At 33.9% G+C, this 72089-nt stretch overlaps 2 protein-coding genes and 2 long non-coding RNA genes across 9 annotated transcripts in view; 2 read left to right on the forward strand and 2 right to left on the reverse strand.

Annotated features, from left to right (window-relative positions):
• The first annotated feature begins 14432 nt into the window (after positions 1-14432).
• Positions 14433-18855, forward strand: LOC131944368 (uncharacterized). Its single transcript, XR_009387012.1, has 3 exons — positions 14433-14544; positions 17572-17637; positions 18792-18855. It is a non-coding gene; the product is annotated as an uncharacterized LOC131944368 (long non-coding RNA).
• Positions 18856-26389: 7534 nt separating this feature from the next.
• On the reverse strand, positions 26390-44770 carry LOC131944370 (uncharacterized). Of its 2 annotated transcripts, XR_009387014.1 has the most exons (5): positions 44721-44770; positions 28131-28211; positions 27744-27821; positions 27053-27100; positions 26390-26447 (listed from the first exon to the last, which is right to left on the reverse strand). It is a non-coding gene; the product is annotated as an uncharacterized LOC131944370 (long non-coding RNA). The 2 variants fall into 2 exon arrangements; XR_009387013.1 differs by lacking the exon at positions 44721-44770 and having other exon boundaries at positions 28131-28514.
• Positions 44771-51874: 7104 nt separating this feature from the next.
• LOC131944377 (CD40 ligand-like) lies at positions 51875-61088 on the reverse strand. 5 transcript variants are annotated; one of them, XM_059304946.1, is made up of 12 exons: positions 60981-61088; positions 58447-58513; positions 58120-58192; positions 57852-57932; positions 55788-55866; positions 55421-55540; positions 55184-55257; positions 54646-54763; positions 54164-54279; positions 53661-53729; positions 53299-53364; positions 51875-53102 (listed from the first exon to the last, which is right to left on the reverse strand). In XM_059304946.1, exons 2-9 carry the CDS (start codon positions 58461-58463, stop codon positions 54164-54166), a joined length of 678 nt encoding a protein of 225 aa, XP_059160929.1. In that variant the 5' UTR covers positions 58464-58513; positions 60981-61088; the 3' UTR covers positions 51875-53102; positions 53299-53364; positions 53661-53729. The 5 variants fall into 5 exon arrangements, with proteins under 5 accessions (XP_059160929.1, XP_059160928.1, XP_059160927.1 ...); XM_059304945.1 differs by having other exon boundaries at positions 53673-53729; positions 54646-54766; XM_059304944.1 differs by having other exon boundaries at positions 54646-54766.
• Positions 61089-67857: 6769 nt separating this feature from the next.
• The window catches only part of LOC131944346 (uncharacterized), a 7489-nt gene continuing 3257 nt past the window's right edge, over positions 67858-72089 (forward strand). Inside the window, exon 1 of the mRNA XM_059304902.1 lies at positions 67858-67903. The gene's annotated coding sequence lies outside the window, so the exon portion shown is untranslated. The remainder of the gene's footprint in view (positions 67904-72089) is intronic.

Here is a 72089-nt window from a genome sequence, read left to right on the forward strand (position 1 = left end):
GGAAGTGTTTTGAATAAGTATTTTAAGGTTACCCCCGGGACAGAAATCGCGTCTTTAAAAATATCAACACCTAAATTTTTGTAAAAATTAGTTTGCTGCTCGAGCGCTTCGATAAACGGTTTTACATCGATATTGTTATACCAAATAAGATAATCTTTAAAAGTTTGCATCCCCTTCTCTACCCAAATTTGCCTACACGTCGCGTACTCATCGTCTGAAATGTTACAATTTTTTTAATGATGAAAAAAAGGCCGAATGCGGAGGTAAAGACGTTTCTTCTAAGATGGCTAAATTTTTTACATATTCATACGGAAAAAATCCCTTGGTCTCTTTAACATTATACGCGGCGAGGTATTTACTATAGCTAAACCCCGGTGCTAGATAATTAACTATATCTAAGAACTTTAATTTATTAGTTGATATACACATAAAATTATTATTTCTTTTAACTACATATTTAAATGGTGTTTTTTTATCTTCTACGTCATCTTCATCATCGTTACAACTAGATCTAGGTCCCTCCTCTAACCCCTCTTCTGTGTTTGAATAAGCTAAAAAGTACTGAATAAAATACGGTTTAACGAGATTTATATCATATTTTCCTGAATTAAACCCTATAACCGGCATTTGTCGCAAATACTCGTCTAATCTACCGCTAAGAAACCTATCAAACCCTTTGTCGTTCGACTTATTATCACTACCCCTAGCTTTAGGTGGAAATAACTTCCTGATTTGCTTAAAAACAGGCTCGAACTGTTTTCTCAAAATTCCATAAGCTGCCTCAGCGATTATGTGGAGTCTGTCAATAACTCTAGTCACTAATTCTTGAGGGTCACCAGTAGAAATAAAGCAGATGGGTTCGACGAACCCATCTACGTTTGAGGCGACAGAGCAAGACAAAGGCACGTGTTTGGCTACGCTTTTTGTAACTCTACCTAACGGGGGTAACTCGGTATGGTCGAAATAGCATTCGAAATCGTAAGTTGCTCGGAAGGGATAAACAAAGTTACTATTTACAACTACCCCATAGGACGCTAAAAACTCCCAGATTGTTTGCTGTGTCTGATAAACCCCTCCCTTATACCAATCTACGGGTTTCCCCCCATTACACCCTTTCACGTGTCTGTTCAATTGTTTAACGGTGGGCCATAATTTGTTACACACAGAACACGTGAAAGCGTGACCCGCCCCACCTATATTATTAATGTACATAAACTGATTTTGAAAAAATAAGAGATACACAGTCTCCCTAAACCTATCACTACTTCTAAGTTTCGGAGAAAGGCTCTGGTTTTCGTCAAATTCAAAAATCTCAATATTTACACTAAAACAGGACTCTAAGAGGGGTATTTCGACCATCCTAACCCCACTAAAATTATCCAAGGTCCCGAGACCTTGGTGTGCTTGCCACTGTTTCGCGAGTTTTAATGTTGGAATTCTAAGATCTGTTAAGGGTGCTCCTAAATGTCTGGCTAAACATCTAAAAAAGGAAAAATTGTCTGTGTAGGGTTTGGAATTTGAATCCTTTTGTAACATGTTAATGGCGTGATTATGTTTAATAAAGTCAGGGATGTCTGTGAGAAGGGATGTGGGTGAAGGTTTGTCTGTGGTCGTGTGTAAGTCTACTGCATCTCCCCTAAGGTCGTCTACAGGAAAAATAGTGGTGTGTGAATTAAGGTTACTGTCATTGTTAGTCTTTACGCGTTTGTTGTTTGATATGTCGTCATACGTCGTATGTCGTTTTAAGGGGCTAGTGTTGGTCGCGGTACGAACTGTTTGGCTCGCTGATGGGAGTTGGACAGTATGTGTGTCGATCACTAATGTGGGTTGGTGTGTTTTTCTATCGGTCACTAATGTGGGTTGGTGTGTTTGTCTGTTGGTCGCTGATGGGGTGTCGGTCGGTGATGTTTGGTTGTTGTGTGCTTTCGTAAAGTGTCTTGTCAAATTGTCAAGTCGTGTAAATACTTTCCCGCATGTTGTGCAGGGATGTCTTTGTCGTCCGTGTGCAGAGTCTTGGTGCCTTGTCAAATCGTTTCTGCGGGTGAAGACCCGGTCGCAGATCTCGCATGTGAAGCGCCTGATGGCTGGATGGCTGGTAGGTTGGGCGGCTTCCATTATTGATGAAGTGTCTAGTAGTCGGATGCTTGGGTAGGTCGCTGACTGTAGAATAAAAATAAATACATAAAATAAAAATCATAAAATAAAAAACATACTTAAAACAAAATTGAAAATTGAAACGTACCTCTGGGTTTGAACGTCTAAGCTGAACGTGTAGTTAACTGTATGTGGAGATCCGAAGTGGTGTAGTTGGATGTAGTTGGAACGTTTGGTTCAGTGGATGCCTCAGGGCTGGGTAGGTAGCTCAATAGGGTCAGTCGATGGAACAGTTGTGTCGGTTGTACACTAAAAAGAAAATTCAATTGACTACTTATTTAGATACATATTTATTTAAAGGTTATTTTAATTGGATAGTTTCCTTAAAATAAACGTAATATTCACCTTACATCGGTGTGCGATACAAAATTAAATTAATTAATTAAAAGGTATTTTAACGGGGTTAGCTCCCTTAAAACAATACGTACTATTAACCTTACCTCGGTGTACGATACAAAATTAAAGTAAATACCTGTGACTACGTATTTAGAAAAAGGTTTAATTAAAAGGGGTTAGCGCCCTTAACACAAAAGTAATATTATCCTTACCTTTAATAGAATAAACACGCACAAAAGATGTGGTCCGTGTAGGGTTAGGTAGATGTGATGATTGGTAAAGCTGGTGTGGGTTAGTCTCAGGAGTCACCAGAGGTCTCAGGTTGGATAAGTCGGTGTGACGCTTGGTTCGAAGTCCAAAGTTGAAGTGATTAGAACACAATTTTCGCGGTCATTTATACGATTGCTCAGCGTAATTACACCACCAGCTGTCGCACAACAGCTGTTGCATAATGACCTACGTGCTTCGCGGAGCTGACAAATCGATCGACGTACTTCGCGGGGCTGACAATTCGATCGGGGAAAAAACCAATACAGTGGTAACAGGTGTTCCCACACTTAACGCTGGCTTCGCGTTAATTACCATACCCCCCGGTGGGATCGCTTCGCGAACCCACATAAATCATCATGACCCGTCAAACCGAGCGGGGAAAAATCACTGATGCATAACAAAATTTAATTAGGTAGGCCATCATTTGATGGCCCGTGGGTGGAATCAATATTAACGCGCCCGTTGTCCAGTGTTTGACAAAAACAAAGGATTGCGGATCGATATGTACCACATGTTGCACGGCTGGTTAAAGGCTGGTATACAAAGTATACGTTCGCGTTGTAGGGGAGAATTTAAAACATACATACAACCAAATAAACAAACCAACAAATTAAACAACAAAGAAAAGAAATATAAACAAAGTAATTAAACAATTTAAAATAAACAAAATTAAAATCCAATTACGTAACTCGTTAATAAAAACTAATTAAAATTTAAAAAAACTCATTAAACTCATTAAAAAACGCATTGAAATTACGTAACTAGGTCAATGATTACGTCACAAGGTCAATGATTACGTCATAATGTCACTGATTACGTCACAAGGTCACCAAAAGGTGACCCACCCTCCGTTCCTCCGCCACCCTAGGGTGGGGGAGTATTTTACTATATGTCATTGTACATCCACCCTTCGCTCCTCACCCAGCCTCTGCGCCAGGCTGGGAGTATTTTACTATATCTCATTGTACCTACGGCTCCTCCGCCAACACCAGTTGGCGTAGTATTTTACTATATGTCTTTGCGCCTTCACCCTTCGCTCCTCACCCAGCCTCAGCGCCAGGCTGGGAGTATTTTGCTATATGTCATGGCGCCTTGCGCCTCCGCTCCTCCCGAGTATTTTACTATATAACCTTTGCGCCTGCGCCTCCGCTCCTCCGCCAAAAATACTAACCAAAAGGGACCTAATATACTACTGTCACCGAGTTCTGATGGGTACCTGATTTTAAATTAGGGGAAAAAACAATGAATCTGGGCACTATGTATGCCACATTATCACTTTATGTGGTAAAGAAATAAATCAGTTGGACTATAGTTCACTTTTTTGTTTAATGTAAAGCCGGTTTGTAAAGAAAAAATTAAGTTGCAGTAAGAAAGTTAAAAAGTTAAAGTAAAGGGTAAAAAGTTTATAATGCTCTAAAAATATTTGACATAGCACTCAATGGTCCAAAAGCATTAGAACCAACCGCGTGCGTTGTGATCTCGTACGGTGTATTTTCAATGAGGGAAAATTCAAACCTTAAAATTTTACATTGACGTGATGTGTTTCGTACCTGTAGTACCTACATGGTGTCTATTACACTATCGTCTTGTCCAGTTAGGCAGTTATCATTTGGTCAAAATATATATGTGGTTATTTTACTTAAGTCAGCTTATATCCTATTTTAGACGAGTCCATTGTTAAAATACAAAGATTTAAATATAATAATTAAGGCCTGAAATAGCTTAGTAAAGAAATTAAATTATTCGCTGTTTTAATGGCCTAAATTAGATTGTATATCTAGAATCTCGATCTAGATAGAATCTACGAACAGATGAAAAATTGCTCTAGTCTAATTATCGGTAACTCTAGATGAATTCCTTGTTTTGTCGAATTACATTATATGTGAAGCTAAAAATAGAACATTCTAGGACAAAAATGGTTAAATAAAAAAACTCATTTATTTATCGTGTTTGCGTGCTTGTTTTTCATTTTAACTAATTATTTTTGGTTCTGCCTAATTTGAATACTTTTCTTTTGACAGCTTATAGATAGATCTAGATACATTGATTGCATACTCAAATTAGAAGAACTGTTAATTTAATTTAGCCTATTCTATTAAAATTGATAAAAGTGTTGGAACTTTAAAAATTGCTAATATGCCTATTCTAACAGCTATTTGCTAGATCATTAAGCTTTATGAGCGTTATTAATGGGTACCATGGTCGTCAATGAACATCGCCATGTTTGTTTTAATAAAATATTTGTTCTGAACTTTTATAATTAAAGGGGTATTTCTACAAACAAACATATTAATAAACTATGTACCGTTTTTACATGTGTGTATCTTCTTCTTCTTCTTCGTTCTTAATTATTAGTGCTGAAGGGGATCGAGATTTATCTGCCAGTGGGTTTGAACTCGAGACTTTGTTCGAATTTATCAACCATGAGCTAGTTGCCGACTCGACCACGCCTCCAACACAATTAAGCGTTACGTGTCAACTGGTTATGCGCCATTGAGGCCATTGACTCCGATTTCAGCCTGCTTTTCTTTTTTGGATTTGCTTCCATAGCCTTTGTCCAACCAAGAACAAACTACAAGGCAGCAGTTGTTTAATTTTGGAGTTGTCTCTCCTAGAAGAGTGGATGTCCCCAGCTAACGAGCCTCATCTGCCCGAGGGTTCGAACTCGAGACTTTTCGGTTTAGCAACCATGAGCTTTACCGATTCGACCACGCCGACCCCTACATGTGTGTATATTATTTGAGGAAAAAATATTCTATACAAATACGTATTTAACAGTTCTACACATAGAGCAGATGCTACAATCTAATCTAACAAAACAGACACAAAAATGAAAAAAAAAATCAATAAATAAATTATATACAAACATTTGAATTTTAGTAGTATATAGATAAATACTTCAAGATTGAATTAGATTGAAATTTATAATTCTTTGTGTTGACTACTATATACAAGCATTACAATAGCAGAGGGTTGAAAAGGTGACCGATAGATCGAAAATTATATAGACACAGAATCCGACAGAAAGACAGACTGACAGAGATACAAATTTAAAAACGAGAGATAGAGACAGTGAGCAACACAGAGAAAGACAGGATAGATAATCAGAAAAGAGACAGTGATAGCGAGATAGAGAGAGACAGAGAGAGAGAGAGAGAGACAGACAGACAAAGAGAAAAAAAAGACTGATAGATTGATATACCCATCGCTCAGAGAACAAACTGATGGAACGCCCTACCTTTTGAAGGTCAGACCGACTGACTGACCAAACATCTTCCGGGCGATTGATCTACTGACCGACCAAACAACCGACAAACCTACCGACCGATCGAAAGACAGATCGACAGACAGGCCAACCCACCGACTGACAGACCGACCGACAAACTTACCGACCGACCACTTAATCGATCGAACTATTAACCGACCGACCGACCGACCAATAGACCAATCGACAGACCGACCGAAACACCGACCGACCGATCGACAGAAAGACCGTCTCAGAAACTAAAAACAGATGAAACGACATGCCGCTCGACCGACCAACTGATGTCCTAACAGACAGACGGATAAACCGACCAAACAATCGTCCGACGAATTTATGGATAAAATGATGAACTGAACGACTGACCAACCGACCGACTGGCTGACCGATCGAAAAACTATCTGACTGACTAACCGACCGACCGCCCGACAGACCGTCAGACTGAACCACCGACCAACCGAAAGACCGACCTTTACACCAACATTCACTCGCGCCAATCTATACATCGAACATGCATCATAACATTGCCTCCCTCCCCTTCGATCTTCTAGCTTATATTATACCATACTCGAGCATATTATTCAACTTACCCAAAATCAACTAGATAATATATACATGAAATGTCCTAATATTTTCAAATCCAAATTAGTTCACACATTAAATCTTGTAGTTTTACTGACACACAACTTTATTTCAAACAACTGACATTCAACTCATGTTAACCGCTTGCACTGTAATCTGTGTCCATCCGACAAGGTATTGTTGGTTCTTGGTTTATTCTACAGTTCTCTCATTACCACATTCAGCATTGCCCATCTCTTCTAATCAGTAGCTACTATAAATATTTAACCAAGCACTACTATTTGTGATGGAAAACAGAGCTCTAGTTCCACCATTTAGAGGACATATGTGGTTGTTTCAATCATTACATAGAAATATATGTAGCTTAAACAACATGCCACTGGATCCCCCAGTTCTTGTAATAAAACATTAGGATAAAGTTCCATCAACACATCGTATAAAAACATCAACAGCGCATAAGAACTTCTATCAACCTAGAAAACAAATCAATTCAGCCTACATTACCATAATACAATATAGTATTTCCACATCATGGATCACATTAAATTATGATTCTCGCCAACCTAGAGAAGTATCAACATAATCAGCACAGCTATATATACAACATGTTGGTCATTCCTACAATTGTTCCTCATTGATGCTTAAAAATCCCTACAATCTTCCTGCATATGACCAGGCCTATTGTAAACAAAACAAAGCATATGACTTGTGACCTTCTTCCCAACTAATTTCTAAAACTAACTCTATCTGGACAGTTTCTTCCTACATGACCTACTTTTGACAATTGTAACAATGAATGGGCCGAGAAGTTGTCTTGGAAACTGAGTTTGAGTTTGTATTATTGACTTTGATAATCCTATTATCCAACACTTTACCACAGCTTCCTTGCACTCCTTGAATGATAAAAATATGACCGTGTTCTTTCTCCTTTTTTTGGTAAGTTCATAATGACTCGTCTCAAAATGACGTTTTAGAATTAAAGGTTTCATAGACTCATGACTGAGAACAACTTTGCACAGTACACGTTGTTTTTTCTCTATTTCATTTCCAGTGATGTTAGTAAAGCCGAATTTTAGATATTTTTCTAAATATTTATGGGATTTTTTTTCATTGCTGGTGTGTACTCTACTAGTTGGCGACCCCCCAGAAAGCCCTTTGCGACCCACCTGGGGCTCGCGACCCACAGTTTGAGAACCCATGTTCTAAACATTGTCCAAATTTATGCATTTTTCTTATTTCTTCTGTGTCCATTTTTTCCCCTTTTATATCCTTCATTCTCTCCCCTAAAGTATGTAATCGATCTTACAAAAGCATGGAAAAACATGACTAATCGCTCATATAGTCCTTCGTTGGCCAGGTATTCTCCTTTTGTACAAGTTCATGGTAAATACAATATAGATAAACGATACCAAAAGTACAGTCTGTTACACGTCCCCTTTTCAAATAAAACTCTTTGCAACACAATTTTATAAGTACAATGCTAGTAGGGCAGGATCATGTGCCAGACACAAAAAAGTAGAGTGAAAATAAATTCAATATAGAATAAACATTTGTAGTCACAAGTTTACAAGCAGAACATACCACAATGTGTGGTGATTATATCACTCACTAGATAATTTCTAGATTATAAAAATTGCAAAATATTATGACAATATATTTAGATCAATAAGTGTGTAGAAAATGCTCATACATTTTAATATTCAGTGGCACACATCACAATCAGCTTGTTCATACACAGAACCTTAAACAATATCAATATCGAAATAAACCCGATAATTTAAATGTGTCAGTGTTTGAAAAATGCTTTGAAATGTATAAGCATTATGTTTAATAGTTGGTACCTACATATGCCCAAATAGAAAAAAACATTTTAATCATGGAGTGTCCCTGGTACTAAACCCATTACATCAACTGAGTAAGAATATCAAGAAACTAATTTGTTATACGACTTATCTGCATTTTTATATCACATAATTTAAATACTCAAGATTAAATTAAACTCATAAATTATTTTTTTTATTATATTCATTGATAGCCTTCCTTATCCACAACGCATTTTCTTACCACGCTTGCTTAATTTTCTTGTTGCCTCCCCTAGTTGACCCATTTAAGTTACATCTAGGTCACGGCACATCAATAACATTCCTGCCATTAGCAAGCTCTGACCTGTACATGAGTCATGATTTAGACGTCCTGCTTATAATCATGTGATGTATATATAGTCCTTTACTTTTATTTGCCTACCATAGATATTGTACATTAAACATTATATAACATAACTAGCCGTCCCGGCCAGGCCCTGCTCTGGCTTCTGTGAAAACCTTTCTGTTAAAGACCATTACCTGTGTGTTTATTAATCATCATAAAACCGGCATTGCCCACCCAAACCACAACCAACCAAAACCTCAACAATAAAACGCAAACGTAACGCTAACACAATTACAAATACAAACGAAAACAAAAACCTAACAACAAACCCAATCACAACCACAAACACCAATACGAACACAAAGAAAAAAACGAAAAAGCAAACAAAAACAAATCAAATCCAAATGCAAAACCAACCAGATACACAAACCCAAAGAAAAAAACACAAATGAAAAAGCAAACGAAAATAAACCAAATCCAAACGCAAAACCAACCACAAACACAAACCCAAAGAAAAAAACACAAACGAAAACGAAAAAAGAAAGAACAAAAACGAACCAAATCAAAACGCAACCACTAACGCAAACCCAACCTAAACACAAAGAAAACACTAACGCGAACATAAACGCAAAGTGCTCACAGTCGAGCGGAATCGCCTGTTTCAGCTTAATAAACGACTATAGTACCCCAACTTATTCATAGTCTTTTGCACTCACTTAAACGAACGTAGGCGCCAAACCGAACACGGGAGGCCCGGGACCCCAAATAGCAACCTGTCTGGGCACCAGAGGACGCCCGGATTCGCTTCACTTAAAGACTATAGTAACCTTTCGTATCCATACTCTATCGTACTGTTTAAAGCGAAATTATGCACCATACCGCTCACAGGATAGCCCAGAGCGCCAAATTGAACCCTGGTGGGGCGCCGGCGGACGCGCCTGTTTCAATTTAATGAACTATTATAATACTCCGAGCTTAATCGTAAAATACCTACAACATTTGCACGTGATCAATCCCCGCTAATTATGTAATTATTTTTTTTCCCAACACCAAAACAAAGTAATAAAATGTAAATTCTTTTCCACTAATGCACTGTTTTATAAAGGGAAGTAATTGTGTTTTCCTAATTTATCAAAGGGAAGTAAGTGCTAAAGGACTAAATATAAATATAATTTTCAGACATAATTAGAATTTTTATAAAAGATGATATTTTTTTTAAAGTTGTGTTTAATGACCATGCCGAAAATTATTACTATCAGTTTAAAAAAATGAAAATTATGTCCCAACCCTTTTAATAGTAATTTTTTAACTTATAAATTTAGACTATGAGCACGGTTATAATCTAACACTTAAATCCATCAAAGTATGTCCACGACAAACAAACTTATCACATGTAGCTGTATGCTGTATGAATTGAGCTTTATATATTAGATAACATACTATACTTGGCATAATGTGTAACAATAAATTCATAAAATCATGTTTGTTTTAACCTTTGTATAATTGATGACCTGTCTGACATCTCTTCCATAAATTGTGGGTGTGGCTTCTAGCTTTGCTACTATAATAATTCCCTTGATGTATTTTAACTTGTATTACTATTAGGTTTTCTTGACCATTATTTTCCTTCTCTTTGGGTATCTGTATTATTTCTTGGTCATCTAGCTTAGTATTTTCTCACTATGTGTTCTTTTGCTTGGTTTATCAACCAACTTTATACAAATATTATGGCATTGCCTTGACCTCTCATATTTTTTTATTAGATATCTGTCATCTAGGTCTCTGTTGGCCTAATAAGATACGTTCTTTCTTAAATTATTGTTATTGCTGTATTTTGATATTATATGTAGTTTGTTGTACATGACTATTTCTGTTTGATCTGCCAATCTACACTAGCAGTGATCTTGGGAGTGACCTGTGTTTCCGATGTAAATCATCAATTAGTTTTTGTTTTTTTATAATTATTGTTACTGTATCCACAGCTTAATATACTTCTTCTACTTTCAGTTTGTGCTTTAATTACAGGTACCTTCTAGTTTTTGACTCATATTTCTTGACTAACTTGTGATTCATTATTAATTCCAATTCATTCAAAAAAAATTCTCCAATTCTCTGTTAAATTTACTCTTAATGTCCAGTATATCTTCTTTATGGTTTGACTCCAACTTTCTAAATAGTTCTACTATAGGTACGTTATCTCCAGTGTTGCTTATTTCGTTGACCAACTTGTTCATCATCATTGGTTTGCTATCATCCGATAGTATTATTTTATGGTGATTGCTGCCATTCTCCGATAAACTTATTGAATCACCTTGACTACCATTCTCCCAGGGGCTTAACACCTAGACTGCAACTCTGTGATGAACTTAAGTAAACACTAACACTGCCTGTTGTAATTTCAGATCTATTTAACTCTATTTCTAGCTTATGCTTTGCTTCATCTGCTTCTCTTTGAAGCCGTATTTTCTCATTTACTGCTTTAGCAGTCTTTCATCTCCTTTTTTCTTGCTTTTAAATGCTTCTTTTTATCAATTTCTATCTTCTAACACTTTAGCCATTTCCTTGTCATCTACTTCCTTTTTAGTCTTCTCTTCTTCGTTTCTAGCCTTTTCTACTTTATTTCTAGCCTTTTCTTCTTCTTTTCTAGCCTTCTCTTATTTTTTTTTTCTAGTATCGTCTTCAGCTTTCTTTTGTTTTGCAAATGCCAACCTGTCTTCCTTTTTAATGTCTAGCTCATTCGCTAGTTCTATATATTTTGCCATTTTAGAACGTTTATTTCCGGTGAAAGTTTAAGCTCAAAATGTTAAAAAAAATATATACTTCGGTAAGAACGCGTATCTACAAGCTCTTGTCTAGCTTGCTTTCTGTCGACAGTTTGTTTACCGACACGCATCATGGATCGAAACTGGGGTGCGAAAAGTTGGCACGTTGATCAAGACATGAAGACAATGCAATCTAACATTAAATTTGACTTAGTTGGATGCCAAGAATTTTTTTTTAGAATAATGAAAATTTTGCCTAAATTATTTGGCAGCCGTAACCAACTATTCCATCTTATTATACACGAGTTATCATGTTCATTGGGTGCGCAAAAGTTTTTAGGCATGCAATTTTTTTTGTAAACAAAAAAGGTTAAAGTGCTGAAAATAAACCGGGAGTGATCTCTCCTCCTTAATATTGCGAATATTCTTTTATAACACTACGGGGAAGGCAACTCGTGATATAGAAATAATTTTTAATCATTTTTTAATTGCTAAAACTATTTAAAATACAATAGAATCTCGTAGAAACGAAAATTGGGCACCTAGTTAATGGCAAAAAATATGTGCATGATAGTGCGGAATGTTATCAGTACTTTATAAATATATATGCTTTTTTGTTAAATCGGAAACTTTGTAAATTACTACTTCCGGTAGAAAGGAAATTACTCTAAAGTTGACGGGAAGCAGAAAAAGTTGTCTTTTACTTTTATGTAAGATTTTATTTTTCTATCTACAAGTTATAGGCTTTTGAAAAACTAAAAGTACAATAAGTCCCACTTCCGGCTATCGGAAATCGCTCAAAAGGTAATACAGAACTGCAAGTTTGATATAATAATACTTATATAAAAGTTAAATAACCTAGCTGTAACCTATTCAAATAAACCCATTCACGCTTTTTTACAGACATAAATTCCCCCATACACACACGGACAGAATTGCAAAGTCCAGTTTTTCCGAACATGATTACGTGTGAACCACCGACATTTTAATAAATCTTTATTTAGAACGTTTGTCCGATGAAAATAAGTCCCCTACACTTCGTATATGATGAAGCACTAAGAAGTAAAAACAGGAAAACTGTAAAAATTACACGTGTTTTTTGTGTACGATTACAATACTTTCTCTATTCTAATATATAAACGCCCATGTGCGCACTTCTCTTTCTCTCTCTCTCTCTCTCTCTCTCTCTCTCTCTCTCTCTCTCTGTCCGCAAACTATTTACGCAGGATATCACAATCTTCAGCGATATATGGAGAACTTGATACGGACTTTTGTTGAAAATAATATGGAAGATGTTTTAAATGTATAAACACAATTTTATTTAAAGAAAGAAAATAAAAATAAAGAAATATTCGAATGTAGAAACACACTTTTAATTATGCAACAGGAAAAGTGTTTATAATTGGGACAAGAACGCAGAAATCGCTGACGTCACATGTCATACAATTGAAATAAAGTACACAAAACCAATGGCGTCATCATCCAATTTTAGAATATAAAGAAGTGAACTATTTCATTAAAATTTAATTTAGATCTATAGTTTTATTTATCGAGACGTAATTTATGAATTTTATACAATTTCCTCGGCCAAAACTTATAAAATTTCTTTAAAAAGCAACATAAATACTATTGAAAAGCCGGTTTTTTAACTGAGTTATTTAAGCCTTTCAATCAATACGTGCATTTAATACGGTGTTGTGTTGATAAATTATGTATATAATTTGGTCTTATTTTTTTCTAATAGGTATTAGTAGCCTATGTTATTTTAAATGTGTCGGGCTTATAGCTATTTAGTTATCTCTTTGCTTTGTCACTAATATCCTTAAACCTTTTAGTAAAGAACATTGCTTTTTGAACAATAACTATTTTATAAAATATTTTTCCAAAAAATGTATACCATTAAAAATATATAGACCGATAATTCACGTGTAACGGGTACCAACGGCTAGTCCTAATATATATAAGCCCATTCGCGCACTTCTCTCTCTCTCTCTCTCTCTCTCTCTCTCTGTCCGCAAAATATTTTCACAGGATATCAAATCTGACTCTTCATCAATATATAGAGAACTTGATATGGCATTTTGTTGAAAATAATATGCTGGGTGCTTTAAATGTACAAACTATATTTTATTTAAAGAAAGAAAATAAAAATAAAAGCATTTTAATTATGCTACCGCAAAAGTGTTTATTATTCTGATAAGAACGCAGAAAAAAATGAATTCAAATTTCACGGGGTTAAAATACGGAAAGTGCACAAAACTAATGGCGTGATCTTCTAATTTTAGAATATGAAGAAATTACCAATTTTAAGCAAATTTGACTTACATCTACTTATCAAGGCGTACGCTATAAAATGTAAATAGTTTTCTCTGCCAAAAGTAATACAAACTACTTGAAAAGATAACACAAATACCAATGAACAGCCGGGATTTTTTACGGAATCATTTATGTGTCTTAATCTGTGTGTGTGTGTTTTTAATACGATGCAGTGCTGACTAATAATTTATTTAAATTTTGTTTTTCTAAAAAAGTAGTGGTAGCCTATTTTATTTTAAATGTGTCTGATTTTTAGCAATATAACTTTTCTTTGCTTTGTCACTAATATGTTATAATGCACTAAAAAGTAGAGAAAAAAATGTAATTTATGAAATATATCATGATACAATAATATTTAAAATCATATAAATAAAAGTGTGGGTCCCTTCCTAAATATAAGTAAAGGTATCAATTCGAAATTATAGTGACCAACGCATTTGTTTATGTTAATTTAAAAGATAGTGGATTATTATATATTTCAAGAAGATATTTTAATTTTTTAAAATGCATTATTAAATAAAATATTGTTATTAAAACGCTTTTTATGAATTTAAAAAACAAACGTGTTGCTTTTATTATGAACAAACTTTCTCATTAAATAGATAGACACATCGTGGCCTAACTCATGATGAGCAATTTGATCTTACTGTTGCTGCTGTTATGCACAGTTTCTTTCGTGGAATGTAACTTAACAGAAACCTTTGGCAAAAGATGGTATGTTTTTGTTATCCACATATTTTAGTTTCTTTTATTACCTGGTTGTTTAGAGTTAAGATTAGAACCAGCAAATGTTATGGTAAATTTTAAAATGTTTTGGTAATAGTGGTATTGAGCAAAAGTACAAGGCCCATCAAGTAAACAAGCGGAACACAGCTAATTTTAGACATAATCTCTATTAATTTTAAAAATCCGTTTATCCTAGGAATAACATTTACTTTTAGAGTATATTATCAATAAAAATATAATATTAAAGATGTATATAAAGATGTATTGAGAACCTCTAAGCTTTCACATTAATTCGAATAATATTGCATGACCTTTTGATAGCATTTTAGTGTAGTCGACTCTTAGAAATTATATGTAATGTTGTGACCGCCAGTTATCGCTTCATATGCTGAGGTCTCTGATGCAGATGAGCCCTACTTCATCTGCCCCATGTGTCTTGGGCTCGAACGGGAATGATGACTCAATTTATACATGCATTTAACATCTTAAACCTTACCTAAACCAGACTTACAAGTGTATCTTCATTATAACGTAGCAATCTGTCTATATAATTGTCTTCATGGCGACCATGCGAAACACCATCAAGACGTAAGCTAAACAGACCATATCGCTACCAAGCCCACCCCCATCAGTCTGGTGAGCTGTTTACTATTGGGTCGAATTAGTGACGGCTATTAGGGGCAGATAATTTAGTTTTTAAAATATGTGAAACTAAGGTGAGGTAATAACACCTTTTGTTTAATCTTTTTTTTAATGTCGTTCGCGAATTGTCGTCACGGATGGCTGCTTTCACGGGGGAGGGAGAGGAATGGAAAGTGAGGGTTCTTCACGAGCTACTGATAGTGTTTTAAAGCAAAATATTTTTAGTCGAAGCATTGTTAGCGTCGAATTCACAAAATATGAAAAATGGGAAATAGAACAACTAAAGAGAGCCGTATGCTACGTCGCGGGTCAACTCGCATATATAATTCTCATGAGCACCATGCGGGAAACCAACAAGATGTAAGCTCAACAATATATATATATATAATTCTGTTAAGGGGACCTTGCTGGGCACCAAAAGACGTAAGCGCCGCCTAGCAGCCCCCTCTCTTCCTCTCTAGGCATATCGCTACCACCCCCACCCCCACCGGTCTGTTGACCATTTTTTTTTTTACAATCGTGGATTAGGGTCTAATTAGTCACGGCCATTAGGGGCAGATAACTTAGTTTGAAACTATTTTAAACTTAAGGGAGGTAACTAAGAGGAGACTTCTTTCACGGGGAACCGGGTAGAAGTCGGGTGAATGGAGGAGGGGGTTATCGTCCCTAACGGGCTACTGATAGTGTTTTAAAGCAAAAAATTTCAGTGGCAGCATTCGCACATAATGAATTACTGAAATGTAGAATATATAACAACTAAATAGCGGCGAATGTTACGCCGCGAGTCGACTCGTAAATTGCATACTAGCAGAGCGCCCGCATTCCATGCTGGTGACGGTAGCACTAAACAAAAACCGTGATTAGCTTAATCGTAATCATAGTCATAATATACTATTATACAAGGCTAGTGGTAGTGTGTCAGTCCTTCCTTCCGTCATTCCATCATTCCGTCATCGCTATAGAACCATCAACATATGCCTTGACTTTACTTTCATCGCATTCTTATACAATTACTTAAGTAGGGTATATTTATATAACGAATTACATTTTTTTCATGTCGGCAGCTTTTATTCTTTATTGCATTAGTCAAGAAACGAACTTGAATAAAATATTAAATACACTCACATTTAAAACATATTAAAAGGATCAATATCAAATAATATTTTGCTTATATACCTATGGTCGAATAAAAGTAATCAATTCAAATGTTTAATAAAATATATAATACTTATGACAGGGGAGGTAATTGAATTTTTTTAAACTCACGCCAAATATTGATATTTAAGTAAAAAAATGTGAATGCATATTGCGCTGACGTCAATTAGGGCATTATTGTTGAAATACAATAATTAGCGTGGATTGAATAAAGTGCAATGAGGTTGGTAAAACACGGATATTTAAACTGCCTTTAAAATATTCCTATATACACTGATTATTATTTTTAATCAATAACAGTTTACACGCTGCTCCTAAATGTCCACTGTTTACTTCTATCTTTCGGTTTGCGGACAGGCTAGGGGTATTATAGTCGTCTACTAAATAGAATCCGGCGCTTCAACCAGATCCCCGGCAGGGTGCTATTCGACGCCCAGGGCTACACTGTGAGCACTATGCTTTTATGTTTGCATTAAAGTTTGTGTTTATGTGATGCGTTATTGTTTGTTTTTAGGGCTGTGATAGGGTTTATGTTTGCGTTTTTTTTGTTTCCGTTTGCGTTTGCATTAGTGTTTGCATTTGTGTTTACGTTTGTGTGGGCGACTGTGTTTTCTTTTGTGTTTAAGTTTGGTTTTGCGTTGTGTTTGCGATTCTTTTTTGTTTGTTTGTCGTTGTGTTTGCGTGTTGAGTCTGCGTTAGCGTTTGTGTTTGTCCATTACTTTGTGTTTTTTTTTGCGTTTGTGTTTGCATTGTGTTTGTGTGTGCTTGTTTTAGTTTTGAGTTTGTGTTGTGTTTATTTTTTCGGTTGTGTTTGTGATTAGTTTTGTCCTATCCCCACATAGGTACATGTAAATTCAATTCATTTTTTCTAGGCATATAAGCAAATGTATTGTTTTACATTGATCAGTTTAATATGTTTTAGCAATGTGCATGTATTTAATATTTCTTCACGTTCTTTAGCTTAGGTATGCAAAAGAGTAAACATTTGACGACAATTAAAAAATAAAAGTCGTTATATAAACAAACCCTAGTCCAATACTTATAATTAGAAAATGAGTTACGTAAAATCACGGCATGTGTTAATGTTTACTTTTATGGTTCTAGAATCTTTAGCGATGCAGGAATAACGGATGGAAGGAAGGACTAAAACATGTCAACCAGCTTTTTATTATAGATAACTATATAAGTTGTCTTAGTAAATAAAATGTTTTTTTATAGGTGCGCCCGATACTTTAAAAAATGTTTTCCCACTAAACCATGCTGTTGGGACATTTATGTGTGCAGGTAAAAATTTGTCCTTAAATGACGTCACTATCTTCTGAGGATAGGGGGTCCGTGAAAATCGTCAATTAAAGCATGCCGCGTAAAAAAATTGCATTTTAGTACACATGTGTGTAAAGATACAGATAAACAATGTATTTATGTTTGAGTTCGGGTGTTTGTGTTTTATGGTTCGTGTAATATTTGAATACACCTATTTGTCCAAAGTATGTGTTAGAGAGCGTCACTGGAATATAAAAAATTGTTAATAATGCAACTGGGCATTTCTCATGACCATTGCAAAGTATATATATATATATACTAGGCATACTGCCTAGGTTCGCATAGGTTTTCAAAAAAATTGAGACATTGAATGATTAATACATAGGTGAGTAGCTGTTATATTAAATGCATAGGGCCTAAATTTAAACATTGGAGTGATTTCATCTCATTCAAACAATGATTGAATATTCGCCTATTTATTACTCGCAATGTTATTAGAAATGCGAGGGCTTTCTTAATAGTATAAATCAAATATTTTATTAAATTTCTTTCGCAATTACAACACAAAACTTAATTTATAATAAAAAATCTATTTAAAAAATGCTATAATTTTTTATTTTTGTTTTTCTTAGAAATAGTAAACAAAATATTTTAAAATTATTACATTAAAAAGCTACCTCCACTGTTCGTAGACCAAATGACATACTCTTTAATTACTTTTTCACAAACATGTGGACAAATCTAATGATTCTAAGGTTTTTTATATAAATAAATAAATAAGTAAATAAATAAATATATATATATATATATATATATATATATATATATATATATATATATATATATATATATATATATATATATATATATATATAATATATATATATATATATATATATATATATATATATATATATATATATATATATATATGTATACATATATATATATATATAAATATATAAATATATATATATATATATATATATATAGGCCCTATATATATATATATATATATATATATATATATATATATATATATATATATATATATTTATATATATATATATATATATATATATAGAGAGAGAGAGAGAGAGAGAGAGATATTTAGATAGATATATATACCATTTCTAGATGTTTTTAAAAATTTTTTATTTTTTTCTGTGTAATAGGACCAAACCATGTGGAACAACATTTAGGTGTATGAGACCAGGGAATGGCAACGCATGACGTCATTTATGGATGACCCAGGAGTCCTTGTCAAAAGAAACAACTAATGGATAATTTTGTTAATTAATTCATCTAATAAAAATCGAAAAGAAAATTTTTTTTTGTATGTTTATTTGCGATAATTAGGCGATATGTCATTATCAAATCATCATCATCATCTTCACTTTGCCCTTATTATGGTTGTTGGGGGCACCACAGTGGACACATAAATTCTCCGCCATCCACTTCAGTCGTCTGACGCTCATTTTCTTTCTGTGAGAAGACTAGTCTGTTCCTTTGTGTCATATATAAATATTCGTCTTTGCTTTCCCCTTATTTTCTCTCTCGGCACAGAGCCTTACAACATTGCCATTTACAAATCAGAAGCCATACCATTCAGGATGTTGGTCATTATCAATGTCTTCACGGTTGCAATGGCATCTATATCATCAGCGAATTGTGTGAATTGGTGATGGTTCGTCTTCGGTTACTGACTTAGCTGATATGGTTTTCCAAGGCGGCAGTCTTTGAAACGTTTACCTGCTTAAAAATAACTTCTATGCATACAATTTTAAAAAGAAACGTTGTCTATTTGGAAAACAAACGTCATTTATCAGAATAATTGTATTCCTTTTAAGATTAAAGAAGAAAAAGAAATTCAAGCTACAATTGTCAAATAATTTTAACAAATAATTTACTAGGTTTCATAAAATAAAAAGAATAACACAAATATTTCATATGTGTCAAAGAAATAATTTTTTTTTCATTTCACAATAATAAAATATATTATTTTTCTCAAAATAAGCAAAGTAATGAAATTTAGAAACATTTTTACTTCATAATAATCTAAGTAATAATGATGGCTTAAAAAATACGTCTTATTATTTAAAAAAAAATTAAATCAAATAAACGTTGAAGATTGAAGCACAACGCGAAATTTACATACTCCATTTTAATACATTAGTGATCAGTTGATGAATCAGTATGATTAGAAAAATTATTTAAAATGTTGTCTCTCTTCAACACAATTTTTTTTTTCTTTTATTGTTATCAATACTAGTATTGAAACAACGGGTGCAATTTACAATCTTTACACATGTACTTCTGGACTGCTAACCCGTAAGTCTTGAGTTCGAATCCGGGTTCAAGTCAGTAGACCGTCCCTGAGGCCACCCAGCTCTGATTGGTACCTAACCCACGTTAGGGAGAGTAAAGGCGGCTGTACCTTTGTCTACCATTAGCGTTGAAATATCACTTTCTGTTTATATTGCTATTTCAGTTACATCTCTTGCTTCCACCCCCTCTACATAACAATAGACACAAACTTAAAGTAAAAAGTGATTTATCTAAACACAGACAACGTTCTTATAGAATAATATTTACAATTTTATAACTTTAATGTAATAAGTTTATTTTTGAAATATTAACATTATTTATTACATTTTTTAAAATTTCAATCTATAATTATTTTATATACCACATTTTTATAAATATACAATCTTATAATTAGTGATGGGTAACTAACTTACGTTAGGGAAACAAAGGCGGCTCGGCATAGTGTTGACTACACTTACCCTTCATATTTCGAAGTCTCTGAAGCAAGTGATGGTGACATTAGCATTGAAATCGTTTACTTAATTTAAGGCATCAAGTGAAACCGAAGGATTTAACAGATGTGAATGAATTTAAATATAACAAAAAAGGATACTAAAAAAGGGGTAATAAATATAATTTCTATAATTTAACTACTATTGTGTTTACGCATGGCTATCAGCTCTAATGATTGAGATCTACAAGCGGCAGAATTCTACTAAGACCAACGGACAATACACTCTAAGTTTCACAAATGGCGACATAACCCGAATAGAAGAAACCCTGAGCTGGGTGCTTCCTTCTTTATGCAAGAGACTCTAATACAAGCTCTGCCCAAAAAAAATATTCATCGTTAGTATCCACCACACCAACAACCGAAGTATTACCGTTTACACAGCAAGTAAAAAGCCACACCACACCATATCACCTTAACCTAACAAGAAAAAATACATCACCAGCAAAGTTCAATGACATTAGAAGCCACCACTCCGTCCAAATCACATAGTGAAGACCTGAATCGCCACAAACTTTTCCTAATCTGCTTTGCTTTTATTCTTCGGACCACTGTCAATACATTTGGTTAACGAAGAGCACATGGACGCCCTAAATTGTTAGATTTACAATCAAGACAAACATGTTGGAACATTCCGAAACATAACACCAAAGAGCACTTACCTATTAGTGTTTATATTGTGAGGTTCCAGACTGCTTCTTTACAACAAACAAACATCTAAAAACACACCCTTAAAGTTGGCAACCAGAAATTGACACAGCCCACAATGAACTCTATTATTAACAAGACTCAAACAACGAAGTAACATACATCTACTGTGACGAAGCGGACAAATTCATTCAATAATGCAATGCAGCTACAATGTTTCCAATGACAACCTATCAACTCAACAAGAACTTAGACTTAAACCTTTTGTATGAAATCCAATACATTTTTATCTCTTAACGGAATGGTCGGGAGTACTTTTCTTTATAAATCGAACAATTCATTGATTTCCCAATTTTACTTGATCTATTCGGAATAACCAACGTTGAATCTAAATAGACATTGCTATGACCCTAAAAGCCATATTTATTTATGAAAAACCGTCTTTAAAGTACATTGTACAGAGTCATTTGTTTACTTTTGTGGTAAAAATAGCCACTTTTTTTACCTAGAGAAAATACTATTAGGCTTCCCGACACAAAGTAATATTTCAGCGTTGTTCTCATAGGCTGGGACATCCATAGCTCCCCTATACACCCTTTAAACTGGCCCACCAGGTCGTTCAATAAAACACAACACCTGGTTAACGTTAAATCTTAAGAGCTTTATTGATCCTTAAGCTGGCCGGCCTAGTCCTAACAAAGTATCATTTTATAAACTGTGTATCAATACAAGTCTTAAATCTCAGTGTAAATAAATCTCTCCTTACAAATCTCAAGGTCTAAGGGTCAGGTAAAGTAGACTCACGTGTTTCTTTGACCTCGACGTATGAAGGGATAGTGTGGTCAGCACTATGCCCAGCCGCCTTTACTTTCCATCAGAGGCGTAGCTACCCTTCCCGGCGCCCGGGGACATACTTCCAAGTTGGCGCCCCCTCGAGAGCAAATCTTCGATTTGCACCCCCCCCCCCCCTCGAACTTTTCATTTGCACACCCACCTCAAACTTTCGATTTGCCCCCCCCCTCGAACTTTCCATTTGCACCCCCTTCAAATTTTCAATTTGGCGCCCCCCCCCCCTAAGGTCGGCGCCCGGGGACATATGTCCCTCCCCCGCCCCCCCCCCCCCCCTCGATACGCTACCATAACGTGAGTTAGGTAATCTTACATGTTAGCAATAGCTCTCTACCGCTAGGTCATTCCGTCACTAAATCTTGGTGTAACCGTACTAAACACATAAACTAGAGTTAGGTACCTGTAGTTGCGAGGTGTGGTTAACATCATTGAGGGAGTGCCCTCCCATTTCTATCGTTGTTAGATGCGAACTACCGACCCCTATACGGCTAGATAAATGTGCGTAATCATCAATGTTTACAAAACTTTGCTCATGTCTATTCTCAAAGAGCCTTTAAAAAATTAAAATTTAAGGCAACACATATTTCAGCAATTGTATAAGTGTATTATTAGGTGTTATTATATCAATGTTATTGTAGTATGACGTATTTTAATCAAGAAAATTACTTTGCTTTTTATGGATTAATCTTTGCTGCCATTGTTGCCGGTAAGAGATACACACACAGATGTCTGAAGCTATATTGGATATTTTTGTTGTTTTATTTAACTGAAATCTTCGTGTTGTTTGTCCCTAGTTTTTGCTTCTAAGTGTCAGCCGTTTTTGGGATGTCTGTCTACATATGTATCTAGCTACCAGTTTTTATTTTCGTTTATTATTTCTCTGCTTTGGATATTACTTTTTTGGCTAGAACAGCTTTAAATTTATATAGTTTCAAGGTTTCTACAGATTATATATATATATATATATATATATATATATATATATATATATATATATATATATATATATATGTATATATCAATATAGAGAAAATGAACGTTGTAGTCTTGGTTTTGTATGAGATTCTTAAGTCTTGAATCTGCAGCGTGGGAGAACGGTTTGATTGTTGAGACTTACATCTGTAGAACGTCTGTACACTTATAACTGTTTCCTCAGATTATCCCGTTCATATCAAAGACACATATAAAGGGATAGTGTGTTCAGCACTATGCCCAGCTGCTTTCGTTTCCCTAACGTTGGTTAGGTACCAATCAGAGACGTTCGACTGATTTGAACTCGGATTCGAGCTTGAGCATGGGTCTCTTCCTAAATATTAGTAAAGGTATCCAATAGATACTAAAGTGACCCACGCTTTTCTTTATAGTAATTTAAATAGTAGTGTCTAATATTAGGAAGAGAACACGCTTTCCTTGCAGTTATTTAAACAGTAGTTTATAATTTATTTTCTACTTTTTAGTGCATTATTACATAAAAGCTTGTTATTAAAACGGTTTTTTTATGAATTTTTTTTCAAATACGATTAAATTTCTTATTTCCACGACGTAAATTTTCATGTCGCAAATATTGTCGTTAGACGTATTGTATTTTTCACTTGTGATCAAACACCCGTTGATAGACAACCTGTGATCAAAGACCCTCTGCTTAGAAAACACCTGTGGTCAAACCCCCTATGGTCAAACCCCCCTATGAACAAACCCGCTATGGTCAAAGCACCGCTATGGTCAAAGCCCCGCTGTGGTCAAACCCCCTATGGTCAAAGCACCTGTGGTCAAAGGTACTAGGACCATAAAACAACAGGGGATGGGAACTCCATTTTAAATACTTAAAGTTTTTAAAATAGAATAAAATCTCGTAGAAAAACGATTTGCACACCAGGTGAACGCCAAATGAAATGTGCATAATAGTGCGCAATAATATTAGTACTTTATAAATTTACATTCGTTTTTTTTGAGAAAAAAAAAAGCGTAAATTAGTACTTACGGTCAAACGAAAATTACTCAAAATTTGACAGAATGTAGAGGATTAGATCTTTTCCTTACATATGAAATTTCATTTATCTATCTGAAATAGTACTTAAGTAAGTTATAGGCTTTTGAAAAGTAGAAAAAGTACCACTTCCGGTTATCGGAAATCGCTCAAAAGCTCAAACTGATCTACTATTTTAATAAAATACTTATATATGAAATTTACTCACCCTAGCTGTAACGGTACTCAAGTTATCGTGTTTACACACACACACACAGACACACAGACAGACACACAGACATACGGAGAAGAGTGCAAAATTATGTTTTTCCATATCAGTGAGGTGTAAAATCGATTTTTTTTTGCACGATTACATGACTTTCTCTATACTTCGTATATACGAGAAAGTAAAAAGGAAATGTATTTAAAACTAATGACATAAATAAAAAAACAACTTAAAAATAAAGATAACGCAAGAAACCATTACACATACAAAGCTTTAATGTTTCATATTCTTTTGATCGACTCTCGTATAGGAGGCATTATGGAAAACATGTTGTACCAGAGATTTTCAAAACAGACTAATGGACCTCACACAAATGACATGTTGTTGTAACTTGTTTTAATTTTTTTTTAAACTAAGAATTTTATATATATATATATATATATATATATATATATGGGGCCAAAAAAAAATTCTTTGCGGGGGGGGGGGGGGGGGGGGCTTTTTTCTAGTTCCGTCACTGGTTTTATAGAAATATTTTTATTGACAGCATTGGTACTGTCGAATTCACAAATTATGAATTACTGAAAAGTAAAAAAAAAACTAAATAGCGGCGTGTGATACGCCGTGGGTCGGCTCGTATTTTATAAATGGCCTGATTAAACATTGTTAAAACACTTACGCTAATTAATAAAAACATGCATGTGAATATCTTTAAAAAGTTTAGATCTATTACTATATATTCTTAAACATGTTTAAGCATACCGCCACTCCCCCATCCCCTCACTTGATCCTTACGAAGTACGAACATCCAAGGTCGCTCTCTTGTCAAGTTTGTGGACTAAGAAAGGTTGTCACGGAAAAAGCTGTCCCAGTTAAGTTGTGAAGTCCAATAATTAAGATCCTGTATTTGAGTCTCATATAAAATAATTAAGGCTTGAAATAGATTCTAGATGTAGAATTTACATTAAGTCTAGGTCTAGAATTTACGTTAAGTCTAGTGACTTAGATCTAGATCTAGAGATCTAGATTCATAACTTTTTCTTCCTTCAACAGCTGATCTGTAGATCTAGAGAAATTTATTGTAAAACTAAATGACAAAGACAGCTGAAAATTGATATAAGTGTTGGAACGTAATAAATACAGCAAACGGACGTATTGTTAAAGTTATAGTCGACAAAATTTAGCTTTAGAACGCTTTAAACATTGGTATGGGAAAACAGTTTTCTTTGATAGAAGCCGCCATTGTTGATGTAAAATGTAAACAAATCATGTGACGTCACTATTCCGTCAAAGTTAAGCCATCGTTTGAAACTTCTAAAATTAATGTGGTTAATCTATCAATGAATAAATCAATAAATTAATTAACGTCTTTAAATAAATGTGTGATTAACAGTCTGTCTGAAAACAAAAATCGTTCTCTTCCTACATACTATTTTACAGCTCTCCACATAGTGCAGATTCTCTCCAGTAGCAAATTAGACAAACAAAAAAAATTTTCAAACATGTAAGCAAGCTTGAATTTTAGTATTATAAAGATGGCACCCGGATAAACTGTGTCGAATCGCAATCGTCTTTTATTTTTATATACCGTATATAGAGAAAAATCCCACTATCCCGTGGCGCCGCCCTTGCGATATTATGAAAAAAGGATTTTTACAGAAATCTCACCTGAAGTGTTCTAATTAACTCCCCAAAGTTTGATGAACGATGTTAAAATGCAATCGACTTTTAATTTTATATACAGTATGTAGAGAAAAATCGGACCCTCCTGTGGCAGCGCCCTTGCGAAATTTAAATTATTTTTCTACAGAACCCTTCCCTGTAGTGTTCTAATCAAATCCCCAAAGTCTCATGGCTATCGAATGAACGCTGTCCAACCAAAATCGCTTTTTTATATACCGCATATAGAGAAAAATGAAATCGCGCCCTGCTGGGGAGCCGCCCCTTCGAATAGGAATTTTTTTTTCGCAAAAACCTCCTCAGGAATATTCTCAACAACTTCCCAAAGTTTCATGGCGATGTAATGAAAGGTTTAGTAATGCATAAAAGACATACAAACAAACAAACAAACACAAACATACATTTCTTCATATATATATATATATATATATATATATATATATATATATATATATATATATATATATATATATATATATATATATATATATTTGTATCTGGCGACACAACTGATTGTTCTGGGTATGATCCGCGTTCATTTAGTAAAAAACCAAAGTAAAAAAAAAAACAACCATAAAAACATATGTCAATGCCAGAATCAGATGTTTATTTTTTCTTAAAGATTCTTTCATTCATTTTCTTTTCTACAAGGGAAAAAAATAACAGAGTAAATAATACCATTACAGTTATATGTATATAATCACAAATATTAAAATTCTAAACATAAAGACTGTTTATATTTTTTCTTTTTTTTTAATTTAACTTACCCAACAAGCAAACACGTTAATACGCACACTAAAATGTGTATGTCATAAATCATCGATTGTTTTTTTTTAAAATTCAGTATTTTGAAAGCGTTCCTGTGTGTTATACTTTGATCTGCGCAATCAGTTTTATAATTGGAAACTTTAAAGTCTTGCTGAGTAAAATTTTGTATGCAACGTTAATGTGTAAAACATTGCTATTTTATCATTTATCTAAACATTTTATGAACAATAGAAGATTAGGATACTTTGTTGCTGAATGTATTGATTGAGATGTTGTGATTTTCGATGGAGATGTGACGCAAACAATGTTAATAGTGAAAGTGTCGGTTAGTATTGAAAAAATGGAGTATGTGTTATAATTAGAAGACAGACATGGCGAAGATATTTTTTTTTAAAAAAGTATGTTTATGTTAAAAAATGTATTATAAACTTAAAGAAACAACCTTAAACTACGCATTATTTTTCAGGTCTCTATAACTTACTACTTTGCAGGCCAACATATTTTTTCTCCACCATCTCCTTTATCTCTTCTATATAAAGAAAGAAAAGAAAACTAATATGAAACAATAATGGATGGAGGTTTTTATTAAATATTTTTGGATAACAACAATTACTATAATCATACTATTTGTATCCTAAAGCTATTACATACTAGCAATATTAAAGTCTATAAATTGAATACCACTTCAGCCTGATAGTGGACATTTCATAAATAAGTATTAGATTAAAATCGGAGATGTCTTTAAACTTTTGAATTATTTCTTGTTCGTGAACGTTGTCTTTTGCACTATTTTCATGCTAGGGAGACAAAACTCATACAGCCTATGTACAACTTACAAAACCAAGATTGTACAACAAATCTTTCTTAAACGTTTTGAATAACCTGTACTGCATTACTGGTGTGGTGTCAGGCGTTGTTCTAGTATGGAAATAACTACTTTGTTATTTAAACGTTTTGCCATTGTACACCGAGCTTATTCTCGAGTTTAGCATAATGAATTAATCGAAAATTGAACAATAAAACATGCTTCAAAAAATTCGTTTCGAAGGCAATTTTAAATTAAATCTCAGTAACAATAAACCTTAAGGACATTAAAGCTCCTTTGAAAAAATTATTTAAAAATTTAAGGAAAATCCGACTCATAATTTTAATGACTAAAAAATATTTAATACCTTCTATTAACCACACAATCATTATCTTCACAGCACCACTTCTTACTTACACAGTCTTCACCAGTCCTTTTACAACAACTGTTTGATAGGGAATAAAACGAAGCTAAATCTACAAATTCATATATCTCTATATCCATATCCACATCCTTTCCAATTTCCAAATCCATTCTTCTATCCATCAATCCATCCAACCTCCAACCCTAAACCCACCCACCCAACCTTTCATCCACCGATCCAACTATTAAACTTTTTTTTGTTTGTCTCTCTCTGTTGTTGTTTTTGTTTGTTTGTCTACCTGACTGTTTTTGTTGTTAGTTTGTCTATCTATATATTACCAATATAAGAAAATGGTTATTTTAAGAAGATAGTTTAATTTATTTTACTGACCTGACCGATACAACACAGAGATTTGCAAGACACACCAGAAGAAGGAGAACTGCGATCTTCATTTTAATCAGCTCAGTATAACTTAAATAAAATCATGTTATGTAAGGATTAGGTTAGATATATTTGATTCCACCAATTGTGTAAGGAAAGGGCGACTGATATGTGGGCAACATCTGGCTCTTCTCATCTTAACAACCAGGCATTATGCTTGGATTTCTAATGGGCAATGGTCGATAAGACTACTGAGCCATCATTAGAATTGCATGATAGGTAAATAGATGTACATAAGAAACGTATTAATTGTTTTATTATATTGCATTTTTGTAACCCTTTCAAATGAAAGATAAAAACAAAACTGATATAGTATTTTACTGTAACGCAACAGGTAGACAATCTGAACGAAATTACATACGCATCAGCCCAAATATGAGCACAGACCAACAGACACAAAATTAAAATGCATAATACATTTTTTATAACCAGCTTTAAATATATATATATATATATATATATATATATATATATATATATATATATCCCCTTGATGATGTTCCAAGCGTGTAACATATTATTTGTGCTGATTTACTCTCATCATACTGACACTGATTTTGAGTTATATAAATGTCTTTAATTTGGTCTTATTTTAATGCTAATTACTGTATGTCGCGAAAACGCTACATCAGGCACGTATGGACCAAACAGTAATTTAATGATTTTAGTCCGGGTCAGTTTCTCTAAATATCCAGCACAAACAATAAAGTATCACAAACTAAACATACGAAATCCTTGAAAACTATAGTTTAATAGCTCAGGCATAGCGTTACATAAATCTGCTGCACCTGCTCACTGACTAACTCTTATGAATTGTTATTTTGAAGCTTCGTCGTCGTGGTTCTACTACACTACAGTAACACAATACTTTCTAACACAAAGGACTTTCTTAAATGTGTAGAGACTTAGTTGTCCCCGGTTAAGTCATTTTCGTTAAGTCCTATTCAAGGTCAACTAATAAAGACGCATATTTCTCATTTGACTTATATTTTCTATACACACAAAACATGTGAGCAAATACTGTCCTAAATGCTAGTGTTCAGTCGTTGTATATTCTTCCATGCTCAATGCAGCTGCTGTGGGTATTCACTGCTATTGTTACCCTATGTTTCCGATTTCGGTTCTTCGTGCTACGGCTGTTGTGCTCGAATGATTCTCCTATTGATTACCAATGACAGTGCTGTTCAATAACACTGCTGTCGGTACTAAATGCCGGTATAATGCCACTAATGTAGGTATTCAATAGCACTGCAAAAATTTATTTTTGTCAGTATTCAACCTTAATGTATTTATTATGAGGTGTAGGTCTATGCTCAGTAATAGTGTTGTCAAGGTCACCGTGAAGACCTTTTTTTGTTTTGTATCCAGGATAGTGGTCCACCACCTCAATTCCTGTTGTCCATATTTTTTATGTTCTCTCATTATTTTACAATGCTATTTCAAAGCTAAATTCGTTATATTTACCCAGCAACATGATCACATTATTCCAGCATCGATCTCTCTCCATTTGCCAATGTCAATGAAACAGGTGAACTCTACTTTACCTATCACATGGACCGTACTGTTCTAAAGTGCACTTTTATATATAGCCGAAGACTATATTGTAAATCCTTTAATTTTTTATAATCATACTTTAATAAATGACAGCTTGGCGATGCATCGTATTTCGTTATACTTGCTTTGCACCCAAGTACCATTTTATGTCTTATTGGCGGATGTCGCAAAAACGCGACAAACCGTAATCAGCAGATAACTTCCAAAATTATTATCATCTGATTTATACTGTTTATATACATAAAGGAGTGAATAATAAAGCTATTAGCATTTTTGGAGCAAAAACAAAATCACCTATTTAGTAATAATAATCACGTAAGTAGGCTGAATTCACGAAGTCAAAAAATTACGATGGGCGTGAGTACCGTTGGTACCGATACAACCGTCTGGATGTACCCAATACACAACCACCGGCATTAGTAGGATAAATACACCTATGCGCATATGCTACACGCTAAATCGGTATGTCACGATAACGCGTTAAGGGATATCTATCAATCTATCTAACTAACTATATATATATATATATATATATATATATATATATATATATATATATATATATATATATATATATATATATAAAATAAAAAGGAGACATGCATTATTTTCCTGTTACTTCCCCGCTCTCTAGGCATATAGCTACATTCTCCCCATCCCCACCAGTCTGGTAGGCTGAAGCTAACACTAAATGTTGTCAATCCTAGTGCCGGCTATTTGGTGTAGATAATTTATTTTTTAAACGATTTGAAATTAATGAGAGGTAATAACAAGTTCTGATTGATCTTTTCAGTCTCGTCTTTAAACTGTCGTCACGGACTTTAAAGAGGGGAGGGGAAAGGAGTAGAAAGTGAGGGTGAGTATTATCGTCATTTACGAGCTACTGATAGTTTTTTAAAGCAATATATTTTCAGTCGCAGCATTGGTAGTGTCAAATTCACAAATTATGAATTACTGAAAAAAAAAGAAATTAAAACAACTGAATAGCTCGTATTTAAAAATCCACTACTATTTACATACCAGTAAAAAAGCATGAGTCAATTCTTAAAGTTTAGTAAAGACATTTAAGGTGTTCAATAAACAGTGACACACGCTATATTTTTATGAGTTTTTAAATTGTGGTGTATTATTACGTATTAAGAGAAAAAAATAAGTTTCTTTAATTAGTGCATTATTAATTTAAAAACTTAAATAGGGTTTCACTGATGATAGAGAGGTAAATAGCACCATATATATATATATATATATATATATATATATATATATATATATATATATATATATATATATATATATATATATATATATATATATTTATTTATTTATTTATTTATTTATTCATTTATTTATTTATTTATTTATACATATATATGAAATATTAATCAATTCATAAAAAATTTAAGTGGACATCCAATTAAGTCCAATGTGATGTCATATTGCATATTTCCTCGGGTCTTGACATACATACCAATTTGAAATGAATTGGTCAGATGCAATTAATAGAAATTTAGCTTTGGAATTTCCATCCATAGACATAAAAAAGACGGCTAAATAAAAGCTTGTAATGACAAGTTAATCTTGAATTGAGATGCATATATTTGTAGCTAACATAACCTAAACAAACTTTACCTAACCCAACCTTATGAGACCTAATTTAATTTGATATTATCAGATCCAAACCGTAACTAAAACGTCTATGCTAATCTATCAAACATAATCTATATAAAGACTCCACCAGTCAGGTAATACACAAGGGAAAATTAACAAAACACTTCACAATTAAGACTGGAGTGAAACGGGTATGTATGACATAGCCAATTATATTATTGATTGTAATCAACTGGATCATGCTGAAAACAACAAAAAACTACACAAGAATCCATTGGGGTTTCTCTAAAAGTCTGGAAGATCTCTATTTCGCCGATGACATCTGCCTACTTTCTCACAAGCATCCGCATGCACAAGCCAAACTGAATCGGCTATCTGAAGAAGCCTCCAAATTTGGACTAAAAATCAATAAAAATAAAGCAGGTCATCAGAATCAATAACATCCAGGACTTGCCCATACAGCTAAATGGGGAAGTTATGCGATAAACAAACACATTCGCGAATCTGGGAAGCGTGACCAACAAGGACAGGGGAGCAGATGATGACATAAAATGACGCAATAACAAGGCTAGATGTGCCTTCAACTCACTGCGCCCGATCTGGAGGTGCACGGCTCCGTCACTCCGGAGCAAAATTGGGATTTCAACACAAATGTCAAGGCAGTATTGCTCTATGGCTCGGAGACTTTTAGGGTTACAAATGCAAATACCGATAGGCTAGAGTCGTTCACAAATAAATGCTTACGACATATACTTAAAATATCAAACAAAAACCTGTGTCAAATTTCAAAACAACAGCCAATAGATAAGGATATAAAGGACCGTAAATGGGGATGGATATGACACACACTAAGTAGAGAAAAAGATAATATTGCAAATGCTATTGACTGGAATTCAAAAGGAAAAAGGAAAGTGAGCAGGCCAAAGAAAACATGGAAACGAACGGTAGAGGAAGAGTCTAAGACATCTGGGCTCACGTGAGCACAGATAAAGGGAGCAGCCCAAAACCGAGTTCATTTGAAAGGTGTGGTTGCAGCAGTTTGCTCTCCAGGCGCCACAAACGAAAGATGATGATGATCCGGGAATATTACCACTCTTCTGGTATACAAAACGTATCTGCTTGTTATTGTAGGCAAGACAAATTTCTGCAATAATATAACAAATAAATCTTACTACTAAAAGAATAATAAGGCATAAAAATAAAGTTAACTAAAGTTAGTAACCCTGCGTGCTACTGCTATCTTTTTTTTTTGGGGTTTTACTTTAACTACTAGAAATCAAAATTTAATTACAATATTTGTAAACCACATGCAACCTTCTTTTAAATATATAAATAACATGTTTTGAGTACATTTTAATATTTGATTATCAAAATATTACTTATGTAAATCGACATAAAACACTATCCTATCTAAGAAATCCTAAAACATTAACAATTCAAAAAGTATATGTTTTATAATATTCAAAAGTATTTGTGTAAACATTTATCTAATACAAAAACAATTGGATAAAAATGTTCAAACAGAAGCTAAACACACTTACCCGACTGTTGAAGATGCCAATTAAATTATTTGGGCTTGAAAACTTTAATAGTAAGGTAAAACAAAAGAAAAATACGAACAGGCGTGAGATCTGTAGACCTACAGAACGATTGTGAACTACCAATACAGGAAGAGATTGGAAATACTGCATCGGAAATTAAAAAGACGATTGATCCTCCACTTACCGGTGACTCAGGGGGTATAATAATATTAATTGGGTGGTAAATGGCGCGTTGTGGGAGAAATACAACAGGCGCTAGGTTGACGGTGATGTTTTTTTCTCTATACGAAAAGCAAAATCTTCATCCCAACTTCAAATTTAACCGAAAACGAAAGATATTGAAATCCATTTTTTACCCGAAATCAGCATTTTAACAGAATTTCGCTATGATCGGCCCTTACCTACTGCACATTCTAATTAAATATAGTCATAGTCATACCCTTAAACTTTGCATATTAGCTCTGACTTGACAAAAGTTATATTTAGATTTCTTTCAGGCGAGGGGAGGGGGACAGACAGAGACCCACAAAAAAGTATACCGCCACCTATAACGACATATTTCCTATATAGAATATATACTTTTACCAGTGTCCGCGCTTTTTCCCGGATTGAAAGTATTATTATAGACGAGATAAATGGCCCGTTAAGGGAAAATTAAAACGGACACTAGATTAATAGTGTTTTCTATTTTTCTAAACCAAACCCAAGTACCTGGCTAAATGTAGGCATTTCCACATTACTCTATCTTGTAAAATTGATCTACACGCAGATACTGCCCAGTGTTACTAAATTTAGTCGTAATCATACCCCTAAACCTTACATCTAAGCTCTATATAAATTCTATTTCGATCCGAGGGGAGGGGTGGTAAACGTTATCATGGATTGGGGGGACGTCGCCACTCGATGAAAAATCTCCTAATAGAAAAACTGCATGCAGCACGATTTTAAGATTAGACAAATAAATTAGGCGATATTGTTAGAGTCCGTATTATCAAGTTATCAAGTATCTATGACGTCAATATTTTTGTGTATTTTTTTTCAGCATTGAACTTTTAATTCTGGTTACTCTAGAAACAATGATTTCATTTTATTGTGTGTACATTTCCGGCTTTACAACTGTACGTCTTTCGTTTCGTTTTGAAAGTTACCTATATGTAACGTTACGTCACGGTCGTTCGTTGTTTGATTTTAGTTCAGACCAGGGGCGGAACTACAGTGCCGCCATACCCCGCTATGCGTGGTGGCCCAGGCCGTTTAGGGGCCCACAGCCGACCATAATCAATTTCTTTATAGTTGAAAAAATAATTTTCATATAAAAGAAACATATCTACTACAGTAGTGATGTTCTACTGTAGCTAACACACGCTGCATCGTAAAGGAAAACAAATGTATATATGAGTTGTAGTGTGAAAGATAGGTAAACGTTCAAACCACTTCCATGACTTATTTGCCTTTTTTAAATAGTCAAAAATGTGTTTGCTCTTAAGAACCTTTTAATAGATTTGCACTAAACAAATTAAAAAGCAATTACTTCTCTTAATTATTATTATGTTTTAAATACACAATACAGAATGACATAGTATAAATAGGAAATTTATGAAAAGCTAATAAAAAAAATAGAAAAAAAACATAAAAATAAACATAAGGCGAGAAACCATTACACAAACAAAGCTTCCATGCTTCATATTCTTTTGACCAAATAGTAATTTAGAAGGCATTATGTCAAACTTAAAAACAGAGAAATTCTAAATAGACTAATAGAACTCACATAAGTAATCTGTTGTTGTAACATGCTTTAATTATAAATAAAAACTAGGAATTTTTAGTTTTTCAAATATCGAACATGCCCGTACTGAGTATTTTATATTCGGATTTTCGTAATTTGCTTTATATATATATATATATATATATATATATATATATATATATATATATATATATATATATATATATATATATATATTATGGGGCCCAAAACATTTTTTTGCGGGGTGGCCCTTTTTTTCTAGTTCCGCCACTGGTTCAGACTAAGGTTAGGGTTTTAGTCTGCGTTCAGACGGACTTGCACTTACCGGATAGTTTATTTTACATAAACCTAGGGAAGTAGTATAGTTATCACCCTTCCACCCGTATCAGAGCTTATATATATATATATATATATATATATATATATATATATACATATATATATATATATATATATATATATATATATAATTCTCTTCATGGACACAACGACGCGAGTCGACTGTCTAGCCCTCCTCCAGCCCTCCCTTGCTCTCCAGGCATGTGTAACAGACCATTTCGTAACCGTCTCCACCAGTCTGGTGAACTGTGGTTCACCCAGAAGGTATACAATCGTGTGCAGAACAAAAGGCCGACATCCAAAAGGTCGACACGATAAAACGCCGACAAGACATAAGACTGACAAGACAACGCCGACAGCCAAAAGGCCAAAGGACCATAAAGCCGACAAACTATAAGCCCGGCAAGCATAAAAATTATTAATATCGCAAAAAATGTGTTACTGCGTAGCTCCTATCTTGACAAAAATCGAAATAAGGAATAAAAAAGAGGGGAAAGAGAAGAGACGATACTAGTTTCTTTGCTTATAAGGTGAACCATTGGGTCCAAGCGACTGGAGATTACGGGAACATCTTGAACACTTCGGAATAACAGCTAAATTTTGCAAATTTCGGTAACTAGTGTTTTCATAGCTCCTTCTATATCAACGATGTGAGAAACCAACAAAGATATAAGTCAAAAGCCGCCGGCATCATAGCCCACAGGCATAAAGGCGGAACGACAAGAAACAGTTATAATTGCTATCCTCATAAGGTGAACAATGGGGTCCAATCGATTGAAGACCTCGCAAAGTATCAAGGGGGATCGTTTGGCAAATGTTTTTTTTTTATATATTGATATCTTCTAAGGAGAATTTCACTCGCAGTTATTATTAGATCTGGTCAATGGCTTTGAGTCGAACAGGCAGTTTTTCCATACGGTCTAGCCATTTACCGAGGTGCATGCAAAACATAGCCTGATGTTAACCGGTTAACTGGTTTACATCAGGTGAACAGGGCACTTACCCCCTGTTCTGTCAATTACTCACCGGACATTCCCCCCCCCGACTTACCCCCCCCCCCCCCCGTATTCATTCATTACCCCCGGATTCATTACCCCTCCTGTCAATTATCCCCCGCCCAGTAGGACATAACCCCCAGGACAGGGTAAGAATTAGGGTTAGGGCTAGGTTTAGGGTTATGATTAGGGCTAGGGTTAGGGTTAGGGCTAGATTTATGGCTAGGGCTAGGGTTAAGGTTAGGACTAGGTTTAGGACTAGGTTTAGGGTTAGGTTAAAAGCTAGGGCTAGGGTTAGGGCTAGGGCTAGGCCTAGAGCTATGGTTAGGGTTGGAGTTGGGGTTAGAGTTAGGGTTAGGTTAGGGTTAGGGTTAGAGCTAGATTTAGGGTTAGGCTTAAACCATTGTCTAGCATTGGTTTTGGTTTTGTGTGAAGATTTAGGCTAAGGTGGAAGCTTAGGTTTTGTTCTTTTTCTTAAGGTTTGGATTAAAGTAGTATATAGATATAGTTAGAGTTAGGATTCTAATTTGAGAGGGTGGGGGAGGGGGTAATTGACAGGGGGTAATTGCTCCAGGGGGTAAATACGGGGGGAAATGTCCGGGGGTTAATTTCCGTGGGGGTTGTGGGTAATGTCCTGTAGCCTTACACCAGTCTTCATTACAACAAATGGATGAACAGTACCTAAGATCAAAGTAAGGTTGCATTATGTTTTTCTATGGTTGACTGGTTAACCAGATGCTAATCGTTTAATAACTAATGCAGTGTGATATTTGTAAATGTCAAAGGACGAATAAAGTGCGCCATATTGTTTTAAAATATTTTGGACAACGGCAATGATGAGATGCATAAAGTTCATGTGTAACAGGTGGCTGTGAATAGCGGGTAGTGTGGTGTCGATGTGGATGTGCATGAAGTGTTAGATGATGTTGATGCTGCGCAGTTTGGTTTTTGATATGGGTGGCATTGTTTTTTTGCTGTTGATGTGGGTGGCCTTAGTATGGTTTGGAAGAATAAAGCGGTGTAGACTAATGACAGTACATTGTGCTATGTGTTGTTGATGTGGATGGCATGTAGTGTGGTGTGAACGTTGATGATGTATAAAGCGATGTAGACTCATGAGAGTAGATTGTGTTCTTTATGCACCTACCAAAGAGATGCCTGAAAGAAACTCTGCATGCAGACCACTTTAAAAATGGCAATTTTAGAATATATACTTTTACCGGTTTTCGACCACTCACCAAAAATTAACCCCCCCCCCTTCCTTAGAAAATACGGAAATCTTTGTTTTTTTTAATAAATTAAAATAACATTTTAAATATTTCACACACACACACACACACACACACATATATATATATATATATATATATATATATATATATATATATATATATATATATATATATATATATATATATATATATATATATATATATATATATATATATATATATGGTAATCTATAGTTTTGGGTACGTAAAATCGCCCGCGATTTGTAATGTGAAAAACAGGTGACTCCTTAAATTTTAATAATTATTTCACATTTGAGGAGGATTTATGTTTTTAAAAATTCAAAAATGTTTCCTTGATTCATTTATGTACCTGTTTTTAAACAATTGAATTAAAACTTTTCCGTAATAAATGAAGACTAGCGATGTTTCCAACAGATGCAACCATGCTCATTTACTATAGCAGCCATCTTGTCTAAGTTTTATTTTTATAAGCTTTTAGCGCCAGATTCAGGGGGAAGCCACTCTATTTTACAAATGGCTGCTGTTTATATAGCAAATCTTGCTCTCAGACACTGCTGTTTAAAGTTAATTTCTGGACTATATCGATATATTTAGCCATTGATTTAGGTTTATTATTCATTTATCTATAATATTTGACACAAAAGTATAACAATATACTTCTATTAAAGCCTTGACAACGAGGTAACGTTTTCGTACATAAATAGCCGCGGGCGATTTTACGCACCCAAAACGATAGATTACCATATATATATATATATATATATATATATATATATATATATATATATATATATATATATATATATATATATGAAATATTAATTAATTCATAAAAAATTAAGAGGACATCCAACTAAATCAAATTTTATGTCGTATTGCATTCTCCTCATAGAAATTTAGCTCTAGAATTTTGATGCATGTCGATGCATTATCATATAGCCCGTAACTGAAATGACTATGCTAAGTTTAGCCCAGGAAGCCTAAAGTAAGTTAATATAAGCTAAGCGTAAAATTACCATACTGTCTAGTTATAATTATTGAGAAGTAGTGAATATTACCAGTCTACAGGTATAGGCCTACTTAACGTACCTTCTAGTTATTATAGGCAATACAATTTTCTGCCATACAAGAAATTAATCTTACTACTAGAACTAGAATAAGGCATACAAATAAAATTTACTATAGTTAGTAAACTAGCGAAAAACTACATTCTTTTTACAAGCTTTTATGTAACTCACTTCCTCGTCAGTCAGTCAGTCTGTCTGTCTGTCTGTCTGTAATAAAATTTACTATAGTTAGTAAACTAGCGAAAAACTACTTTCTTTTTTTTTTATTTAACTCACTTCCTCGTCAGTCTGTCTGTCTGTCTGTCTAGATCGAAACTCCCGAGCGAAAATGCAGGCACTCCTACCTGACATATACGGTTCGTAGTTGGAACGTGGGTCAATACATGCAGAGTCAATATATTATCTATTGGGGTCGGCGTGGTCGAGTCGGTAAAGCTCATGGTTGCTAAACATAAAAGTCTCGAGGTCGAACCCTCGGGCAGATGAGGCTCGTTAGCTGGGGACAGCCACTCTTCTAGGAGAGACAACTCCAAAATTAAAACAACTGCTGCCTTGTAGTTTGTTCTTGGTTGGACAAAGGCTATGGAAGCAAAATCCAAAAAGAAAAGCAGGCTGAAATCGGAGTCAATGGCCTCAATGGCGCATGAACAGTTGACACGTAACGCTTAATTGTGTTGGAGGTGTGGTCGAGTCGGCAAAAAGCTCATGGTTGATAAATTCGAACAAAGTCTCGAGTTCAAACCCACTGGCAGATAAATCTCGATCCCCTTCAACACTAATAATTAAGAACGAAGAAGAAGAAGAAGAATACTTTACCTAATATTTAAGAAGCTACCCACGCTTTTCTTTATAGTTATATAAAATAAAGACAGAGCCCCTGAAAAAAGTATACTGCCTCCTACAAAGACATAAAACGTATGTATAAAATATACTTTTTATTCAAACTATTGTTATGGACGAGATAAATGGCCAGTTTAGTGAAAAATAAAACTGGCGTTAGATTGGTGGTGTTCTATTTATCTCTAATCCAAAGCAAAATACCACGCTGTATGTAGATATTTCCGTATTACTTTATCTAGAAAAATTGATCTATACTTAGTTCCTGCACATTGATACTAAATTGTGTCGTAGTCATACCCCTAAACCTTGCAAAAAAGTTGCATTTACGTATCTCTACGATGGAAGAATTTCTACCGCCCACTCCAACGAAACAGAATTTAAATAAACTTTTAACAGTGTACTACATCCGAATGTAAACCTTCTTGGTGAATCACAGACATTTGTAAACAGGTGTTATAGACGAATACTTGGGATGCGATGGCCAGATACCATCACCAACGTCCATCAATGGAATACGTTAGCAGAGACGTAGTTATGAGGGGGGCGGGGAGAGCGGCCGCCCAAGGTGCCGACCCTAGGGGGCACCAAAAGGGGTAGAAAAAAAAAAGCTTATTTTAAGCTGCATTTTTGAGTTATAAACTGTCAAAATTAAGAAATTTAACGGTTAAGAAAATTTGCATACTGATTTAACTGTTTTCCACATCGATTGTAAATGTAAAACATATACCCTTAAGAAACAGTGGGCGTAAGACTAAAATCGGAAAAAAATTACACTAGATTAGTAAGTTGATAAACTTTACCACTTATAAAAGAAGCCATTTGTACTAATGCTTATTGTACGATTGTGTAAAATTTAAAATAAAGAGTTAGCGACATTTAAAACCCGCTCTACATCGCAAGGACTTGTATTGGATAGGTGAGTAGATAACTCTTTTAACACTTAGAATAGAAAACAATTGTATTAACGCTTAATGTACGATTTTACTAACCAGTATTGTTAAGAAACGACGCGACTAGTTTTTTGTACAATTTTTATGATTCTCTCAACTTGAACGTGAGAGATCAGATACTTTTACGTGATTGCATTACATCTTTCCTGGATTACTGTATTAAAGAGAAATACAGTTCACGGATTCTTGTATCGCTATCCGATCAGTAAAATAGCAAACGGTTGCATACGATCGGAGCAGGTGGGTGGAAGGCGACACTCTATGCCAAAATTTGAAGCGAGCAGAAAATTATTATATTGTAACGAATAGATATTTTTTATTGCTTTTTTTCAATGGTACAACACGACGACTACTACTGCGTTGTTAATTTGTTCAACATAACGGGTAATTGAAAAGTGTAATATAGGCCTACTATTATCAACATTTTTCTATAGACACGGCCAAAAAGCATCTACTACTACACTCTGAAGTAGTGTTTATTAACTTTTTGAGGTACTTAACAGTAACAGCTTAACATCACTGAACACTTCTTAATACTTGTAACGTCCACATTGACAAAATCCGAACGTGAATCCTATGTGTCGGGGGTGTGTCTTGACCTCCGTGGAAGCCCTGAGACTGACTTACCGAACCTCTTGGGTTCGATGGAACCCACTGTTCTAAACTTCTGGGATTTTCCTAATTTTATTCGTTTCTTCTTCCCATGGAGCTTAGGCGACACTTCCTCGACTGACTTGATATTTATGAAGATCTAAACCTTATAATCCTGCCTCCCCCTTTTCTATTTTAAACGATATCCTTCATGACTTATTTGGTCCTTTTCTCTTCCTCTTGCCCCATGAACCTAATACAAGCAGCTTTATAGTGAAGATATTTTCTGTCTTTCTGATATTGTGCATTAACCACCACCTATTCAATCGCAACTGTCTATAATCTAACTCAGAGCCATACAGTATAAGAGACTTCATATTAAGATAAAGATGTTGATTGAATTTTTTAACTTGCATTTCAATTCCACATTGGCTTAGTATGTTAATTACGTTTTAAATATTATTACGATGGGGTATAGACTAGGAGTTTATTTATAGGATGTTACTTTGTATTTATTTCTCAAATGTAAAAAAATATTTTAAAGCTTGGTTAAAGTATATGCTTTCTGGCAACAAAGTTTTTGAACCAGCATTTCATGCATATAGTACGCTTTACTGTCATTATTTTTGTGTACTTTTCCGGCTTATGTAAGATCTGCACAGAATAATTGTGAACTACCAATACAGGAAGAGATTGAAAGTCGAATCACCGGATGTAAAAAAAAATGATCCGCCACCTGATGGTGACTCAGGGGATATAATAATATTAATAACCAGGTAAATGGCAACTTGGGGGAGAAATACAATAGGCGCTAGGTCGATTGTGATGTCTTTTGTCCTAAGCCAAAACCAAAATCTCCACCTCAACTTCAAATTTAACCGGAAATGAAAAATATAATTGAAAAAAGATTTTTGTCCAGAAACGGTATTTTAACAGGAATTAATCGTGTTCGGTAAGTAGATACTGCACATATAGTCGTACTCATATCTGTAAACCTTGCATATTAACTCTTACTTGACAAAATGCACATTTATATGGTCAAATCACCGCTATGGTCAAAGCCTCACTGCGGTCAAACCCAATATGGTCAAAGCCCCGCTGTGGTCAAACCCCATATGGTCAAACCCCCTATCGTCAAAGCACCTGAGGTCCGCGTACCCTTCTAAATGTAAATTATAACTTTATTAAATTTACTGACAGAATAAAAAAGCACATCCTAATATGTGTTTTACATTGGTTTGTCGTGTATATTTTATAAAGTTTTATTAAATTGTAATATGTGATTATATTGACCAAAGCAGGATTAAACAATATAGGACATCATAAAAAATACTATTTTAAGAACATTTACATTTTTAAAAAGATAATTACTAATATATTGGCCATTTATACAATCATTTTAAATTTCTATGCATTGGTTTTACAAAAAAAACAACGATCTAGTACTTTGCCATAATTTCTGACTGAGCCATATAGTTTTTTTTAATCATTTGTGTAGTTCATAATAATTATCTGATCTTTAAATTTCCAGTTATTTGAGCAGTAAGAGACTGAAGTAATGCCAGCCCTTCTCCATTCATTGAACAGACTCAAATAGGCTGAGGAAAACAACGGTCTGCTTTAGTCTCGTCTCTGAATTTCATCTCTGACATCAAACTCCTCAAGAGGAAAGTAAGTGAATACATTATGAAATGTGTAGCTTACTTTGAAATTACTCTGTAACAAGGAATATCCTAGTAAGTGTTAGCCAACCGCTAAAACAACCTGTCTATTGAAATAACCGCGACCCTCACACATTGACAAGAAACATGATTTCATGACAAATGATCTCAGACAAAATATCTCAGACAAATTATCACAAAGTAAAATATTTAAGTAACTATGATTCTTTTAGTCGATTTTTTCATTTTTGTATTTCTTGTCAAATGGATTTTATGTTGGCCTACTTTATTTACGATCAGAAGACTATGTGAACTTTTTTTTGTTGTAAATAGCACTTTGTATAAATGTTTTAGATATAAAAATGCATAAAACAAATAAAATGATGATACGTTAACCGAATTAATGTCAAAATATGTAAAGTATTTTCCAAAAAGAAAGAATTAAGATTTGGTTTTACAGGTTCGTAATGTGACATTGGTGTTTTAATTCCTTAATCAATGCTAGCCTGTCTTCGGGAAGGTGAGGGGGTATGTTTTTGTTTACTAACTATTATTATTAATCAATACCAGTTAAAAGCCGCTCCGAAATGCACTCTATGTTTACTTCTATCTTTCCGTTTGCGAACAAGCGAGGGTATTACAGTCGTTCACTATATTGAAGCTTGCACGTCAGCCGGCGCTCCGACACGGTTCGATTTTGCGACCAAAACCCAAAGCTACGTACGTTTTAAACTGGGCGATTGGGTTTTACAGCTATTTACTAAGTGAATCAGTTCCACCTCGGCTTGGTGCGATTTGGAACCCCGGGCTATATTGTGAATACTATGCTTTTATGTTTGTATTTAAGTTTGTATTTATTTTATGCGTTATTATTTGCGCTTAGGTTTGCGTTTGTGTTTGCGTTATGTTTCTGTTTTTGTGTGCGTTAGTGTTTTCGGTTATCATTGCGGTAGTGTTTGCAATTTTGTTTGTGTTTGTGTTTGTGTTTGAGTTTGCATTCATGTTTGAGTTTGCATTTTTGTTTGCAGTTATGTATTTTTTTAGTTCGCTTTTGCTTTTTTTTTCGTTCACTTATGTGTTTGCGTTTGTTTTCGCTTTTGCGTTTACGTTGTTGTTTGTGTTTTTGTTTGGGGTTGTGTTAGCGTTTATGTTTTGGTTTTGGTTAGTTGTGGTTAGGGTTAATTCGAAAACTAATATATTTGCTAAACCCGGGCAATGCCATTATATGCTGCTTAATAAATTCACAAGGTATGGTCCTTTACAGATAGGTTTTTCACAGAGGCTAGTGCAGGGCCCGACTGGAACGGTTAGTCTAAAATATAAAGTTCGATTCTGTATGTTTGAAACCAAGGATTACAAAGGCAAATAAGAAACAATTATGCCTCTTTGGCGTAAAGTGTTAGATATCTAAAATGATCACCGTTTAAATTCATGATTTTAAAGATTCATATTGAAGGTTCTGTAAAACAATTTTCATTTTTCAAACTTATAATAATAATTGCAAGCATTTTCAAAAAACATTTTTTTAAAAATATATCATCTTTGCCACAAATTTAAATTATGTCTGACAATTATTTACATTTAGTTCCATGGATAAATTAGAAAACACACTTACTTCCCTTTATAAAAAAACATACATCGGAGAAAAAAAATATTTTTATTATTTTGTTTTGACGTTGGGAAAAAATCAAACATAACTTGCACGGATTGATCAAGTACAATGTGGTAGGTGATTTAGATACTCTTTTTTATTTTTGTTTATGCACTGTTTATGTACTGAACGTACTTTAAATTCAATACAGATACCCATTCCTGAATGAACGCTGTTTATGAATTTAAAAAAAAAACGGAAAAAATAATGACTTTATTATGCATACAATTGCCATATTTGAAATGAGGAATATTACATATATAAGTAAAACATATTTTAAAAAATAAATTGAAGTTTGTTTAAAGTGCAGATGACGGTTGGGCTGGAATATCATTAGCATGACTTTACTTCTAAGAAAACTAACATGAAAATAGATTTTGAATCGATATTGCTTTTCTATAACACCCAGTTTGGCCTTTATATGCTTTGTATCGTGTAATGTCTTGAAGACCGTGTCCAATAAGATGTTTTAAAATTATACTACAACCATTATTTAAGCTGGGGCTAAAACTTTAACGCTTTTAGTCTTACTAAATTTTTACCCTAATAAAACAATTAATTGATTATTAAGCTTATCCTAATTCTAGTAATACGAACAATGTAGGCCTATACAGAAATAAAATAATTGCTTGTAATTTAAATTTCTACTTTTCTTATTACAGTTATACAACAAGATAAGTAGTCTTAATAAAATAAACAACATAAAGCAGTAGTTTACGTTTTATAAACAAATTGCCATTACCTAAGTTGACTAACATTAACATAACTCAACACTTTTTGCAGATCTAGAATGCAGTAATAAATAAAACATAAGTTAATATAGGAAAATATACAATCAATAAGCTTTCCTGATTGGACCGCTGTTTATACCAGTTTTTTGATGTGACAGCTTGGGAGGAGTTTATGCAAATGATAATCGAATAAGTAAGTAAATTGAAAAATAGGGCTTATGTAATAAGCTATTATGTAATGCACAATATATGTGTGTCTGTCCGTCTATCGGTCTTTTAGTCTGTCCAACTGCCAGTTATTTTAACCGTATCTCTGTCCGTATGCCCGTCTACCTTACTGTCTATCTGTCTTGTGTTCGTTAATACAACTGTCAGTCTGTATTCTGTTCATGTTAGTCTGTCTACTTTGTCTGTCTGCATGTTTTATCTGAATGTCTGGTCTATATGTCTGTCTGTCAGTCCGTTCTTCCGTGTCCTCCTGTCCATACATCCACCCTTAAATAAGTCCTATGTCTGTCCTTTCTGTTCTGTTCTGTCTGTTCTGTCTGTTCTGTCTGTTCTGTTCTGTCTGTCTGTCTGTCTGTCTGTCTGTCTGTCTGTCTGTCTGTCTGTCTGTCTGTCTGTCTGTCTGTCTGTCTGTCTGTCTGTCTGTCTGTCTGTCTGTCTGTCTGTCTGTCTGTCTGTCTGTCTGTCTGTCTGTCTGTCTGTCTGTCTGTCTGTCTGTCTGTCTGTCTGTCTGTCTGTCTGTCTGTCTGTCTGTCTGTCTGTCTGTCTGTCTGTCTGTCTGTCTGTCTGTCTGTCTGTCTGTCTGTCTGTCTGTCTGTCTGTCTGTCTGTCTGTTTGTCTGTTTGTCTGTTTGTCTGTTTGTCTGTTTGTCTGTTTGTCTGACTGACTGTCTGTCTGTCTGTCTGTCTGTCTGTCTGTCTGTCTGTCTGTCTGTCTGTCTGTCTGTCTGTCTGTCTGTCTGTCTGTCTGTCTGTCTGTCTGTCTGTCTGTCTGTCTGTCTGTCTGTCTGTCTGTCTGTCTGTCTGTCTGTCTGTCTGTCTGTCTGTCTGTCTGTCTGTCTGTCTGTCTGTCTGTCTGTCTGTCTGTCTGTCTGTCTGTCTGTCTGTCTGTCTGTCTGTCTGTCTGTCTGTCTGTCTGTTTGTCTGTCTCTCTATCTCTCTGTCTCTCTATCTCTCTGTCTCTCTGTCTCTGTATCTCTGTATCTCTGTCTATAAAAATAAAGGCGGCATGGCATAATGGTGACAAATCTGTTTCTTCCTTTGCCGAAGTCAAATAATCAATTGACCTCTAATTCACTTGCCCCATAGACCATCATGATTGAAAATAAGCTGTACTACTACTTTCTAATCTGGCTACATAACGTTACAGGAAAAATCCCCTACTGAGAAAACGAGTTAATAAACGCAATTCTCCAGAATGGAAATTGCGCTAAAAAGTTTCAATATTGAAAAAAACGAAAATGGCATGGGTATACGAGCGCACGCATTTTACTACATTATCAAAACTAGTCTTGTATTTAAATGTGAACGTATACATACAAAAATAGACCGATATTCTGATGGATGAATGGGAAATTCGACTAAATTCCTGGTTAGTAAAATACATTAGCATCATCTGTCAAAAGATTTGAACTAGGTAATTGTCGTGTTGGCAGCCATCCACTCTCCAACCTCGACCATGCCGATCCAATAATGTCGTGCATATCTAGATAATTGCCCAAATAACATATTTATCCATTCATTTCATTACGATAAAATCTACAAAAATATGCTTGGCGTATGTTATTAGAAGTGTGTTTTAGATCATTATATTTGTAGGTATATTAAAAGTCCGTAGATGCAATATTTGAGATATTAATCTTTAAGGCTGTGAAATTAACGGGGGCGGGGGTAAGGGGGATATTTAGAAGTCTTTAAATTAGCTGCTGCATATAAATTTAATTTTTTGACAGACTTCTGTTTTATGTGAATAAAGTGACCTATTGAATGTTTAAATGACAACCCATATTATTTACCAAATAAAAACCACTCACATAATTTTTTCTCAATGAAAACACTGCCCGAATGACTAGAAAAAGCTTGTTTTACTTCAACACGTGCCTTTATAAACAATCCGTCTAATAGCTAACCAAACAAGGACCTGCTAGTGATAGACGAAGTCTATAACGCTCTAAGCCTAATATAATTTTAAAAATCTATATACCTACTGGTCGGGCTAATTGCATCGTTCGAAATTACAACATTACGTGGGAACTAATTTGTTTTGAATGTTAGGTCAAGTTGTTTGAAATGACAGGTCGGTAAGTGACGTTTTTTTATGTAATTAATTAATTAAAACATAAACTTGGCTCCATGTTGGAGCGACAATGATACGACTAGGTTTATCTCATAAGTATAGAAAAATAAATAATAAACACATGATTTATTGACAGTGATGGATTAATGGGTTGTACACGAGACCCGCAAATATTCTTTTAACGACGATCGTTAAAATTTTTCTATTAATTTTTGATTTGTTGTTTACAAATTGAATGTATGACAGAACCAGATGTGACGGTGTGGCCTAGCGGTAGAGTCTTGAGTTTAAACCCGGGTTCAAATCAGTGGACCGTCCCATAATACTGGGTAACTAACGTATGAACAAAGGTGGCTGGGCATAGTGCTACGACCAACTATCTTTTCACATGCTGAGGTCTCTAATGCGGATGAACATAGGCACGACCGGGGCGTAATTAATTTTGTAATTTAGTATTACATTAGCAAACACTCCAGAACATCGCATCTTGACAAAGACGAAATGAAAAACATAGGAACATTCTAATTACTTATTCATGTGTCTGTATTTTTAAAGTGTATAACACTTAAAGGCTCAATTACAGTACTTAATTTCAAAATAATATGCGCATTTTGAAAGAGCATATTCAATGTAATACACTATTTAAGATCTTGTTAGCGAGCTGGATATAATTTAAATTCAGTAGAATGAGAAAATAACCGACCAGTTATGTTACGACCAGTTATGTTAAGTTTGTGTGACGGCAAGCCTTTTATTCACAAATCTAGAAGAACGTAGTCATTAATAAACTAAACACAAAGAAAAAAGCAAGATATAAATTTAGTACTGAATAAATAAATAGCGACTGGGTTGAATTTCCATTCGTTTATGTTTGTAAGGATTATAAGAAGAAAAGAAAATACGTCAGTAAAAGAATGTAATTTACCGATGATTTTCTCTATCTTTCTCTCTCTCTCCCCCTCTCTCTTTCACTTTTCCTCTCTCTCTCTCTCTCTCTCTTTTTTTTTTATAGTACAAGAGTTAAGCTTAATGGAGAAATAAAACGACACGTGAGTGTTATTATAATGACACGAATAATTTCAAACATAAAACAGTTGGAAGAAGAAACATTTTTAAAAAATCTTATTTAGATTTTGACCGAATTATATTTTTATTTTTTTAATAATTAATTATATTGGCGAAAGAATAAAACTGCATTAACATAGTTATATCTTTATATCAGGTGTGATAAGTGTGGTATATAAATGGCTGAGACGTGTGACCTTGTTTTCTAAAACTGAGTTATTAAAATGTACACAATACCGGCGTTATATTTTTTATCACATATGTCAGGGCACGTGTTAGCACACGATCGAATAGCACACACCAGGACGTGTTGTATTAAAAGTCTTGTGTACGTTAATCACTCTGTGTAATAGTGAGGTAAAATACACTTTGGCGACTGGCGTGATTTCCACGGTTACAATATCGCAAAGTTGTCACGTACTGTATGTGATGGGGGATTTGTATGAGTTTCTCTATGAATCTGTATGAAGACTACTCCTATAACTAATACTCCAACAATAAACTTGTGATTAGGACTGGAACACTCTTATTTTCCGACGACACTAATTAACGATATCAACAACTTCGATCATGAAATATAATTAACTTTATTATCAAACACTAATACTATACAATATCAATTCACGTCATTTTCCTATAATGACTAACCCCCAACTGTCTTCACTGTTGCATCCTACGTCATCGGTAACATTGTCGCGTCACGCTCACGTCACACTCACGCCACACCAGGATAATTCCCATTACCTCTACATCGGTGTTGCACTCACTGACACTGTTACAAAAAGCCAGTCCTATTTTGTTTTGTGTAGTCTTCAAATCGTGTCTAACGTCTTTTTCTCTTTCTGATAGAGCTGTGTCTATTGTCTGTATCTTGATAGATATTGTCTTAAATCCCCTAGCAAGTCTGTAAATCTTCGCAGTCTTACTTGAACCTCAAACTTAATTCGTGAGCGGCAGAGAAAAACTTGTTAAAGTTTTGTTTAAAATTTCAGTTGTCATCTTTAAAATGCATTGTTTTGTCTCAAAGAATCAAAACGCTATAGGCTCTTGATACCGTCAACAATAACTTGCTCCTTTTAGGCTTCCCAGCTTGGCACTATTGTATCAATAGTCACTTGAAGACTCTTTCTGTAAGGTTTAAACGACACGATTTGACGCGTTCATTGGTGCTGATACCATAGCATCTCTTTTGGTATTGTTTTTATTCATGTTTGCTATAATGTTTAAAGCACAAATTATGGCTCTAAATTATATTAAGAAGAAAGACCACCATCAGATTCTATTCCATGTAAAATATTTTCATTGTTACTTCATTTTCAACATGAAAATTTTTCCATGCGGTGTTTACACCAACAAAATAACCAAAAATAAACAAAACTATACGGAAATTAAGAAGATATCATATAATATAACCAGTGTTATTCAATATATTATGAATGTCCCTATAATATAATAAAGGTTAATATCTTCCATTCTTGAGAATAGAAAGATTTAACACGTTTTAAAATGCACTGGTTTATTGTATTTTACCTCTACAACTTACCTGCACTTAATGTATTAACATTGTTTTATTACTAATCGGGAAACAATGTCTGATGTGCTTATTAGACGCTAACTGACCTACAAAGTGTCAACACACGTTTCTGACTTTAGCAATTATTGGTTACGACTGTTCGTCTCATTGCTGATTAGGTCGTTCTGACTGGCCAATGGCTTATATAAACTACGACCTAGTTAAACTACTTCTACCATTGTATCACAACAGTGAAGATAATTCTGATAATGTCTGTATTTCAAGTAAGGTATAATCGAGGAGAAGAAAATATATATACAGTAGATTATCCTGGGTTAGATATGTTCGTCTACTGTTAAATAGTTTGCAAAAAATAAAAAGATTTTCAATTATTTTGTACAAACCCATAGACCAGCTTCCCTTTTATTTAGTGTATTGGTTGTGTTACAACAGTCAGTGTTCTAAAAAAAGAAATTAATTCTAAATAGAAGACTAAATATACAAGAAGCTCGAAAACATACGTAACTAAACGATCCATATGAGAATCATTTTTAAAAGTGTAATTTAGAATTACCTTATATTTCACTCTAAATTTGAATCTCTTCTATTTATAAGATCGGGGACAATTTTTTGCTAATTGATAAATTTATTCGAACGTGTCATTTGAGATAAACATGTAACAGCTGTTTCATTATCTTACACATTAATTTGTTTACGCTAAAGATCCAATTGATAAACAGAAAAATTGAGAAAATCGTTTTTCTAAAATAACAAATTGATTTATCTTGCTAATATAATATTTATAAAATAACATAATTATACCATTTTAGTGTAATGCATTGCTATTTTATGTAGGTTGTCGTTTGACCTACTTTTTTTTCATCGTCATGGCAATAATGGCTGCCGAAAACGACGATACCGTGATTCCGTATTTTTAAGAATGTTTGATGGTCATTTCAGAAATATATACTAACAATCTTTATTTCTGCATTTTATTCAACGATACCGATCTAATGTTAACAATAAACGATTAGAAGTTTGATGCTAGCTTGCCATTTGTACATTTTCTTTTGTCTAATCGCTGAGAATAGCGAGCAGAACGTAATAAAGGTAAGTAAAACGGGAGTTGCTTTATTTAACATTTTTGTAAACTTACTCAAACTATTGTAAACTATAGAAAATTATATATTGCGTGCTACTAAAATGATTTCATTAATTTGTTAAAATACATGCAGGACAAAACATTCAAAAAAAAACGTGATCGAGACAACAGCTAACTAAGCCTACCCACCTTGCCCGTGTATTTGAATGGGAAGAAATCTAGTTGAACGGTGGTGAACGGTAACTCGCGTCACAACAATACTCCTTAAACAAGCTTTTATGTAATAATGCACTAAAAATTAGAAAATATACACTACCATTTAAATAACTATAAAAAAAAATGTGGGTCTCTTCCTAATATTAGACACTACTATTTAAATTACTATAAAGAAAAGCGTGGGTCACTTTAGTATCTATTGGATACCTTTACTAATATTTAGGAATAGACCCACGCTTTTCTTTATAATAATTTAAATAGTAGTGTCTAACATTTAGGAAGTAGGAAGAGACCAACGCTTTTCTTTATAGTTTTTTAAATAGTAGTGTATAATTTTTTTTTTTTTACTTTTTAGTGCATTATTACATAAACACTTGTTATTAAAACGTTTTTTAATGAATTTTTTTTCAGTACTTTACATGTTTTATTTACAATAGTTACATGACTAAAAACCTTTGTCAAGTTTATAGCATAAGTTTCAGTAAAATATTATGGGATGGCGTAGTCTAGTGGTAAAGAACTAGACTGCTGACCCGATTAAAAACCATCGCGCGCATAAAGAACGTGATGTCGCGCTTTTGACGAAGAGCCCCCTTCGCTCCATGTCCCACACGGCCGTGATGACGCGTGTAGATAGAACTGCCTAATAATTCAGTCCAAATTTTAATTAATTCATAAAAAAATAATTAGGCTTCCTATAAAGTCAAATTTAATGTCATAACGCATTGTCTTCATATCTTGATCCACGTACAAATTAAGAACCGTATCTGTCAATTAGAAGTGTCCAAATCTTCGCTCCGGCGTTTCGATCTAGACAAATAGGAAGTGAGTGTTATAAAAGCTAGTAAAAACGAACCCACCGTATCACTGAATTTCAGTCATATTATACCATTTAAAAACAAACGCCGTTAATTACAAATCATTTTCTAAGCTACCGATTAAATTTGATAAATAAAATTGGTATCAAATTAAAGGTAAGTGTAGTTTTTATTTGTTTATGTCATCTTTAACTATAAAGTTTAAAATCTTAGTCGTCACCTTAGTTTTATGTAGTAATCTTTTAAAAGAACGATAATCATAGAATTCTATTATTTTAAAACATTTTCAATGTTTCTTTCCATGGATCATAAACTTACAATTCAGGTTCAACATATGAAATAAAAAACATGTATACACAAGTATATATTTATCATTTCAGCTTGTTATTACTTTGATCAATATTAAATGCATTCAATAGCTTGAAAATGTACTGTAACTAACAGTTAAATCAGTCCCACATCTCCCCACAATAATTTCCTTCAGAGTTTGATCCACTGTGGGGATGGTGGTACGGCCACCCGACATGTCCCAGCCTGTAGATAGACGCTCCACTGGAACCTGGACATGTACATGTTGTGTACCAGTACCTGGTCAAAGTTTCATCATCATCATCGTCATCATCTCTCTCATGTTTGTGTGTCCATTGTCCTACAGAGACCTGTTTAGGACAGCCATGAGGATGTGACACTATAACGGTCAACTTTACCACATCATGAAATCTCCTGTATTTGTCCTCTACTTCCCCACATAAGTCATCAAAGTGCTGGCACATCTTGTCCAGTTCATCAACCAACTCTAAGTCACATGTCGAATATGTCAACCTACACCAGTCTCCCTCAATGTTTGCCTTACGCCACACCTCCCATCCATCAAGACTGACCACTGGACTTTTATTGTCAACAAAACCTAAAACACACCTGGTCTGTCTCGCCTCACTGTCATCAAACACCACGTGTGTGGCTGTCAACACATGAACCTGCCCCCACACCTTGCTGGGTGTGGCAGAGTCTTGACACTTGGCACAATGACAAGTACCCTCACTCTCTGTGTACTTGTACACACACCACACCCTTCCAGTCCCTAACCTCATCACGTGACTTCCTCTGTCATTATAACATGGATATGGAACTTGAGTGCCTGGGTAAAACTCTGGTCTCTCTAGACTAGTGAATTTAGTCTTTACCTGGACAGTTAGGGCTGCCAATGTTTTGATTGTCTCAGACATGAGGTCGTCGTCATGGAAACGTGAGGGGAGATATTTTATGTTGAAATCTTTAAGAGGTATAAAACCTTTGTGACCTGGATTCTTTTTACAGTTATTAACATGTTTGTGTAGATCAGCTTCTCCTCCATAGCACATCTCAGCTTAATGATTGCCTACAGGAATAGGGGAACAGAATATTTAAACAGTCTAAAATAGCTAAACAAGGATTTTCATATACCGTTTAAAATGATACAATTTCCTTCATTTAATCAACTATGAATTTACTATAATAACGTCATCTATATGTTTTCACTAGCACATATTTATAGTAGCTTAAACCTGTTGCTTTATGTGTGTCATTTTTCTCACCTGAATTAAAGACATCTGTTTGGTCACTTTTGATAACTTTACTTAGACTCTCACAGTATGGCATATCTAAAATAAAAGAAAAAGAAAACACATACATTAACTTATAATTATAGTGACAAAAGTGTGTCATTACTGAGATAAACTCTCATGGCTTGACTAATACACTCTCAAAGCTCAAAGTCCCATAAAAAAGAAAGTACATTTTTGTAGAATTCATTAGGAATTTAAAATTAACTTTTACACCTATTGATACACATTTATGTTATTAAGGAATGGATCTTTAAAGTATTTGAATTTAAAATACCATAATAGATTTTAAATGAGCTAAACATTTGGTCAATGAATAATTTATTTGGCTCTACCTTCAGGCGTACCTGTTGGCTCCAATTTTCTTTTTCTCACTTTGTTTGGGGTTTTCATGGTTTGTGTAACTGTAGATATGAATATACATTATTAATATAAAATAGAAACTAGGGCTTAATAATTGCACTAACGAAGAATTTAAACAAATAAACATTTGTAGGGTTATTTTTACATCTGTACATAAAAATTTCTCAAGTTTATGAAACAAATAGTAACTTAAAATATATTATTATTTCATGTCACTAAATAGTGAAAAGGCTACATAAAATGCCTATCAGAAAAATAATAAACTATGTGAATAAACAAAGCACCTATGTATCTAGTTAATTATCGTAAAATTTGGGGAGGGGTGAGGAGTGAAGGGAGGTTGTGGTGGTAAAATCTTGAAAATGTTCTATATCTAGGTTGATATATTTTTAGCCATATTTTGTCTTGTTATGTACCAAACTAAGATTGCAGTATAAAAATGATCGAGGTATGTTTGCTCTCATTATTTACCAACCTAAGATTGCAGTAGAAAAAGACCGAGGTATGTTTGTTCTGGTCCAAAATCAACAAGTCCTTGACCTGACACACACACTTCAATGAGGTCGCCGGTTTGTAGATAGAATACCCCACCTGTAATGGTTACAATCAAATCATGGTGCCCCTATCAGAAGAGTTTTAGACCATTGCATGATTATAGGTTTTCTTCTAATGATTGCAAGAAATATTTACGGAAAACATGTTTTTTTTTCAATAGACACTATATAGTATTTAGTTTTACCCGTGAAACCGAAAACGTCATTTAGTTCCCACAATTTTTACTACATGTAGCCAGCAAATACATCGCATTAACTTACTTGGTTTTTAAGAAAATAATGACTTAAAACATCTTACTTTTTAAACCCTAAAAATATTTATTGAAGTTTAATATTAATCTTGTTAGCATTTAATACTAATTACTTATATATTCTTTTTAGTAGTTAACACTAACTCGCCCACCTGTATAAGCAGTTTCTTGGCTGTTAGTACAGTTGTCACAAGTAGTGTGGACGGTCCTCAACAAGACACCAGATAAAACTGGGTTGTTGGCTGAGTGTCTGCGGACGTACTGAAACCACTTCTGGGAAAAATATAACATTTAAACAATATTTTGTAAATAAATTTATTCATTAATACCGTTTTGATTTTCAAAACCTTTTTTGTAAGGTACCTCAGTAAACGACGTTTTGGATTAGAGTTACCATGTCGCTATGTGATGAGAATGAGGCTATAACTAATAAATAATTATACACTACAAATATATCTCAGTCTTCTTCTTTCTTCTTTGATCGTTATTTTTAGTTTTGGAAGGGATCAAGCCTTATCTTCCAGAGGGTTCGAAATCTAGACATGTTTTTCGAATTTTAACAACCTTTTGCTATGACGACAAGACAACGCCTTCAACACAATTAAGTATAAGTGTCGCCTGGTTATGCGCCATAATATCACATCAATTTAAATAACTAAAAAATTCTTTGATTTATGTAAGTAATTTTACCTGGTATGTGAAATATGTTGAAGACTGGGTTGTGTTAGGTTTAAAGTTTACGTTGCTGTATATAAAGTAAAAACCTAAATGGAACAATACAGCTGCATGAATATGTTTTGTAACATTGAAAATGTAATAAATCTAATTAACTACGTTTGCATTACTTATAATAATAATAAGGATAAAACGTGTCTTACTCTAATCTAAAACACAGAACTTATCAGAACAGTTTAGTTATCAACCAACCAGAAAATAATATTTTAATTCCTTCTTGTGTTATATCCACACCACTGTTGTGTTGAGTGAATCCCAATGTACTCTGGTCTATATATAGAACTGAATGCTGAGTCGGACTGAATATTGGATCTTAGGAGTAGAAATTCAAAGGATTGCACACGTATTATATTTTTAAAAAAATATTTTAACTTGATATTAAAGCGTGGTTTTAATATAATAATATTTATAAAGTGTTTGTTTTGTAATATAAATCATCGTAGGAATAGTTTATCAAAGTGCTAAGAATTGTGTTGTAATTTAGTATATCACTTGTTGGAGAATTATTGTTATGTAATCTACATAAACGATTGCGCGATAAAGAGGTAAAAAGAAATACCAATTGAATTCTCAGCTCCAGAAAACCTGGTTGACGGGCAAAGATAAACGTGAGCTTGCACTTTATCTGACTGGTTGATCTAAAAGTATGAATAATCAATTCTAAAATAGGTGTTATATATGTAACACATATCATAGTTACTAGTCAAGGGGGATAAATTGTAAGTTATAATTTATGGGTTGTGGCTCGTGTGGGACCGCAACTGTTGATGTGTTTTTTTTTTCATTGTTCTTCGGTGAGCGGTTTTTACTCGTGTCCCATGTCATGTGACCTCTGGGACTAAAGCTAGTTCGTACCTGTGGCTCTGTCATTCAGACCCCAGGCTGATGTTGACATGGACGGTGCTGTTGCCTATGATAAGTTGATATGTAGACCCAATGAAAGTAATGTAGTAATGTAAATTATGCCAACGCGGCGATGTTTTTTTCTATGATATTAGTTAGTTAGAGGTTGCGGTGGCTGAGGAACTTTGTCTAGAGAATTCAAAAATAATTTGAAATTTTGACTTTGCAAATACCATTGCAGCAGTGTTGCAGACATTCATGAAAACATCGTGACTCAAATAGAAAAAGTTTCGCCATTTTTCAATTGCAGTGGATGAGACACTGGATAGCTGTTCCATCTCAACTCTTTCTGTTCATTAGAGGTATGGATGAAGACATAAACATAGCACAAGAGCTGGCTTCCCTACATAGAATGTATGGCACTGTTACCGGAGAGGATATCTAAACATAGATAGTTCAGAGACATGTTGAAAGATACAAACACATAATCACATGATTTAACCCAGAGGCGTAGCGACCCTTCCCGGCGCCCGGGGACATACTTTCAATTTGGCGCCCCCTTGGGAGCAAATTTTCGATTTGCACCCCCCCCCGAACTTTTCATTTGCACCCCCCCCCCCCTTAAACTTTCGATTTGCACCCCCCCCTCGAACTTTTCATTTGCACCCCCCTCAAACTTTCAATTTGGCGCCCCCCCCTAAGGTCGGCGCCCGGGGACATATGCCCCCCCCCCGCCCCCCCCCTCGCTACGCTACTGATTTAACCTATTTCACAGCAATAAGATGGCTAACTTGCGAGAAAGATCTGAGCAGAGTATTTAAGTTAATTACAGGTTAAACCCCCAAATTGAAATTTATGTGTTAGAACTTTTTTTGAGTGATAAGGAAGTTGTAACTAACATAGTATATAAAAAAATGCAAAAAAAAAATCACTAAAAAAGTTGTAGTTTTGTGAAAATATTTTCTAAAAAGTGTCATTTTTAGGGTAAAAGTAAAATAGCTCAAAATATGCTCTCATTGGGTCGCATCCGGCCCGCGGGCCATAGTTTTGAGACCCCTGCTCTATACGATCTGCTGATTCAATAGTTCAAAATTTAGTGACATATAGAATTACTGATAAAGTTAATTGATGATACATTTTGAAAATTTTAAAAACCTTTAAAGGTAATTATCATATATAATCTATTTTTTTACCACTAACACGTATACACACGCACGCAAATGACATCTTAGCTTTTGATGCTGCAAAAAAGTATGTTTAGCACTGCTGATTCATTTGTTCTCTCAAAAATGATGTCCATTTTACATTTTATGACTGTTTGGTACTATACATTTTGCCTGGGCAGTTCTTGTCATTCTATTTATTGACTAGCCATTTTTTATGCATATGACAAGGATATATCATTGCAGATATTTTATTTTTTCTCTATAAACGACAAAGATTATATACAAAGCCTCCGCATTCTGTAAAATGCAAAGTTAACATAATTGCTTGCTACACAAAAACACACACACACAAACACACACACAAACACACACATATATATATATATATATATATATATATATATATATTTATATATATATATATATATATATATACATATATATATGTATATATATATGTATATATATATGTATATATGTATATATATATATATATATATATATATATATATATATATATATATATATATATATATATATATATATATATATATATATATATATATATATATATGTATATATATATATATATATGTATGTATGTATATACCTACCTCAAAATTAAGATTTCTTTCATTCGTGGTAGGTTTGTTTAACACGTTCAGTGTAACATTTGCGGGAAGTTTGAATTCCAACTGCATAATAGTATTAGATATAATTATAAAGTATTCCGACAAAGCAACAGAACAAATTAATTTGTAAGTAACGCCCCAGCACTTTACTCACACCATTTCTCAGTATTGGTATACAAACACTCAAGATTAGGCCTTTACGAAATTATAATTAAAAACTTACCATGCATGAAAAGGTACGAAAACTTACTTTAAAACGTGTAATTGTTTGAACTGTGTAAATCAAAACAGCCACGGATAATATTATTGTGCTAAGCGAGATACTGAAACAATAGAAAATAATGTTTAATGATTATATAATTATAATGATATTTAGTTAAGTATAGATTATATTAAGACTGTTTACTTCGTCCACGCTTGCATATCACACTTAAATTATGGTTCTTGTTTTAATTTGAAAATATTTCTGACTCGAACTTTTAATTCAGATTATTTAAATTGAAAATGTTGTAAATATTTGCTAATATAATTAATTTCAGCATGTTGTGAAAAGAAGTGTTCATCTGTTAATACTTACACATAATAAAATAGCATGATTTGTCATGATGATTTGGGGTGTATCACCATTTTTTCTCCATTTTAACCTGTTTATAAAATAAATTTCGTTTAATAAATCGTTGACTACTTTACCTTAAACAATGTTTGCCTTAATTTTTACTTGTCGAATAATTTGAGTGCATAACTACAAGCATACGAAAATGCCTTGCATAAGTTTATAACAGCACTACAAGCAAGTGAAAATTATAATTAAATGCACATTATACTTTTAAAACACGCCTAGGCTGATAATAATCTGTTGCGAAAGCTGACTAATCTGACACCCTCTTCCAATGCGTCAAATAAAATATTTGAAAGGATTATGATTGACGCATTGATGTTGAAAAGGATGTTAGAGAACAAGCAGCCTAGCATGGGGCCTAACATTGTTCTAAACCTGACTTTAAGAGAACCACTTGGCCTGATCTTTTCCTGGATTCGTAAAATGGTAACTCTTAGCTACCCGCAATTTTACACTTGACTATAAAGGATATACAGAGTGCATTAATGACAAATTTTTATCCTCGTTAACACTTACGGTTTTGTCAATTTTTTTTTCATTGAACTTAATTCAAAACAATTAGTTACATTTCTTTAACATAACACACTTTATATTTTTTATTAAAAACAAAGTACAAACATTTACCCTTAGCTTAAAGCAAGCAGACCCTGAGCTTTACAATGTATGTAAAATACTGCATACTGCAAGCTCTTAGAATTATTTTCATAAAAGCAGGGCATTAACTCATATCAAGTATTATCGCGGGTCATTTCCGTCTCCATACAATGCCCCTAAGTCAAATACCCTCGTGTATTGCCTGAAGATTGCCCCATTTCTAAAAACCTGGATGTGGACCATAGCTCATAACTTCTAACCTTTTATCATATTTTATCATACAGGCTCTAACTGACAACGATCTTCCTAATATAGAAATAGACTGCTAATGGTAATGAACAAGTGACTCATATCGTCCACATTTGAAGATGAAATAATACTTTATGACTACATAGATATTATGTAAACAGTGTCTGCTTCCAAATACTTGTATTGTTTTCTTTGTCCAATCATTGGTCGATTGCTGTTTATATTGTAATATTGATAGCTAGGAACCTAGATGTTTATTGCAATTATGATTTTAATTTAGTTTTTATGAAATAAACAGAGAGTGGCGTAATTGGTTGGGTTTGATAGATCAATAATTAGGTATTGACCCTTGAGAAGTTGACAGTTTGTTTTAGACATAATCTTTAAGGAAAAGCCTAAATAAATTAGCAATTCTAAGTTGATGTAAGTAATAAAGTTAGGATGGTTTTAAGTGTTTACTCTTTTTCTCGAATATCAACTGTTTATTGTTGTATCTGCCTCTACACAACAAGTTAGGGTACATGCAATTTACAATGCCGATTCCATCACACAAGAAGAGATTTATTCGTGGTAAGCAATGGTAACAAAAACAACGGTACAGCTCAAAAGCTGGAATATAACTTAAAAAGACACAACTGTATTGATGAATGTACATATTCATTTGGAACCAATTTTTTTTCCATGGAGTGATGAGGCATCATGGTCAGCTATGTATCAGCTGCTGAGTTATCTCCAGCTAAATGGTTCACCATAGGTCACATGTCTTTTGGAAACTCTTGCAGCCTAGAAGCTTCGATCAATATTTTGGAAGCATACAGCAGCTTATTATTATCTCTCATATCTTCTGATTCAGTGTAGTGAAGATGTAAGACCAGCTCATTTCATCAATTGTGTTAACATCTGTTGGTAACTCCTCCAGGAGACGATGATTTTCTTTTCTATATAGATAATTTTAAGATTACAGGGCATCTAGAAAACAAAAATATAAGTATATATAATGATATTTAAACAATATGTTAACCTAAATCTAAATATATAAATATAATTTTATTGTACATTTCGATAATTTATAATCAAACTAATATAATTTTCGTCAATCCACATCTAAAATCGGTAGTTTCTAATAAATCCTAAACAAAATATGTACTGTGTGTCATGACAGTACTCCTAAGTATTCGTGTACACATTGTTATAATACAAGAACAATTTTCATTCAAATGTTAAAAATAAAAATAAAACACACTTACCTGACTACTGAAGATGCCAATAAAAATATTTGTGCATGATGAAAACTTAAGCATTGAAATAAATTAAAGAAAATTTATGAAAACGTGTGCGAGATCTGTACAGAACGATTGTGAACTATCGATACACGATGAAATTCAAAAAAACATCGAGCAGCATTGTGCCAGCGCTGCTCCCCTAAATCACCTGCCCTAATCCATTGCCTGGGTTCATGGTTAACTGTTTTATGAGATAAAAGCAGATTCAAATAAAAAATTTAAAAAAATATTATTTTAAGGATTTTCTCTGCAAACTGTTACGATTAAAGTTCCCTTAAAATTAAAATACTGATGTGCTAAAATGTGATAATACAATTACAATTCAACAAATAAAATGATTAAATAAAATTTCACAATGAGAATTACCCTGTGTTGTTCTCTATGTCAATTGTGTTGTGAGCTCTCAGTGTTTTCAGACAGGTTTAATTTTATCCCAGACTATCTATAGTGATGTCAACAGTTTTAATTTTATCCCAGACTATCTATAGTGTTGTCAACAGGTTTATATAGTAGAAAATCTGTACCAAGTACGACCCGCGTGACTAGAAGGGGCACTCAAACTTCAGGTTGTGGGGTTGATTGTTTTAATGTTGCTAGTTTCAGTGTTTGACGACGGGTTAGTTAGAAGACGCGTTTACTGACAGATAACACACAAACGGTTGAGTAACTTGTATAGATCTGACAATATGCTATACATTTACATGACTTTGTCAAGTAAACAGAAGCCTTGGAATTTATCTTAGCTGTAATGAGTAACGTCTGAATGGGAACTTCACTACATTACATTTACACAGAAGAGATGTTTGGAATTGGCAAATGGGGTGATAATCCTCAGCGATGCTCCCAAAATAGTTAAGTGTACATTAACCAAAAAACACCTGAAAAATAAAAACAATAGCGTTCAGGTAACAATTACTAAGACATGTTTATGTTTTTCCTATATCTTTAAATCCGACATTCGACAATATAATGTATTTTATTTAGGTTAAATAGCAATCGACATAATATTATAATGCTTTGTAGAATAAACAAATGCTGTTGTTCTCACAAAGGAAGTAGCGATTACGAAATAGTTTGCAGTATCATGAAACTCATCCAGTGTGTAACTGGGTATTAAATTGTTAACTGCATCATACACATCGATATGATCCACCACTACTGAAATTCACACTTTTCTACCCTCCTCAGACCCTCCCCACCCCCAACGCAGATAGTCATTATCAGATTTCCACACCATAGCCATTTCTATAGAGTCGTCAAGAAATAGTTACGCTATTGATTAAATTAAGATTATGTTTTAAAATATTTAATTTACATGATATCCAAGTATGTATACAGTGGGTTCACAAAAAAAAATTAAAAGAAAAAAACGCATGCAAAAATTAAATAGCCTGCTTCTTGTGTAGAAATGGTATTCTATAAGTAATTTGCTATTAAAAATGAACTTGTGGTCTTGTTACTTTAGTGGTACTTTCAATTTTTTTTTTAAATGACTGTTACCAAAAATTAGAACCACTGAAACTTATAAAGCTAAAACATATTTTAGCATCAAAGTCGCCACTTAGTTAACCCGCCGTCTTTGATATATCTACACATAGAGGTATCAACTGTAATATCAGATAACTATTTATCGGAAATTCTCCAATTGTTTTACGCGATAAAAAGATTACGCTTTTAATAACAACAAAACAGTGTTGATAACATTGAAATACTTGCACGTACCTATGAATCTCACGTTTAGACTTGACTTATTAGATTACACATGGACTGAATTAAAAAAAGAAACTAAATAAACAACAATGAATAATAGGAAAATATGTAGGATTAATGTATCAAATACACCAATCACACACTAGCCCGAGATTAATTATCAAACGGTTCTACTAATAAAAGTGTTGCTTTAGATCATAGACTAATGTAAGGTTCTGTCTATGAAATACAATTGGATCAAAACGAAACGTGGGATAGGAACCACCAATGACATAAATAAGTACGACAGTGAGAGAAAAGTTGTAAATAAATAAATACATAAATTGTTCCATTGTCGACGATTGATCCAGGGACCATTTTGCCCATGTATCAGGCTCCCTCTTTCTGTCCAACTGATGGCCACAAGGAAGACGTTGTTGGTTACTAGATAGTCTTTGATTATTTTTTCTGTGGACGTTTTACGACAGAATTTCTTCGAATGTCATTAATTAAATATCAGAAGTCATGGAGCCTAAAAACCATTGAAATATGGCAATAAGAGACATTAATTCGACGTTACAATACATATTTCTAGAAAAGGTACCCGGCGGTCTATTGTGATGTGAACAGAGGGTTTTAAATAACTATGCTATCACAGATAGATGGTAAGTTGATGTCAACATATTGATACCGTAGAAACGCTGTACAAAGTACGACCCGGTTGACAAAGCACAAGACCTCTCAAACTTCAGATTTTTGGGTTGCTTGTTTTATAGTTGTTAGTTACATGTAGAAAGGCATGCTAGAGAACAATCTTGCTAGTTCACATGACACGAGTTATGTCCCTTGGTTCCAGTACATACTTCGACCTTAGGTTCGTGTATCTCTCTACGTTCTGCCACACACGCATTAAATACAAGAGACAAAAGAATTTTTTTTTTAAATTGACTTTAAGGTGTATATAGGAACTTAACTACTATTAGTTTGTAATAATTAATATATAACTGGCAGTATAAAAAAAAACTAAATAAAACACACACGTTTCAACTTAACGATAACAGCACCAACAGGACAAAACATAAGGGACATCGTTGGTTAAGTATAAGATTAAAACAAATAGGTATCTAGTTGGGAGGGATGGCACACGAAATCAATTAGCGAGGTAGTTTATGCTCGTTAGACAGGAACGGCAAACAATCTACAAAAAGAAACTTCTGGAAAAAGACAAGAGTGGGGTCTATTAGGTAAAATTAAGAGAACCTTTAAAACTGATAATACAAATTTTGACAATCTGCCACCTAATTATCTCTCTTTTTTTCTACATCATCCAATTAATAAAGATAACAACATGCGCTTACTATGTGATCGGAAAATTCCGATTTTTAATTCAGTCCTAACATAACCTTGTTTGTTAAAACAGCAACAAAACCACTGATAAGATAAAAACGCATATCATAAAAGTGATAGTAACGTTTGGACTTTGCTCTTTACATAACTTGACGATTACCTATAGCAGGGGTTCCCATCCCTGTTCCCGCGGGCGCCATGGCGCCCGCTGAACGATTCGGATGTGCCCGCCTTTCACTATTCGACAGAGACAGAATGTTTTTCATAAACATTATTTTAAAATATGATTTATTTTTATTCATTTGTTACAGTTTTAATTTTTTTTTACTGCCTACGCAGAAAACCCGAAGTGAACGAATGGAACACGCGCCACGAACTGATCCGATAAGCGCCGAAAGCGCCAAATCACAACGCACATAACTCTGATTGCTTCGGAGATCATCGGCTCACTTCGGGTTTTCCGCGTGTACATGGAGTGATGTGCAAAAAGCATCCCCACTGTTAGGTCAGAATTCCACAAACACCTATTCACTAGATAATTACAGGGTACACAGTAGGGATGGACAGTAGGTGACACGTTCAAAGGAGACTGACCGCTCTGACAGGACAATAGTAGTCTTTATACTGACCAGTAGCCAGGGTTGTTAGCGCCAGGGGGGATAATTTGTTAGGTCACATGTTCTGAGCTCATTGTCCCGTGGGAACAGCTAGGGGGTTAAGACAGGGGTATAAATACAGGCAGGTTAGTTAGTCTCTCTCTCTCTCTCGCACAAGCGCTCCCGACGTTAGCGGTTAGGGGAAGCCTCGCTCAGCAGAACAGGCATTCAGCGAATTATTAAACAGCACAAACTAAGAAGGTCTCCTATTCCGTTGATTACTTCACTGTAGCTGACTCGGGTAGAACAATTAAATACCCCTAGACAACGACGGCCTTATTGGCTAGTGCTCGAGCCAGTGTCAGCAACGTATTCGGCCGGCGACTAAGCAACCGGACGACAACATCGTAGTCCGGTCTGCAACACCCACCTGGAACTGCGTTGTTGACATTGTGATTGCTGCCCTGTTCGGGATTATCGTCATACGCCCCTAATTATGAAGCTCTGGCCAATGAAATGCAATGCTAAAGATCACATTGACTTTATTATATTTTTTATTTAAATGTTTTCTTTGTATGTATGTGTTTTGTTTACTTTCTTAACGTTTTGTAAATACATTTCTCTGTGTGTATGCAATTTGAAAAAAAATGCCAAATAATTTTATTATTTTGAAACATTTTTGTTTATTTTTTAATACATTATGACTATAAGAAAATAAGAAAATAAATTATGGGAAAATGACAAGTTATGAGTGGTTTTTTCCTGGAGTTTATGACAGAAGTGCATAGAGGAACCTGCCACGTAATAGCATAATCTTCTTTGTGCTTATTGTAAATGCCTAAGAAATATTTACAGCCCACATAAATGTTTGAACCTATGCAACGTTTAATTACTCTTGTGTAAATATTTAATTGGCGTGCATACTATTGAAAAAAACCTATTAAGCTCTACAAGAAACAATGTTTAAAAGACATACATTAAAATTAATAGGCCTATACATTAGTTGAGAAACAAAAGCACACATTTAAACGTAGCGGATAAAGCATCGCAGCATTAAGTCATTTCGGGAATTCCCGATCTTGCGTGGCGATTGTGACCTATTTTTATTTAAAAGAGATCATTCTTTGTTTTATAAGTGTAACTTATTCACCAAAGACAAAGCGACGAATAATTTGTAATGGAGGCGAGCGAGTTGACGAGATTCCTTCCATAATGTTGTTGATATGGAATAAAAACGTGCTTTTTAGATTTAGACCGTAAAAAAAAATAAAAAATAAAAACTTAAGCCTAAAATTAATTTAGAAATTTTATATTTTTAGAATAAATGCTATAAAAGTTGCAAATCCAGAGAACTTGAAAATAATTTGTTGAGTTTAAGGCTACATTTCTATTTATTTTCATCAAGCCTAAGTTATAACCGGATGTTTCACTTTCGTAAGACAAATATTGATTGGCTGTACAGTAACTTAGTGATCGATAACTATTTGTTTACAAAACTTTGCAGATCAAGTTTTTAAATAACAATGCAAATTTAAAACCCCATGACCTAGTTTTCTATTTTTAGCTTACAATGTGTACAAAAAAATCAATGGCGGTCTATCCAATAGCAGGATGCCATTGTTTATGTCGCCATTACACGTGAAAACCAAATTGTTTTTGCTTTTTTTTAAATTTTTATTTAGTTACCGAAAATATTATAAACATCAAATACATCCAATCGTTAGTAAAGTCCGAAAAAAACAAGACAGGCAGGATTTTATAACCATATTAATTGTAACTACGCTGTGCATGATTTTTAAATGAATTTATACACCTCTCAAATACCTTTGAGACTTTTCTCGCTGGTGTCCATTGATTTTAATTGGTTTTCTTAATTTTCCTAATGTGTTTACCTGCTTGCTTAAAATATATTCATCACAGTAAGAAGACAATAGAAAACAACTGGAGGTAAAAATAGTTCATTGTCAGTGGCGTAGGCAGGGGGGGGGGGGGTTAGGGGGCGTCATAACCCCCCCCCCCATAGACCCCTCGGTATATATATAAAAAGTATGAGGCGGGTGCAAATCGAAAGTTTGAGGGGGGGGTGCAAATCGAAAGTTTGACGGGGGGGGGGGGTGCAAATCGAAAGTTTGACGGGGGGGGGGGGGTGCAAATCGAAAGTTTAAGGGGGGGGGTGCAAATCGAAAGTTTGTCCCCGGGTAAAAATTGGAACCCCCCCCCCCTTGAGACGATCCTGGCTACGCCACTGTTCATTGTGTATTTTCTTGATCTAGGCCTAAATATAGGCGTACATATACACCACCCATATATATATATATATATATATATATATATATATATATATATATATATATATATATATATATATATATATATATATATATATATATATATATATATATATATATATATATATATATATATATATATATATATATATACATACATATATTTAAATATGTGAATGTCTGAGTAATTTTTTGAAGAACATATACCCTGCACTGATCATTTTAGTAAGTATGTTTGGATATTTTAAAAGACACTTGAGTTGTGTGTGATTAGTTCAAGACTTATCAGCAAAATGCCTAAGAGGATTTGCGACAATTACAAACGTTTCTTTAACTGATCTGACAAAAGTCTATAAATGTTAAGAAAATGCATCCTACTTTCATGAGACACACACGAAACTTGCGTATTCGAATATTAAATATTTCTTTATTTACATGAGGTTCAAATTGAAAATCTAACACGGGGATCGCTCGAATAAAGGACTGAAAATGCAACTGTGGTTCCTAATGCCATATTTTGGCACAATGTGATAACATTTTAATGCTCAAAATTGGATATGAACATGCGAACAAGTTATAGAACTACACTGGTCAAGGAAGACACACTCTTACTCTCCCACACACGCAATCATACACACACAAGATAATAAAACTTTGTTTATCCTACTCAGGAATGTGTAAAACGTTTGGGTCGTTTTCACGATCAAAACACTACCCCCGTATAAATGTAATTAAATATTAAAATGCATACATTCTCCATACCCAGAAAACATACATACGCCTATGCCTAGCTTCAACTTATGATAACTTATGAAAGTGATTGTATATATTTAATTTGCCTAATTAATCAGACATTAACCTCTTCATTTTCTTTTTCTGTTTGAGATGCACCATAATACTTCAGATCGCCAGAAATATTTTTTTACATATTATTATAGTCGCTTCACTACTTTAAAATAATACTCTGAATGCTATGATAAAAGTATATCAGATTGCATTGTAAAGCTCTCAAAATTTTTTAATTTAAATAATATCTTAAAGAATACGAAGGACGAAAGTTTTTACATTTAACTGACTTTCTGCAGGATTGTATTTATTAATCTACTCGGTACTTCACAATATTCAATACGTGTATCGTACATATTTCAACTATCTTTTAGACCTATTACTTGTGTATGGGAAATTAAGAAAGCATTGGTAAAATAACATGTGGTCTATTTGTGTCACATTTGTTGAAGTAAAGATAATACGGTGTAGCCTAGCGGGGAAATCAGACAACAGGGAAAAATTATAAGTTATAAATAGAATTTCGTTGTAACACAATGGACGGCCATTTTGAAAACATTTTTATTCGCAGATGATGATGAAGGTAGAGTTTAAGTTTGTTGATGAATTACTTTATAATACTTTATAATATAGGTCTAGCCTTATAGCTGTATCATTTAGGCTATGCGCATCAATTGCGATCAACTGAAACCTAATAACAAATAAATAATAGTGTTTGACTAAGTGGTTGATTTACAGTGAGTTTGTTAAGATTAAGAGTTAAGAATAGTAAACACTAGTTAGTTAGTGTAAACATAATTTCGTATAATCTATATTCTAAATTTAACACACTTACTCTTATATAACAAGCCGGTTGTTTTTACAAACAATTTAGAAACTGTCCGTAAAATGTTCTTGTCCTTCAATTCATTTGGCTTTATTCTTTTACTTCTAATTTTATAAAAATTATTAATTATTATAAAACTACAAGTAAAAGAATAATTAATTAATAGATCTAGAGACGATGAATAAATGGCAAGAGTTTGATGAACATTGTTGCATATTTTCATTTAATTATCGTACATGCTTTTGATGTATAGATACAATTGTAAATGTAGCAAATACAATTTTCTCCAACACACTAGAAACAACGATATAAAAGTTATAACGCTAGAGGAAACAAAACAAACTTTACAGTCAAGTTATTGATTCGTAGTGTAAGTTCAGGGTTGTGTTGCTCTAAAGCATTCAGCTCCCGTCCCATAGAGTGTCAAAGATGGTCGGATGAGGTAGAAGAATAGTACAATACTTCACCACCCGTCCTCTCCCCATCATCTGTCCTTAGTGGGGGAGTTTGTTGTTTTGTAGTGTATAATTATACTTCATTCAGCAGCTTATAAGTGACCATAGAAGGGGTAGGACTTGACAAAATTATGTGGTCAAGACTGAATTTGTAACAGACTGACTGATAGCGAAGTCTATGATTTTAATGTAAAAGTTTCAGTGTGAGAAGGATAAGTTCTTCAATGACGTGACGACCTAATATGTAGGCACCTATTACGCCGTTGAGGACTGTCGTGTTTCCGCTGTTTGAAAGGACACGCACTAAACATTCTTTAAAAAGGAGTTGGGAATGTTAAAAAATGGTACTTATTTTTTTTTAATATTTTTTTTATGGAATGGGAGATTTTTGATTAGGGGGCACCGGACGAAGTCTAAAATGAAATATCATAGCTGTTATACTGCTTTAATGTATTACATTCTATACAAAGATGTTTTATTTTCTCTGACATTGGTGCATTCTTTTAATGAAAGAATATATTTTTTTCTATACAAATTCTACTTTGTTTGGGGAGGATGGGGGCGGTAGACATGCCTTAGGTGGAGCTTTACAACACCCCCACACCTTTTCCCCAGAAGAGGTGCTTGAAAAAACAGTGTTCTTTATAATAATAAATAATGTAAAGCATTACCGTAGCTTCTGTTTCTAGTTTTGAGCAATAATGATCTATGTAGCAGAAGGAATGATACAATATTAAATAATAATGTACGTATTTTAAATAGTTAAAACAAAACCTTCCAGAAACAACTTTTGTACCCATAGACGACTACAATTATACTTATGGTTAATTCAATAATTAATAGTAGACATCCTGGTAATGTAAAATTTGATTCCACACATAATTGTCAGTAGATTTAAAATTTGACAATTAAAGCGCGTAGTATTGATTGATGCTCAAAAAAATCGAGTTCTAGCATAATCAATGTTAGTATTAGACTATGCAAAAAAAATAATAATAATTAATATTTTGTAGATTGTTTTTATTTAGCAAATTAACTTAATTTCAATCGAAATTTAAGTAGTTATAACTTGATAAATAGTGGTTGTATCTTTTAGTCGTTTGTGATTTTTAAAATATTTAGATCTAGATCTAGAAATTTCTAGATCTATTCTAGATCTAGATCAAGAGTCTATTCATCACTTACCTTAAAATTAAAACGTTTATGTTTATAAACATACACTGCTTTAGAATTTAGAAGCTACATTAATTAAGTTATTAACTGTAACTCATCTAATTCAACACAGAATAAGCTTCTCTTAAATGTGCTAACAATGTAGAGTGGGGTAAAAGATGAGTGGTTGAAATTAATATAGGGCCTACATGATTCGGTCAAAAATTAGATAATACTAATAGTGCAAAAAATATAAACATTAAACAGAATGAAGTAACTAAATGTCTTAAAGTATTCAGTATGAAGTGTAATTCCAACGTTTGGTGCTAGTGCGTCATTTTACATGGTAGTATCTTAGCCAGATACACACATTTATAAGTGTGCAAGAAGACATATATGGGATTTATAGGGGGTGTATTTTCAATTTCGATGTAAATTATTTGTGTTTCAATAATTAACTCTACTGGTGGGCTCTACTGTAGTAAATCTACAAAAAATATGAAGGACAAATTGATTCTCTTTCCAAAGTTATTCTTCATACATTTTATTTCATCCTATGAATTAATTTGAAATACTAACAATTTTTATGTGACGACTATTATTGCAAGAACATTCTCTATCCCATTTCTTATGTTTATAAGATTTCAAAGTAACATTTTAAAAACTGATTTTTATTAAACTCATTAAAGATCCAGGTTAATTAGGTAACTTATTTGCTGTTATGACTACCAAACAAGATTATTCTGATAAATAATTTTATTTTAAAATGTGTTTTAACAGTATCTGAACATTTGGGCATGCTTAGTGGCGGAACTAGAATATATCATTCTTTATTAGGTATTTTTTTCAAATAAAAATTAGAAGAAGTAATTGCTTTTTAATTTGTTTAGTGCAGATCTATAAAAAGTTTCTTAAGAACGCACATATTTGACTATTTAAAAAAGGGAAATAAGTCATGGAAATGGTTTGAACGTTTGCCCATCTTTCACACTACAATTCATGTAGCTCATATGTCGTTTTTTTTCCTCTATGAAACAGCACGTGTTAGCTACAGTAGAACATCCCTACTGTAGTAGATCTGTTTGATTTTTTTTACAAGAAAATTATTTTTTAGCTATAAAAAATTGATTATGGCGGCTGTGGGCCCTAAACGGCCTGGCATGGGAATATGTCGAACTAATTAGATTATGCAATTTATCCACAGAAGTTGATGAGAAGTTACATCGTTTATATAAATCAAGCTTGTTTAACTAAGTTACTGTTTCTGCAACCTTAGTGCAAATACATTAGCTGTTATTTCGAATGTTTAATACAACACTTAATATAGCTATTAAATATAGTGGTGGAAAATTAACTGCAAACAAGCTGATAGGGATATTAAGACTATATGATTTACAAAATCTCTACAATTAAGCTCGAATCTTGATTAGCTAAGAATAAACAAAAATATATTTTTGTAGGATCACATTTCAGACTATTGTGTACATAAATTATCTTTTAGAAAATAAACATTGATCAACATTGTTTCCAGCAAAATAAATACTTTTGTTTTCAAGGTTTAGTTGAAAGTTGTGAGTGGCAGGCTAGTTGATATCCCAACATTTGTATCATAGTCAATCAGGTAATTTTTAGCGCAATTTCTATTCTGGAGAATTGCGTTTATTAGCCCGTCATTTCTGGATGGATGGATGGATGAATGGATGAATGTGTGTCCGCAGCTTTAAGTCGTATCTCCTCCTCAACGAAGCAATATCGATGACTAGTTCTAAAAGCAATTATGTTAAGCAAGTTACGAGGATGAGCATAGGCCATAAAAATTCCTAGTTTCTTTCATGGATTTCCAGGAAAAGCCAAAAAACCTTGAAAAAATGCAGTTTTTTGCCCATATCTCGGCAACCAGACCACTTAGCGACTTGAAACTTGTACCAATCGATTCCTGTCATAATTTAGAACAATATTGCCGAAGAAAGTATTCGAAAATATCCTTTCGTTCGGTCACAAAAATTTTTTTGAATTAATTAAAATTTGGACCGAATTAGTAGGCATTTTTTCCAACCACACCACACGCGTCATCACGTTCAATAGCTGCGCCATCAAGTTCAATGGCTGCGTCATCACGTTCAGTAGCTAGGCGCGAAATGGTTTTTAGTCATGTAACTCTATTGTAAATAAAACATGTAAAATACTGAAAAAAAAATTAATAAAAAACGTTTTAATAACTAACCAATGGTTTTACTAACCCTGCTCTTGATTTACGCTACAACAGAGCTATTTTTAGATAACATAAGGAAATTGCGCTTAAATGTCACTAGACTTTTTAATTAACTTGTTTTCAG

This window comes from Physella acuta, unplaced genomic scaffold (genome assembly GCF_028476545.2).
Source record: "Physella acuta isolate Inbredline_101_S28 unplaced genomic scaffold, ASM2847654v3 ptg000489l, whole genome shotgun sequence".
Taxonomy (NCBI): domain Eukaryota; kingdom Metazoa; phylum Mollusca; class Gastropoda; family Physidae; genus Physella; species Physella acuta.

Coding starts and splice junctions, on each gene's coding strand:
- LOC131944377 (XM_059304942.1), bottom strand. CDS start 53,085: ATGTGCTATGGAGGAGAAGCTGATCTACACAAACATGTTAATAACTGT.